Here is a 72,089-nt window from a genome sequence, read left to right as displayed (position 1 = left end):
CAAGCAATGTAAGAGTCTAAGATGGGGTTTTGGCATGCTCCAAACACGATGGTGATGTTAGATTTGTCAAATTTTGATGACAAAATATTCTGCAATAGATTTCAGGTTTGAGACAGCATGTATTTGTATGTCTATGCTTGTTTGGGCATGACTACATAACCAGTTTGATGCCTATTGCATCCCGATTGATTGGGGGATTGAAGCTAGATGTAATGCTATGATTTTGGCTTGATTTTGGGTCTGAGAATACACAGTTTATAACAATAAATACATGCTGAATACTCTTGGACTGAAGCTATCTTTCATGCTTTGACATATGCCTATTGGTTCTGAATGTATGTCTTGGGTTATGCTATGATGTATTGATCATCGAGGGATGACTTTGAGCTTGTCATTGAATCCAGATGCTTTTGGAAGCTTGAGCTTATTTCAGCCTATGGGAGCTTTCGCTCAACCGCCAAGACCCATGAACCGCTTATTGCTTCAAGTGTTCCAGGCCGAGCACTAATGGCTACCTCTCACATAGCCGACGCGCCATCCATATCTACGGGTGTAGTGAGATTATCTCCATGCCGTTCGAGTTACCTCCTCTCCTGCGCACTCCGATAGCTCCACGATCCAAGTGTAAGCTTCAAGAAAGCTCCATCCTCAAGCTCCACGCTCCAAGCTCCATCACCGCGAGCAAGAGAAGAGAAGAGAAGAGGAGAAGAGAAGAGAAGAGAAGAGAAGAGAAGAGAAGAAGAGAGGAGAAGATGGAGAGCTTCTCCACCCCACAGTCCCTCACCCTCACACACTCACTCCCTCACACTCTCACACTCCCTCTCTCAAGCACAAGCTCAAGCAAGCAAGAAGAAGAAAAAGAAGAAGAAGAGGAGAGCCACTTTTTGCCACACACAAGAATGAGCTTCTCCTTCACTTTTCAACTTTATATACAAAACCCTAAATCCCTTTTGGGCGGTCATCCCAGTTTTCCCTTTTTTACATGGCCGGCTGTGGCCTAGGCCCTTTTCCCATTGTCCCTCTATCTTCCTAGCTTCCTTTCCACCGCCCAACTACATTTACAAATTGCACGGGCGAGAGCTCGTCACTCCTTGAATTAAACCATAATGCGCTTGCGCTCTTTTACGAAAGTTTTGACTTGCACTTTTCCTTATGCGCCTTTGTCTTTCGTTTCTCTTTGCCTTGGCCTTTGTCTTTGTCTTTTGTATTAGCTTTCCGGATTTTCCACTGGTTGGCACTCTTTTACAAGATTTCAGGGTGCGCCGTTGTATTTCAAAATGCACCTTTCCCCTTTTTGCATTTGCCTTGGACTTTTTAAGGTTGCCCCTGCGCTTTTGGCCTTTTCTTTTCTTCTTTCTTTTGTCAGGCTACCTTTTTCCCACCTTTGCCCCGCGTCTTTTTTATTTCCTTTTGCTTCCTTCATGTTGGGGTTAACATTACCCCCCTCCTAGACGAGTGCCAGTCCCATGGCACTTAGCGTCATAGGTAGTAGGCATTAGCACGCACCGAAGACGTGGGTTGTAAGGACGTCTGTGGTTGCCATGGCGGAGTGTTGGTAGTGGTGGGGAGGAAGGTCGTTGGGGGCACGTTGGTGGGTTAAGTGGTAGGTGGTAGGGCAATGGGAGTTGGTGGTAGGGCTGTTCTTTGGGGGGTTGCAGTGATGGAGTACAAGTGGCGGTTTGTTGGGGATTCTGTACATGATGATTCTTGGCAGGCTTACAGGGTGATAAGGATAAGAATTTAGAGTTGAGCGTTGATGAAGAGCGAACGACACCTTCGTTGGAGTCTTCAATACCCGCAATTGGAAAACCTCTCATGTGGTCTCTCCTTAAGGGGTAGTGCTAGTCTTCTTATCATGCACAAGATATATTTTGATTAGTTTGGGAGACAGGTCGAACTCTAAGCAAGCCTGGAGTATTGTCTTGCACTTGAGGACCCAAACTGTGTATAGGTTACAGTGTGAATATTAAGTGAGTACACGTGCGTATTTAGGTATTACTTAGTTAGAAGATTATCAGCTTGGTTCCTTGTATAGCAATGGGTCTAAGTTGATGGAAAAATTTGTCGATGAAGACGGGGAGTACACTTGAAGATTGCTTGAGACATCATTACGGTCTTGTCAAGGCAATGTAGCATAATTGAGATGCTTGATGTCTTAGCGTTTGGTAGCTAGTGGCTACTTGTAGTGCTTGACAAGTATGGTGTACTTTTCCATTGTCTTTCATGCCTTACTTACCACTGTTGATTGTAATGGCATTGAGATGCAATGCAAAAGAATTGTGCAAGTGGTTCAGGGTGACAGGCCTAACCATAGGCGAGGCGAGCTCCCTAGGTATGTCCTGCCTTTAATGTGCCCTGAACAATTGTGGGGGATGTACAAAGGGCTAGGGAATTAGGGACGAAGCCAGCCGACCAAGGTCACTGGACGCACCTAATTTGAGGACCCCTAGGTGCGGTGCTGTGATCGTGTGTGCTTTTTTTTTCTATTTTTTTTGTGTGGAAAAGATGAATACAATCAATGCCATACATTGAGGCTGTTAGCCTTTCATTTGGACTGAGGAATGTTGGGATCCAAAGGCTATGAAGAATGGATATTACAGAGATGATTGTGTCACCAGCCTTGATGCTAGAGAAACTGTTGTTGAGATGAAGAGATACACTTGAGATTTTGCAAACCTCTTTGTAACATGTGAGACATCGAACAATTGAGGTAGCACTTGGAGTGAGCTGTGCATGGACAAGGGCAGAGCATCTTGTGAATTGAATCTTGGATGATGAAGAGACGTTCACCCTTGTTGAGAGCGTGGCTCCTTCCCGAACATAGAGTTTGGCCAAGAAGGAGGAGGTAATCAATGATTATGCGTTGGCCATGCTCAGTTGTAGTATGTGCTTTCTGCATAGGTGTCCTTGGGTTCTCATCCAGTGGCGTTTCCATCATGGCTTTTGTTTCTTGGTATTCCTGTCACTTCCTCCATAACGGTTCTTTGTGGGGTTGGTGGTCTTGTGGTGACTCGGATATTAAACGCTTCTAGCCATTGACCTGTGTCATTCTGCATTAACTTGGAAAGGCGTGAGCGTACATGCAAGTCACATGCTTCAACCATAATGAAAATGTCAAGCTAAAAAAGACATCGCCAACCTGAATCCCTTAGTTTTGACTTGATGCGTATCACCTGCACTTGGTCATCATTGCTCATGGGGTGTGTTGGCCTTTGCTTCTTTTGGTATTATTTACACAGTCACAAAACAGTTGTTTATTTATGTACATGTTCATGAAACCATGTCACTCCTTGAGAATAAAACCAATTGTAGAACTCAGAATTGTACTCAAGTGTGGCACACATATCTAGCTTCTGTGGTAGCCTACTTAGCAATAATAAATATTTGGCAACATCGAGTAGCATGGTGCCTTGTCTGAGTCTACTAGAAACATGTAGCTCCTCCTCAGTGAGAACTTTATCAATCAAAGGGCTCTCTAGGCTAGTTCTAGCTAGGTCCATACCTCGAACTGTAGCTGGAACTCGAAATGAAGTTGATGCCACATAGGTCGGGTCTCTTTGGGATCGCCATTTGGCCAGTCGCTCCTCTGAGACTGTCATGATTTGGGCTCCGAGTTCGACCATTGTAGCGCGGTTTTCAAACCAACGTTTTTCAAATTGGCTTCTACCCTCTGATTGTCGCTTTAGTTACTCTATCTCTAAGAGATTTGGCTGGCAGAGCATTTCATTAAATATCACGGTTAAGTGTAGTTCGTTAGCCTCCTCATCATAGATGAGTCGCATGCGTTCATGTAAGAGCTGGTCATAATGTCCGTCAAGATATTCCTGCTCTTCCCATGATAGCGGATAAGGCAAATATTCCTCAAGCTGCTCCCTAGGGAATGTGCCCATGTTTGCATGAACATAGACACGTGCGGATAATTTCAGTTTAGTGTCCCACTCGGTCAAGCACTTTGCGACATCTCTTTGTTCTATGAGGGCTTGCTCGGTTGCTATCTCATGCAAAATTCTAAGGCTTTCCTTAGGCTTTAGCATAGCTGGGGGCTCAGGCCTAGATGAGCAAGATTGATCAATGCCAGGATTGCTTATGCCTTCGAGGTTTTTATATTTCTCCTGAGGCTTTATGGTAGTTGTGTCATGGTTCTCCTTGGATGTGACCGGCATAGTCTTAGCATCCTGTTGTGACAGTGTTGTATCCACTCTTGATTGGTCGATGCGAGTTCTATTGTCGGTGGATTGAGTGTTGAAAGCAACTGTTGATGGCAACAGCTGCTTTGATTTTTCAGAGCATACGGATGTGTTTGAGGTTTTACCACTATTAGGAGAGACATCAATGGGTTCATTGGTGGAGGGACTTGATGCTTTATTCCCCAGCTCTCCAGCGCTCTTGGTCTCACTGCTCTTGGGGTCCACAACCACCTGTAGCTGCTATTGTTTTCGCTGTTTTCTCCTCTTTTTCTTTGTTAGTGAAGGTGCATAACTTAATGACTCAAGACCGTGAACTAGGTTAGCCATTGATGTGCTTGGTTGGGCCTCAACTTTCCCCTGCTCTGGTGTGTCCTTATGGGACATAGCCGTGGCCTGTTGAATAGACTTGCTAGGTTGCGAGGGTACAACTATCTCCGTTTTTGGAGAGTCTAGCTCTTCCCTTCTGTTTAACTCCTCCAGTCTAGGCTTTAGGTACTTTGGAAGTGCTGGAATTGTTAATGAAGTTGGTTGTGACACCTCCTCCACAAGTAAACTACTAAGGACATGTTCTGCAAGGGACATTGTCACGGCCAAGGGCTGTGACTGCCGTGGTCGCTGATTTGAAGTAGTAGCAGCTAGTTTAGCAGACTTGCTACTATTGGTGGATTGCGGTGTCAAGTCCTTAGGGCAATTGGAAGTGGTCATGTCTTTTGTTGCCCTCAGAGCATTCACTTGCATAGATCGAGTATTAGTTGAGCTAGCCACGGTGGATTGCACAGGCATATCCTTAGGTTGAGAGCTAAGGGTGATGTCGTGTCTTGCCTCTTGGACACTTGGAAGCTTAGATGGAGATCGAGATTGGGAGTGAGCAGCTGCCATTGACGACCGCTGTTGTGCTTCCTGTGTCTATTTGGAAAAAGAGGATGTAGGAGATCTAGGACTCTTAGGTGGACTTGGCACTGGCTGAATGATTTGATTGAGGCTATTAGACGATTGTGCCATTTTCTTTGTTGAGCGATCCGCCTTTCCATAAGCAATGTTGTGCCTATGATGCCAATTATCATCTTAGAAAATCAAAGGATCTTTGGGCACTAATGGCTTTTGTGCATGCTCAATGGCTACATATGACATCTATTTATTAAGCATGCTAGGCTGAGGCTCTTTCTTTCAAACACTCATGTCTGGTTTCTTGCCCCGAGACCTAGAGTTTCTCTTATATTTCCTCCTATGCTTCGTTGCTTTTGATGCAATCTTGCCTTCAGTTGATAGAGATGGTTTAGTAGGGGATTTTGGTACCCAAATCCATCGGTTACATGCGTAATACCCTTGAGCATGTAGCACCGCTTTGGATATCCATCGCAGCGTTGTGCTGACCCTTATCGATGCCTTCATCTATAAGGCTTGGTCTTCTTTTGGGGTCTTCTACGATATTTGTAAGTCCAAAGCCCATCCTTGGTATTGTCTCTTGACCTTCCTGTTTCAAGCATGGCCTCACTCACTGGTTCTTGTTGTTCGACCCGTGCTTGTATCAACTCTTCCAACAAGTCCTTGCTCTCGTTAGTAGGCTTGACTGCTACGTCAGAACCTTCCTTGCCTTTCCCTCGAGGTTCGATGAGGTCACCCTTACTAAAGGTTGTGACTATCCTCACACCTGACAGTGTCAAGTGTATCCTCTATTCTACATAGTCAGCCCGCCCTTTTGAAGGGTCTTCCCAGGAGGGTTTCCTTACCATATTTAGCACTATTTGGAGGAACATTAAATAGGATAGGCAAGCTTTCAGTTTCAATTGTTGCAAGGACACTACACTTCCCTATGAGTGCTTGTGGAGGTCTCCCATAAGGGCTAAGAGTTGCATTAGTCGGTGTCAGCTTTGGTTGGCCTAGTAGGGTCTATGCCTCATAGGTCAAGACATTAAAATCTACTCCTTCATCAATCAGAGTATCGATAATATGCTCTCTTTTTACGGTGAGTTTGACCCTAAGATAAGCAGGTGGTACTATGTCTTCATCTTCCGAGTCTTGACTTGTAAATTTAAGCCTTCTGACAAATGTCCTTGAGTCCCCAACTGTACGACCAGATGTGGATTCTCCATTGATGTCTTGCATCGCCTATGCAATGCTATTCAAGGTGCATCTATCGTTAGGACTGTCATATTTGGTCATCCTCATTGTTGTAGCTTGATGTTGTTGCTTTCCGCTTTGACCATATGCAGTCCGAATGCAGCACGTACGTGTTTTTGTAGTGTGGCCTTTTTGCCCTTGTTGGCTAGATTGGCCCATTGAGGTTCTAGGGTCTCTGTTTGTCTCTATTCGGGTATGGGCTTTTGGTTGCTCTTTTGCAAGTGAGAATCCATGCTTGTGTAGAGCCATTACTATACTAGGGTCCAATTTGGAGGACCTGTCACAGCGCGCGTTTTCTCTCCAACCTACTCGGGGGAGGTGCGGAGGGGGCAGCCCCCTCTGCGGGGGTCCCGAGGGGGGGGCAGTTCCCCCCGGCTTGCAGGGCCATCACGGTAAATGCCATATGTGATTTGAGAGACCGTTTATAGCCAAAATTTGAACTATTTGCTCTAAGATTCAACCCAATGATTGATCTATGATATCGTTTCGACTCTATGTGGTCTCTTGGTTAGTTTCACTGTCTTCAAGTTAAAATTTGAGAAAATCTAAATTCGGCCCAACAGGTTCGAATTACAGGGGGCGAATGCTCGCTTTGGACTGTTCAAGGGCCGAGTAGAAGGGCCGAATGTAATTGGTCCGAATGTCAAATTCAACAAGTTTGAGTTTGGTTGTCCAAGGGCCGAGTCAAGTGGGCCGAGTTGGCAGGGCCGAGGGCCGAATTTCGAAGTTGGTCCGAATGCTCAATTTGGACGGGCCAAGCGGTGGGTGTTCGAGTCTAGTGGGACAAGTCAAGTGGTCCGAGTGGTAGTGGGCCGAGGGCCGAATGGCCAAGCGGTCCGAGGGCCGATTCTGGGACTCGACCCAGAATCGCTGTCACTCGGACATGCCGATCACAGCGTGTTTTTAGCCGGCGCAATGATAAATCGCCTGAATCGCATGATTTAGGTCACAACCTGTAATACACACCTCCAGATCAAAGCTATGGATGGAGGGGAAGAGTTTTATATACTTGGAATAGCCAATAAACTCCAAAATGCAAATCGGCCGAATCAAACCCTCATGTCTTGTTATGACAGCAGAAACCCTGATGCTTGTTTTTCTTCTTTTTCTTTGTTTTTTCCTACCCTAATGCACACAAATCACAAAGCAAATAACTACCCTACTCCAACATGTTTTTCCAAATCCAAAAAACCAAAACCTACTTGCTAAGGAGATCAAATACCTCTTCAAACTCCCTCTTTCCTACCTATCTACCTCAAGCACCGGTTCGGGGGGAAAACCCTTACTTCGATGCTCGATTCGAAGCGCGCAAGCGCTCAAGACTTGAATCCGTTGGTCCCGGAAATGGAACCAAAATGTGGGAGCTTTTGCTCAACTGCCAAGACCCATGGACCACTTATTGCTTCAAGCATTCCAAGCCGAGCACTAATGGCTACCTCTCACATAGCCGACGCGCCATCCATATCTACGGGTGTAGTGAGCTTACCTCCATGCCGTTTGAGTTACCTCCTCTCTCACACACTCTGGTAGCTCCACGATCCAAGTGTAAGCTTCAAGCAAGCTCCATCCTCAAGCTCCACAATTCAAGCTCCATCACTACGAGCAAGAGAAGAGAAGAGAAGAGAAGAGAAGAGAAGAGAAGAGAAGAGAAGAGAAGAGAAGAGAAGAGAAGAGAAGATGGAGAGTTTCTCCACCCCACGGTCCCTCACCCTCACACACTCACTCCCTCACACTCTCACACTCCCTCTCTCAAGCATAAGCAAGAAGAAGAAGAAGAAGAGGAGAGCCACTTTTTGCCACACACAAGAATGAGATTCTCCTTCACTTTTCAACTTTATATACAAAACCCTAAATCCCTTTTGGGCGGTCATCCCCTTTTCCCCTTTTTTACATGGCCGGCTGTGGCCTAGGCCCTTTTCCCATTGTCCCTCTATCTTCCTAGCTTCCTTTCCACCACCCAACTACATTTACAAATTGCACAGGTGAGAGCCCGGTGCTCCTTGAATTCAACCATGATGCACTTGCACTCTTTTACGAAAGTTTTGACTTGCACTTTTCCTTGTGCGCCTTTATCTTCCGTTTCTCTTTGCCTTGGCCTTTGTCTTTGTCTTCTGTTTTAGCTTTCCGGATTTTCCACTGGTTGGCACTCTTTTACAAGATTTCAAGGTGTGCCTTTGTATTTTAAAATGCACCTTTCCCCTTTTTGCATTTGCCTTGGACTTTTTAAGGTTGCCCCTGCGCTTTTGGCCTTTTCTTTTCTTCTTTCTTCTATCGGGCTACCTTTTTTCCGCCTTTGCCCTGCATCTTTTTTATTTCCTTTTGCTTTCTTCGTGTTGGGGTTAACACAACCCGCACTTATTGACATTGGTATATGCTTTGACAGTGATGCTTCTTGGGTTTATGCATACCCATTGCCTATGGCTTGATGCTCATGTCACGGTTGATTATCCTATGCATACGTTGAGCCTTAGTGCTCACTGAAGCTCCATCTTGGATGCGTTTTGGATAACTGGAGTAGTCTTGGATGTTGCTTGGCTTGTTAGAGTTTGGATTGGGATGTATTTGATGTCTTACATGCTTATAGATGCTACATACGGATGCTCTACCACCTACATGTTACTTGGCTTGTCAGAGTTTGGATTGGGATGTATTTGATGTCTTACATGCTTACGGATGCTACATACGGATGCTCCACCGCCTACATGTTCGGGATGTACTATTGATGTATTGTCTTGGACTTATGTCATTGGCATTGTGTCTTTCCTTGGCTTGAGCTCTTGAGCTTGTACATATGACTTTTGTGCCAGTGGGAGCATTCTTGAATGCTTATCAGACATTGAGCAGGCGGCACTTTTGTGTATTGAGCAGTTACATGCCATTGAGCAGTTTACAGACACTTGAGACTTTGGGACTTCTTACCTTTTGGGATGATACATCATATGTCTTGGTTCACTGTATGCTTATGAGTTGAGTCTCAAATTTGGATCTGTATCTTTGTGAGCTGACACCTACTTGTGTCAAGTTTTGGTAGTGGCAGGAACACTTTGCCTCGTTGATTGGGGGGTGTGCTTACTCACTGGCAGATGTTTGTATGGCATGCTTGGGTGTTGGATTCATGCTTATAGACCATCATATGCTTTTGTTATGCCCGCATGATGCTGGCTTTGGTCCTGGCAATATCTGATTGCCTTGGGATTCGATTTTCGCACTGTTAGCTCTCTTTTACTGAAATCTAAAATTTATTATAGCAAGCATATATGTATGGAGTCACATGGATTTTTCATGCTGAAACACTTTGAAATGATGTACTTTCACTAGCACTTGGTGGGCAATAGCTTTGGTTCCACTTTCCTTGCCATTTTTCCTCGATTTTGGTGATTTTTTGGTCATTTTTTGCAGTAAACAGCAAACAGTTTTGAACTGTGTACCGTCTTCCAGCCTACATTATGGTGAGTTCGTGCACTGATCATGCTATTTTCAACATCACTAAGCTTGATGGTACGAAATTACTCTTATTGGAAGAGCCAGATTTGGTAGGTGTTGGTGCAGAAATCGCAAATCAAACCTTTGAGGTTAAGCAGGCATCCGCCTGCAACTATGCCAGATGAGGAATGGCTTGAGCTTGATGAGTTATGCAAGTCCACTATTGTATTGTCTCTCACAGAACAAGTTCACTATAATGTCTTTGAGGAAGAATAGAGTGCATGGAAGTTGTGGGATAAGATAAAAAATCTCTGTGATAAGAAAAGTCCAGCCAGTCAGATGTATTGGCTGAAGCAGCTTATGGATCTGTGCATGAAGGAGAATGTGACTATGTCTGCTTAGTTGAGCCAGTCCCATGCTATACTCAAGAACTTGACTTCACAGGACATCACTTTTGCAGAGGATGTCACTCCTCTTTTCTTGCTTGGTACTCTTAATGAGCCATGGGATGTATTCCACACTGCATTATGTGCCTCTACTGCTACCTTGAAATTATCTGATGTTGAGAGTGCTCTTCTGCAAGAAGAGGTTAACCGTAAGAATTTGGATGCCTCTTGTGTGTCTCATGCTATGACAGTTAGAGGCAGGAATGATGGATATGAAAAGCATGGCAATGGTAGTGGCCGTGGACGGGATTCTCAGAAATCTCGGTCCAAGTCTCGTGGGAAGTCATGTAGCAAATCCCGTGGTAGGAATGCAGATGTTACTTGTCACCATTGTGGGAAAAAGGGCCATATTAGGCCACAATGCCATGAATTGCACAATGAAAGGTGCAAAGATAAGGGGAAAGACAAAGTGCGGGATAAGTCTTCGGATCGCAACATAGTATACCTGCAAAGGCCAGTGTTAAAATTGAAGAGATCAATGTTATGCAGCCTGAGGATGTTGATGATGATGATTATATCCTAACAGCTTCTTCTAGTGCTTTGCAGATGACAGAGATACACTCTATGTATGCACAGTGTTGGTCTTGGACTCAGGTGCGTCCTTTCATGTGACACCTTGCTGAGAGTGGTTTCATTCATACTGTACTATTTCGGGTTCTATGCGCTTGGGTAATGACAGCTCTCTTGATATTGTGGGCATTGGTGATGTTAGGCTGCAGTTTCCTTCTCGCGATAATTTTGTTATGCAGGATGTACGTCATGTACCTGCTTTGACACACACTCTCATGTCAGCTGGATAGCTTGATGACGCAGGATATCATGTATGTTTTGGAGACTCTGCATGGAAGATCACTCGTGGCAGACTTGTGATTGCAAGAGGTGCCAAGGCTGGCAGTCTCTACCCCTTGATTGTATCAGCTTCTTCCCTTCACATGTTTTGTCTCTGGGCTCTATCCCACATGTATCTCTTTGGCATGCCCGTTTGGGCCGTATGTCTTTGAAGGGAATGAAAATGCTTTCTGGTTTGCAGTACTTACCGCCCCTTGATTATGCATGTTTTGATTCATGTGAGTATTGTCTTTATGACAAGTAGACTAGATCTATGCATAAGAAGTCTGGTAGGCCATGCATGAGTGAGCCCTTGGCATTGGTATATTCGGATGTCTGTGGACCCGTCCATGGGTGGTGCAAGGTATTTTGTTACGTTCATAGATGATTTTTCATAGAAAGTTTGGGCTTATCCCATTAAGCTAAAATCCGATGTCTTGGCTGTGTTTCAGAGATGGGTTGCATTGGTTGAGAACCAGTCTGGATATAGGCTAAAATTCCTAAGGACAGATAATGGGGGTGAGTATGTCTCACGTGCTTTTGAGAAGTTATGTGATGAGAGGGGTATTAAGGGTCAGTTGACTACCCCCTACACCCCCCCCAGAATGGTTTGGCTGAGTGGATGAATAGAACCATCCAGGAGTGTGTACACAGTATGCTTAGCCATGCACACCTACCACAAATCTTTTGGGCTGAGGCAGTTAGTACAGCTGTGCATGTCATAAACAGATCACCTTCTAGTGGTTTGGACTTCCAGGTTGCAGAGGAGGTATGGACTGGAAAACCTCCCTCTTATGCGTATCTTCGTGTCTTTGGATGTGAGGCATTTTGCCATGTGCCTAGGGACAAGAGAAGTAAGATGGATCCTACGAGTGTCAAATGCATTTTCCTTGGTTATGGGCATGCAAGCGAGATGGTTACCGTCTCTGGGATCCGTAGGCGTGGAAAGTCATCCGCAGTCATGATGTAGTCTTCCATGAAGACAAGATGCATAGGCAGTCTGAGAAAGTTGTTGAGATCCACAAGGTCATATTTTAGGAAGAGCCGAGATCTCCCACAGAGCTAGTTGGATAGCCTACAGCTGTAGTAGATACTCATGGTCAGGGCATTGGACATGTAGTTGGGTAGGCAGTAGAGCCTGTTGTGAGACAGTCTACTAGAGACAGATGTCCACCAGATAGATTTCAGCATTCGATGCATTATGTCTTGGTTACAGATGCAGGAGAGCCTTTCACTTATGATGAGGCTATGCACAGGGGTGACAGTCACTCCTGGGAGAGGGCTACACCGTCCGAGATAGACTCCCTACATAAGAATGACACTTGGGATTTGGTTTCCTTGCCTACGGGCTAGAAGGCTTTGCCATGCAAGTGGGTGTACAAGCTAAAAAGTACCCCTGGACACCCCAAGCCGGCATACAAGGCTAGATTGGTAGCAAAGGATTTTAAGCAGGAGCATGGTGTGGACTTTGATGAGGTCTTTTCTCCTGTGGTTAAGATGACCACCCTGCGCTTAGTCTTGGCTTTGGTTGCTCAGCTTGACTTGGATTTATACCAGATGGATGTCAAGACAGCTTTCTTACATGGAGACTTGCATGATGAGATTTATATGGAGCAGCCTAAGGGCTTTGCAGAACCTGGCAGGGAGCACCTAGTGTGCAAATTGAAGAAAAGTCTTTATGGCTTGAAATAGGCACCTAGGGAGTGGTATCATAAGTTTGATGCCTTTATGCAGTCACAGGGCTACAGCTAGAGTGCTATGAATCCGTGTATTTACAGAAGAAAGCCCGGATGGTTCTTTATTGATTTTGGTACTCTATGTGGATGCTGAGAGCAGGGAAAGCTCATGATGAGCTAGATGCTCTTAAGGCTTAGCTCAAGAAGAGCTTTGAGATGAAAGATTTGGGACAGGCCGCTCACATACTTGGTATGCGCATTAGACGGGACATGCATCAAGGACTCCTCTACTTGTCATAGAGGGAGTACATTCATAAAGTCCTTGAGCGCTTCCGCATACAGGATGTAAAGCCTATTGGCTGTCCATTGCCTTCTTATGTGAAGGTATCATAGGCTGATTGTCCACAGACAGATGAGCAAAGGGCTCAGATGGCCAAGATTCCCTATGCATCCGCAGTGGACAGTCTTATGTATGCCATGATAGCCACTCATCCAGATATTGCCTTTGCAGTTCGTGTTTTGGCACGCTATATGGCTACACCTAGCAAGAAGCATTGGGATACCGTGAAGGGTATCATGAGGGACTTGAAGGGCACTGCAGATATGTGCATATGCTATGGCAGCCAGGATACAGGAGTCGTGGGGTACACTGACTCTGATTATGCAGGATATGCAGATAGTAGGAAGTCCACTTCCAGCTATGTATTCTCACATATGTTAGAGGTGCTATTTCTTGGATGTCTAGGGTGCAAAAATGCACGGCCCTTTATACTATAGAGGCCAAGTATGTTGCAGCCACTGAGGCTTGCAAGGAGGCCATTTGGTTGGGTTGTTTGGTTGCGGACCTTGGTATTCATGCTATCCCTACACTGCATTCGGATTCTATGAGTGCTATTCAGTTAGCTAAGAATCCGGTCTTCCATGCAAAGACGAAACACATTGAGGTGAGGTATCACTTCATACGTGGGGTCGTTGAGGACAAGTCTGTTGATCTTGTCAAGATCTCGACTGACAAGAATCCTGCAGATCTGCTCACGAAAAGTCTCTCTACAGAGCGCTTTGCCTTCCTCAGGAGGTTGATGGACTTGGGATGAGATGACGTCTTTCCTCATCCTGTTGTACATGTGTACATGTTGTACTGTCTTTTTTCTTTTTCTTTTCACTCTTCACTGGGGCTGATTCGCCTTTAAATGGGCGGTTGTTGGGGGTAAAGGCGCCTCTGCCTAGCCACCTGTGTATTACTACACTGATAGTCACCGCCATTGCATACTGCAGGTGGTGGGCGCCCATCATTGTCACTTTATTCTTTATTCTTTTAGTGACATTTTGAATAAAGGAAGTCCCGGTCACACATTGTGACTGTTGGAGTTCCCATTTCTTGTCTCTGTCTTTCTTGCTCTTGCTCTCCCGCCATAGCTCTCGAGTCCAAGCTTCATTCCTTCTCTCCCTTTCAGTATTGTGCTCAAGGGAAGAGGCTTCAAAAACCTTACTTCTTGAGAGATCTGAAATAAAAAGCTATTATTAAAATTTCCCTTCTTTCTTGATATTTCCGTATTGGCTCTTCTAGAGCCTCCAATTGTCCTACATGACCTTGGAAGTTAAGATGATGGTCGGTTGGGCCCCCCCAATGCATGAATCATCCTTGTGTAGCACTCCCTTACTTATTGTGACCCTCGAGGCATGCCACTTGTGCTTTTTTTGGCCCATCAAATTCTAGTGGCTCTACATAATCTACCATGGAAGATATGATTTTAGGTGGGTCTATGGAAGTGGACTCTTTTGGCCTAGAGGAATCTAGTTCATCAAGTCCTAGAACTTTCAGCTCTTGATCTCCATAGCCTATGTGAGACGTGCGACTAGGTGCCAAAACTGACATAAAAATGAAGCATTTGCGGTCAAAATGAAGAGGCACTAGAGATTTCTAAGAAAAAGTGGGTGGCTCAAAATGTATTGGAAACATCCATTCGTCAATCAGAGTCTGTTAAACAATCCATTTAAAGAGATGCAACTTTCGTGTTACAAAGTAGCTACCCGATAGACAATGCTACCAGGGACGTAACCATGTTTTCAAATCTCCAATCTGAGTATGTTTGCGCCTTCTATTCCAGCCAAACCACTTGTTGACAAAGTGTGGACGTAAAGTAGATAAACCAATTATTTGGTTAATTAAGCTTAACAAATCTTAAACTTAAAAACTCAATAATTTGGGGGTGGGGGTGCATTTTTTGGTGCACCCATTGATTCCTTCAAAAATGGGATTCTTCAATTGTTGGAATCATTAGAAGCCCTCTTGGCATGAGTTGTTGAATTTCCGCCTTCAATCACCACAAAATTGTTGAGAATGATGCATTCTTTCAAAAGTTCAGTTTTTAGTCTTTCTCTCTCGCCATAATTGCTGTTCATATGGAGTGAGAGGGAGAGGAAAAATGGGTGCGAGAACGTGGTTTGATGCTAGAAAGGGAGCAAAGGAGCATGAAGGTTGCTGTTTAGTAGCTATGTGGAGTGTCAATAGGCTATCTAAATGACTCCAAACTTGTAAAAAATAAAGTGGTTTTTAAGAATATTTTACGATAAGTCTTAGTTTCAAAGAAAATTTGATTGCATTTTTGTTTTCATCATAGAATTGGGGTACATATGGGTTGAAATTTAATATGAAAGTAATATGTAATGTGTTTAACTGTTACAATTATGAAATTTTAGAATTTGTGGTCATTATAATGCAAAATTTGATTATTCAAGTAATGCAAAAACTGTAAAACTAAGAAATATGATGATAGTTGATAAAGTTGATGAAAGCAATTGTGCATATGGGGAAAAATAATGCATGTTAGTTACCATGGCTATATTTCTCCATTTTATGATTAGAAATTTTAGAATTATTAGTAATTGTGATAATAATAATTGAGAAAAATAATAAAAATTTAAGAAAAATGGTATTTGATCCTTAAAAAATAGAAAAAAGTAAGAAACATTGATGGATAATAGGGCATGGGGTTTAGCCTTAGCCTACGCTCACTTTTATGTATGTAAAATGACATAAACTATGAAAATTGATATACACAAGGCATAGACATGAAATGCATGCCTAAAGTTTACATATTTTCAATGAAGAACCAAATGTTTGTGCATCGTAGTAAGGCATTTAGGGTTTTAGCAAATTTTAAAGGAGTGGAAGCAAAGGTTAGCCCAGTTTTGTCTCTTCATCGCTGCACTATGCTAGAATAAATCATGAATCTCTCCTCTTTATCCTTTGTTCACGTGGCTGAATTTTAATGAGAGAATGAGGATTGAGGCGATAAATCCATGGATGCATGATTGATCGGATGCATAGAGGGTGTAGATCGAAGGATGTGGAGGTATCAACGACTATAAAAGAGTGTTAACGGCTTCTTGTTTTTGAAATATGATGGAATGCATATACAGTTTATAGAGTAAGCGGTCTTTTATTGAATTTTATGATGAATCTTTCATTCTTATTGTGAAAAATGATTGGAAATGTTTGATAAATGCTTGAATATGTTTGAAATTATAGAATAATCAATAATTTTGAGCAATTTACGAAATGAAAATCAAAACTGTAAAACTCACAATGCGGGATCTAGTAGAAAGATGATAATTTCATGGATTTTTATGATTCAAATAGTGTTCTTATGGAGTTATATTGAATGTAATTTTGAATCACAATCCATGTAAGCTTCATAAATCTAAATATACAAAAAATAGTAATTAATATTAAAGTAAATAATGAAAATTATGAAACTATATTTTTAATTAAAAATTATTTTTAATGCTTAAAAAATTACTATACATTAAGTATACATGTGTGGATGTATGGTAAAGGTAGTGCATGGAGATTTGCCTCAATCTACCTCAAACTTTATGTGAAAGTGTGTGTTTACCACTTTGCTACATGAAAAAGAATGATAGAAAGCACCCTCTTAAACCGGTGTACAACTGCAAAATCTAAACGATAGTAGGGAGAAAGGGATTGTGGAAATTTAAGTATAAATTAAATTTTGATATTCATGCATATTATGACATGTAGGAATTGCTTCATTGAAGTTTAAAGGGACAAGGACACGGATCAGTCTCATTTTATTTCTAAGCAATGAAGCAATACGTTAGAAAGGAAATCATTGAAAGAATGTTTTTCACATGACACGTTAGTTGATTTGTGGTTAATTTGTTTGAGCACTATATGACATTACACCTTGCATTTGCATTCTTATACATGGTATTAAGAAAGAGAAAGTCTCCTAGATGCATTACAATTGGTTGCTAAAATTATTGACCAATGATAAGAGTATGAGGATCCTTGAGCTATAGGATAGTACACTTTTCTTTGAGAACTAATGAAGTGAGGAAACAAAATAACCTCATGGAACATGTAGCTTGGAAGAAGAGTGGACAATATTATGATTGTGTTTTATGTTTGAGATGGTGCATCTTGGGGCCAATCCCTAGGGTGTAGGAGAGCCATAGGAGCCACAACAATTAGCTAGGGGTGCTCTATATGTGTGCAATGAGGTGTTAGTCACATGTATGTGTGGGATACTCCCTCGACTGGAGTTGGGATGGGAAAAATCATTGGACTACAAGTCGATAGAAATACATGATTTAGCTAGATTAGAATATAACCTCTAGACTCTCCTGGCAACGAGGCTATGAGGGTGGTTTGGTGAGCACATGAGCTTGACTAGAGCCCTAGAGCCAGGGTCATTTTTTGGTCTTGACACAAGGCATGATCCTTGATAAACACCCTATACTATCTCATTAAGCCCTTAAAGCTTCGTACTTCTTTGACTAAATTTGGAGGTGGTCACTCTTGCACATCTTTGTGGATCTATTGCAATTCCATTCTTAGATACAATAAATCCAAGGTATTCTATATTCCTTTTGAAGAATTCTTACATGCTCTTTTTAGCATAGAGCTTGCATGTTCTTAAGGTCTCTAACACAATCTTGAGCTCTATCTCATGGTCTACTTATTCTTTAGAGTAAGTTAAGATATTATTGAAGAGAAGACTAAAACAAACTCATTAAGTTAGGGCCTAAAAATATATTGCACCATCTTCTTGAAAGTGATTGGGACATTAGTCAACCCAAAAGACATTACCATGAATTTGTTGGGGGTAAAGGCGCCTCCGCCGTGCCGCCCCGTGTATTACTACACTGACAGTGCCGCCCCGTGTATTACTACACTGACAGTACCCGCCACTGCACACTGCAGGTGGCGGGCGCCTATCACGTCACTTTATTCTTTATTCTTTTAGTGACAGTTTGAATAAAGGAAGGCCCGATCACACATTGTGACTGTTGGAGTTCCCATTTCTTGTCTCTCTCTTTCTTGCTCTTGCTCTCCCGCCATAGCTCGCGTGCAAGCTTCGATCCTTCTCACCTTTCAACTGGTATCAGAGCTTGGCATTCTCTTGCTCGAGATCGACTCAGTGCTTCCCGACCTTCGCATCGACTTGCTTCATGCATTGGGTCTCCATCCCGGCAGCCATATCCGATCTCCCCAAGCTCCCGTCACTCCCCGGCTTCCCGAGCACCTTTCCAGCCTATTGAGGCACCTTCAAGGCATTGATACTGAGGTATTTGATCATTCTTTCAGGGTTTTATTTCAGTCTACAGGTTGCAAACAGCAAGGGCAGCCATGGCTTCAAACCCTTGAAGCTTATTCCCCTCATATTGTGCCTTACACCTATCAAGGCTCAAAGAGGCTTGTCATAGGCCTTTGATAGGCCCTTCTTGAGCCCCCATTACCCCCTTTTCAACCCATGTGGAGCAGCAGCAAGTTCAGCACCAACAGGGCAGATTGCATCATTTTTTTCCAGGCTGTGAGCACTCATCTACTTCAGCTCCACACTTGGCCATTGCTTCTTGCTCTCTACCTTGATCAAGAGGGCTATAGACTTCATGTTTGATGTCATTCAAGCTTTGGGCATTGGTCTTGATCATTCAGGGCTGATCTCTTCAGATTTGGGACTGTCATAAACTGTCATAACAGGCTGAAAACAGGGCAGCACCATTGGCATTAGCATTTGTTGCTTATACTCCATTCCGGTTGTGCTATTTGATGCCCGTATGCGGTCTACATGATGCCTAGTGCCTTGGGAATGTATGCACATGATTATGCCATGATTTTGGCCTAAAATATTGGCTGATTTGGGACTGTTATTTACTGTTATACAGTGCTGGAAACAGGGCAGCCACACTTGGCATTGGCATTTGATGCTTATACTCTACTCCGGTTACCTTATTTGATGCCCGTATGCGGTCTACTTCCTACCCGAATGTATTGGGGATGTATGCATTTGGTTTGACCATGATTTTGGCTTGAATTCGGGGCTGAAATCTACTATTTAGAACAATAAATACATGCTAGAATAACAGTGGGCTGAAGGTACTTTACATGCTTTGGCACTTACCTATCGATACCGGATGTATGCTTTGAGCTTTGGCATGATGTCTCTGACATTTGGGGACGACTTGGAGCATATGTATGAGATTATGGGATGCTTTTGAGCTTCGCATTAGCTCCATATTCACTGGCATTTGGACTGACTTGGCATGCTCGTGGACTGCCTATGCCTCATGTCTCTGCTTGACAGTTAGGCTTTTGCATTACATGCTTTGGTTCGTGACATATGCTATTTGGTTCGTGTATGCCATACCGACATTTGGAGCTTGGATTTGGATGTATTTGAGCATTCCCGACTTACTTGATCACTGATCTTGGTTGCTATTTGGATGTCATTGAGTTGACCGAGAGCTTATTTGGGCTTATGTATTGCTTCATGGTTAATACGACCGGTGCTTCATGTATGTCATGCTCTCTTGGATGCGCTTGATGCATTGACAGGGTCACTTATCACTGGTGCTTTCTCTTGGGTTGTTTGAGCTTCTGAGCTCGCTTTGTAAGCCTTTTGTGCCAATGGGAGCATTTTACATGCTTGCTTGACCTTTGACAGTTGCATGCTATTGGAGCACTTACATGTATTTGGAGCAGTTTATGTCTTGAGCAGCTACATACGCATTGAGACTTTGGGATCATACTCCGATCTTTATGGATATGCATTGATGTACTCTTGGTTCACAGGATGCTTATGAGCTGAGTCTCATATTTGGATCTTTCTCTTTGACCAGACACCTATTTGTGTCAGGTTTTGGCAGTTACAGGAACACTTTGCCTAGAGTGTCTGGGGGTGTGCCTTTCACTGGCAGATGTTATTTTGACATGCTTCGGTGTTGAGATCATGTTCTTTTCACTGTCATTGGCCTTGCTTATGTCCGTTTCATGCCGGCTTTGGACCTAGCATTGTTTTCTTGACATTGGATCCTATTTTGGGACAGTTTGCTCTCTAGACTGCATACCTGCAATTTATTACAGCAAGCAGTTATTGGTGGACTGAGGTGTACTTTTCATGCTAAAATATCCTGATTTAGTGTACCGCACCTAGTACTAAGTGGACAGCAACTTTTGGCACACTTTGCTTGCCCTTTGGACCCCGTTTTGGTCATTTTTGGGCAGTTTCTGTAGTAAAACAGCAAGCAGTTTTGGACTGTTTGGGCATTTCCAGCCTGCATAATGGCGTCATCTTTGCATGATAGTGCCATCTTTAACATTATAAAGTTGGATGGTACCAACTACTCTAAATGGAAGAGTCAAATTTGGCAGGTCTTGGTGCAGAAATCTCAGATTAAGCCACTTCGGTTGAGTGGGAAGCAGCCTGAAACTATGGACAATGACGACTGGCTTGAACTTGATGAGCTATGCAAGTCCACGATTGTATTGTCTCTCACTGAACAGATACATTATAATGTATTTGAGGAAGCACAGAGTGCATGGGCTCTATGGAATAAGATCAAGAATCTTTATGATAAGAAAAGTCCGGCGAGTCAGATGTACTGGTTGAAGCAGCTTATGGATCTGCGCATGAAGGATAATGTGACTATATCTGCTCACTTGAGCCAGTTCCATGCTATACTGAAGAACCTGACTTTACAGGATATCACCTTTGGAGAGGAAGTAACTCCTCTTTTCTTGCTTGGGACTCTGAATGAGTCATGGGATGTTTTCCGTACTGCTCTTTGTGCCTCTAGTGCTACTCTAAAATTGGCAGATGTTGAGAGTGCTCTTCTTCAGGAAGAGGTGAATCGCAAAAACTTGGATGCCTCTCGTGGTAGTCATGCTTTGACAGTTAGAGGCACGAATGACAGGAATGATCGTGGTAATAACCATGGTCGTGACTCGCAGAAGGGTTGGTCTAAATCACGTGGCAAGTCGCGTAGTAAGTCGCGTGGGCGCAATGCAAATGTCACTTGTCATCATTGTGGGAAAAAGGGCCATATTAGACCACAGTGTCATGAGTTACGCAATGAGAAGCTCAAGGATAAGGGGAAAGATAAAGTGCAGGAGAAGTCCTCTGATCACAGCATAGTACTTGCGAAGTCCAGCGTCAAGATTGAGGAAATTAATGTCACGTAGACTGAGGAGTCCGATGGTGGTGATGAGTTTATACTTGCAGCTAGTTCTTCTGATGCTTCACACTTGACTAAGACATCTAGTATGTATGCACAGTGCTGGTTATTGGATTCCGGAGCATCCTTCCATGTGACGCCTTACCGTGAGTGGTTCCACTCTTACCGCACTATATCTGGTTCAGTCAGACTTGGAGACGACAGGTCTCTTGACATTGTGGGCATGGGTGATATTCAGTTGCAGTTTTCCACTGGCAGTTCATTTTTGCTTAGGGACGTATGTCATGTACCTGCGCTTACGCGCAGTCTTATGTCTGCAGGATAGCTGGATGATGCAGGATTTCATGTATGTTTTGGGGATTCTGCTTGGAAGATTACTCATGGCAGACTTGTGCTTGCTAGAGGCGCCAAGTCTGGCAGCCTCTATCCTCTTGTTGTATCTAGGTCCTCAGTTGACCATGTTTTGGCAGTGGGTTCTATCCCACATGTATCACTTTGGCATGCTCGTTTAGGGCACATGTCTTTGAAGGGAATGAAAATGTTATCTAGTTTGCAGTATCTTCCGCCTTTGGATTATGCATGTTTTGACTCGTGTGATCATTGTCTTTATGGTAAGCAGAATAGGTCTACGCATAAGAGATCGGGTAGGCCACGCATGAGTGAGCCCTTGGCATTGGTGCATTCCAATGTTTGTGGGCCTATGCCTTGCATGTCTATGGGTGGCGCAAAGTACTTCATTACCTTCATTGATGATTTTTCTAGGAAAGTGTGGGCTTATTCCATAAAGCAGAAGTCCGATGTCTTGGCAGTTTTTCAGAGATGGCTTGCTCTTGTTGAGAACCAGACTGGGTATAGGCTGAAATGCCTTAGGACAGATAATAGGGGAGAATATGTCTCGCATGCTTTTGAGCAGTTTTGTGATGACAGGGGTATTAAGCGTCAGTTGACCGCCCCTTACACCCCACCCCAGAATGGCTTGGCTGAGCGCATGAACATGACTATTCAGGAGTGTGTGCGCTCTATGCTTAGCCATGCAGGCCTACCCCAGATTTTTTGGGCTGAGGTAGTTAGTACGGCAGTGCATGTCATAAATCGATTGCCTTCCAGTGGATTGGATTTCTAGGTTGCAGAGGAAGTTTGGGCTGGTAAGCCACCCTCTTAGGCGCATCTCCGTGTCTTTGGATGTGAGGCATTCTGCCATGTGCCCAAGGAAAAGAGGAGCAAATTGGATCCAAAGAGCATTAAATGCATATTCCTTGGCTATGGTGAGTCAGGAGAGATGGGCTATCGCCTATGGGATCCGCAGGCGCGGAAAATAGTATGCAGCCATGATGTCATCTTCCATGAAGACAAGATGCACAGGTAGCCTGAGAAGGTGGTTGAGATCCGCAGAGTGATCTTTCAGGAGGAGCCTAGAGCTCTAGCACAGCCAGTAGTACAGCCTGCAGTAGTTCCTCCACAGGGCCAGGGTGTTGGACAGGCAGTAGAGCCTGCGGTGAGACGGTCTGCTAGAGACAGACGCCCACCTGACAGATTTCAGCCCTCTATGCATTATGTTTTGGTTACAGATGCAGGAGAGCCTTTCACTTATGATGAGGCTATGCGCAGGGGTGACAGTCACTCCTGGGAGAGGGCTATGCAGTCTGAGATAGACTCCCTGCATAAGAATGAGACTTGGGATTTGGTTGCCTTGCCTAAGGGCAAGAAGGCTTTGCCATGCAAGTGGGTGTACAAGCTGAAAAGTACCCCTGGACACCCCAAGCCGGTATACAAGGCTAGATTGGTAGCAAAGGGTTTTAAGCAGGAACATGGTGTGAACTTTGATGAGGTCTTCTCTCCTGTGGTTAAGATGACCACCCTGCGCTTAGTCTTGGCTTTGGTTGCACAGCTTGACTTAGATCTATATCAGATGGATGTCAAGACGGCTTTTCTACATGGGGACTTGCATGATGAGATCTATATGGATCAGCCTAAGGGCTTTGCAGAACCTGGCAGGGAGCACCTAGTGTGCAAGTTGAAGAAGAGCTTGTATGGCTTGAAGCAGGCACCTAGGGAATGGTATCATAAGTTTGATGCCTTTATGCAGTCACAGGGCTATAGCAGGAGTGCTATGGATCCATGTCTTTACACGAAGAAAGCCCGTGATGGCAGTTTGCTTATCTTGGTACTCTATGTTGATGATATGCTGATAGCAGGGAAAGCTCATGATGAGCTAGATGCTCTTAAATCTCAGCTGAAGAAGAGCTTTGAGATGAAGGATTTGGGACAGGCCTCACATATACTTGGGATGCGCATTAAGCGCGATAGGCATCAGGGGCTTTTGTATATCTCACAGCGGGAGTACATTCATAAAGTCCTTGAGCGCTTCCGCATACAGGACGTAAAGCCTATTGGCTGTCCATTACCTTCTTATGTGAAGGTATCACAGGCCGATTGTCCGCAGACAGATGAGTAGAGGGCTGAGATGGCCAAGATCCCTTATGCTTCAGCCGTGGGCAGTTTGATGTATGTCATGATAGCTACTCGTCCAGATATTGCGCATGCAATTGGTGTTGTGGCACGCTATATGGCTACACCTGGCAGCAGACATTGGGATGCCGTGAAGGGTATCATGAGGTACCTGAAGGGCACAACAAATATGTGTATTTGCTATGGCAGCCAGGATACAAGGGTCGTGGGGTACACTGACTCCGATTATGCAGGACTTGCAGATAGTAGGAAGTCCACTTCTGGCTATGTATTCACCTATGCTGGAGGGGCTGTCTCTTGGATGTCCAGGGTTCAGAAGTGTAGGGCTTTGTCTACCACTGAGGCCGAGTATGTTGTAGCCACTGAGGCTTGCAAGGAGGCCATATGGTTAGGCCGTCTAGTTGCTGACCTTGGGATTGATGCTACACCTACATTGCATTCGGATTCTATGAGTGCCATTCAGTTGGTTAAGAATCCGGTCTTCCATGCGAAGACGAAACACATTGAGGTGAGGTATCACTTCATACGTGGTATCGTGGAGGACAGGTCTATTGACCTTGTCAAAATCTCCACTGACGAGAATCCTGTAGATCTGCTCACGAAGAGCCTCACTACTGAGCGCTTTGCCTTCCTCAGGAGGTTGATGGGTGTTGGATGAGATGTCGCCTTTCCTCATCCCTTGTACCTATGTACATTTATACTGTCTTTTCTTTTTCTTTTCTCTCTCACTAGGGCAGATTCGCCTTTAAGTGGGAAGTTGTTGGGGGTAAAGGCGCCTCCGCCGTGCCGCCCCGTGTATTATTACACTGACAGTGCCGCCCCGTGTATTACTACATTGACAGTACCCGCCACTGCACACTGCAGGTGGCGGGCGCCCGTCACGTCACTTTATTCTTTATTCTTTTAGTGACAATTTGAATAAAGGAAGGCCCGGTCACACATTGTGACTGTTGGAGTTCCCATTTCTTGTCTCTCTCTTTCTTGCTCTTGCTCTCCCGCCATAGCTCGCGTGCAAGCTTCGATCCTTCTCACCTTTCAGAATTCATAATGTCCATACCTTGCCTTGAAGGGGGATGCCTTCCTCTTTGATCCTAATTTGGTAATATCCCAATGTTAAATTGATTTTTGAGAAGATCCTTGCTCCTTGAAGCCTATCAAGAAGCTCATAAAATTTAGGAATTGGATATTTGTTCTTGATTATTGCATGATTTAGCCCATTGTAATCTATACATAGATGAAGAGTATTGTCTTTATTCCTTTGAAATAGAACTAGGGCTTCCCATGGTGAAGTACTCATTCTAATGTTTCTTGGTCTATTAGATGCTTGACTATTCCTTTAATTTGATGGCCTTGGGGATTGACATTCTGTAAGGCCACTTTGCCACTAATGATCTAGCTCCTAGAATAAGCTTGATCACATGGTCAACTTCTCTTTTAGGAGGAAGCTCTATCAATTTTATTGGAAAGAGATTAGTATATTCCTTCATCCAAGAAGGTTCTTCTTCCATTTCTTTATCTTAATACTCCTTGTTAATCTTGATTAGGTAAACAAAAAACCCTTTTCTTAAACCTTGGACAATGTGGAAGCTTTTGCTTGTTCGAACTTTGGTCTTCCATGTTTGCTTTGCATAGTTACTTTGGAATGTGACTTGGATCTTTCTGCAATGGATATGGACATGATTGGGGATTAACTAGTCCATTTTGAGAAGGCACTCATAAGCATCCAAATTCATGATGTGAAACCTCATATTGGTAGGCTCACTACCTAGATCAAATCCCACTTCTCTAGATCTTTATGCAAATATGATTTTTTTTCTATTAACTAATTCGACCAAAATCTTGGATGCAGGTGTACTTGCTATTCTTAATCTTTTTGTATTTGGGTGAGATGAAGGAATGAGTGCCATTGGTGCGATTGATGATGATGGAACTTAGATTAGAGGTAAGGATGATCAGGTATGGAGATGACAATGATGATGACAATCTATTCATTTGATGAGAATGACAATCTATTCATTTGATTATGAAAAAGTGAATGATGAATTGAATCGGGAATTAATGATCATGACGATGATGTGAGGAGATAACCTGATGATGATTGTTGGCCCCAATCAATTTGGTGTAACCTTAAAGGTTGTAGTGTTATTAAAACCTTAGGCTTTTAACCCTTAGGAATATTACAATGAATGTCGTTCTTGAGTAGATTTCTAGCATACATATGATTATTAAGTAGCATATAAGTGTTGAGATATCGAGCTCCACTCGTGATACGCCAGGGTGACCATTGTGTATTTATGTCACCGACTTGTCAGTTGCAGACGCGGTTGGTACACCGCCCATGAATAATAGCTACATGACAGCTATCCTTATCTACTCTAGTTCGTGGCTCAGTTAGTATGCCACCTTAGTTAGTTGAGTTTGGTTTAAGACCCATATATAGGGTTCTTCTATTTCTTTGTATGAGAGTTCTTTTTTTGGCTTACACAATTAAGAAGAGGAAAAACTGTTTTCAGCCTCCACCTCTGTGTGTATTCCCCCATTGTGCAAGCAAGAAAGCTACAAGTGAGACTCCTTCCTTCTCTCCCACAATCTTGACAATAAGGAATCATTAACTAATATGATAAATTATAAGGAATTATTGAATAGCATAAAGTCAAGTCATAATGAGCACACAAGGGACTATTAACTAGCATATATACAATTTCTAATTAACATTATTTCCAAGCTTAGTATCATATAGTTTTGGTGTTTCATTTGAAGTTCACTAACATTCTAGTACATGTGACAGTTAACTAGCATAGACATGAGTATTGACAAGCATGCAATAATATAGGTTGATTTAAACTAGCATACAGTCAAGTATTAACTAGCATACAAGCAATTGATAACTAGTATACATATGACTACTAACTAGTATATAGTCAACTATTAACTAGAATATATGTAGTTTTTCATTAGCATGCTAGTATATATGTGAGACTATTGACTAACATGGAGGTGAGTGTTGGTTAGCATGGTCGCATACAAGTTGTTATTACCTAGCATACACATGTTCATTAGCATATAGCTTATTGTTTATGTACATTTGTTGTTTAATAAGCATGTAGATGATTGCTAATCAAAATATATGGTTATTGAGTTAGCATACATGAAATTATTGATTAGCATAAATTTCAAGCTAACTAATATATATTTTTGGTGTTTCATTTTTAGATTGTGTTGCTTGGTAAATTCAAAGCATACCATCCGATATGTAGAATTTTGGTGCATTCATTTCATTGTATCCTTTATTTATTTATTGATTAAAGGATATATACACTTGCTATTTTGAATGTCATGTTGAAATATCTTTCTTCAAAGTTGCATTCAATCACATGTTCTCTAAAAAATTTGGTCTCCATAGGTATGGACATCCATACAATGGTGAGATATGTGGGGAAGATGGTACCCCCACAGAACAGTCTAATCTCCAATGCATGCTCTTAGTGGCTTTACATAATTAGAAGAGTCAATAGTTGATCTAAAGATAAAAGAAAAGTCATTTCATGATAAAAAATGCTTGATTGAATAATGTAAATATTGTGGTGTGAAGACATTGGATGCTACCCTTTTCAGAGATAATTGAGGATATTTGCATATGTGGTGAGCATGTATAAACATGAAAAATAGAGGAAGAGGAGAGATCTTTTCAACAAAGAGAGGTAATGCTATGAGTCCCTTGGCCTCCTAGAATCTAAGCTTTGATCCTTCATTACTCATAACTATGTTGTGCAATGGAAAGCATAACAATTTAAAGAATGTACCCAAAAACTTCTGATACTAAAATCTATGCTTTTAAATAACAAAATGGGATAAATTCTATGCAATGTATTCAAAACAAGTTACCAAATTTGTACACATCAATTACATCAATGAACTCATCAAACTTGTCCACTTTCTCATTTCAGATAATAAAGTTCCAGACACATTATTTGTGCAACATTGGTTTACATTACACTTCAAATGGTTGCAAGCACAAAGGAAGCATTTGGTGTGGTTTGATGGTGCTACTGCATTGTTCAAGGCTTTTAAAGCATTTTACTTTGTAATAAGATATGCAAGGTTGAAAGGTATTATTACAACATATGAAGGGTACAATGATGAAATTTAAGATGGAAATTAGAAGTCAGGTCCTTCCATCAAATTAAGTATCCATGTAGGGTTTGATCTCTCTACATCGATATGAGCATAAAAATAGCATCTATAAATGGAATGATATATAGATATAGTAATATCGATGTATATATTGACATGTCCAAAAACTCTATTGATGCATAAGTTGATGGAGAGGAAAAAAAGCAAGGATTTGGTCCTTTATAGGGCCAGATCCTGATTGTCCATGTTTCTCGTTCTATCAGACATGGACTAGTGTTTGGACCTACATAAAATCCAATGAAATCATACAAACAAAAGTGGTAAAAAAAAATAGAACAACTAAATTTTGTACAAAAAAAAGACAATAAGCCCCAACTAAATGTATTTAAAAGAAAAAAGAATACAAAGTCTATCCATGTGTATATATAGGAGAAGATGTAAAACAACTACTGAAGCAGCTCATCATAACAATATTGCAATAAGAAAGAGACCAAAATTAAGGCTAGTTGGATCAAACATTACATCCCCCTATAGTGGCTCATCATAACAATCTTCTCTACTAGAATAACTTATTAACAAGGTGGTGTATATTGTGTTGACACCTATACTCCCTCTCCAACTTAGTTGATTTGAATAACTAATGAATGAGAATTGAAAAAACAACATATACAATAAATGTTACTTTAAATACATAAAATGAAACCCAAAAATAAATAAATCAAAGTAATAGTATGATTAAAATGAAAAAAATAAATCAAAATAATAATATACTTAAAAAGTTTGTGTAAAAGGTGGGATAACAACTACTTCTAAGGTGTGATGTTGAACTAGACTCAACTCATTTGTGCATCATCTCCTTTTGTTGCTTTCACTTATTTAGATTTGATCTTAGTTCATTTATTCTTATTTTTTAATGGTCTTTCTCAACCCATTGAGGATGAATTATGCCATTATTATAAGCATCTTGTGCCTTTGAGTGAAGGTAGGAGAGGTGTTTTAAGATGTGTATTTGCATGCAATCATCTGAAAAATCTATTTGTTGTAGATGGATACAAAAATTGTATGGAGAATCCTTTTGTCTTGATTTATTTCTTGCAAAACTTTCTCTCTTTATATTGTTGCAATGCTATGTCAATATGTCTACATAAAAAGCTCATCCATCCAATTAATCACTCTCTTCCCCTTCTTATTCATGATCATTGATGTGTGTGGTTGTTGATCATGCAAAAGAAGCTAGGAGGAATCATGAGTGTCCTAAGCCTACATGATATAGATACCTCAAATTGGGAGGGATTGTTGCTATGGGATGGAATCTTATCCCTATCGTATGCACTTTCCTAATAAACCATCATGTCAATGGCTAGGAGAGAGAGGATGTGGTCATAGACGACGTGGGAGTAGAAAGTGGATCTAGGGTGGTAGAAGCCAAACCTTGGAGATTGCTGAGCGGGGCACATGGGCCTCTAATGGCCTAATGTGTTGAGATATTTGCAATCACACCTACTTCAGTAAGGAGCAGTGAGGGCTCAAGACTAGAATCCCATATGCACAGTAGGAGAAGTGCTACCACTCAGTTTCCTATAAATCATTGTACTTGCACTCTTTTTCTATGTAATGAAAGTGCTCTTTTCTTTCTAGTAAAGTGTCCTTGTCACTGTCCACACACAAGATTGTGTTTATGAGTCCAAGTCTCAATCTTGGAACCTAATTCACTTGTGTGACAATTTGACTTGTCAGTGTCAATGTCTTCATGAGTTCATCATTAGGCCATTTCAAGCTTAGCATTGTGATTCTTCACAGTTGCTACCCTGTGTGTCTGCCATAGCCAATAGGACCCAATCACATTGGAGCCTTTGGATATCTTCAATCAGGCCTTCTCAGCTGAAGTCTCCTTCTTAGCATATGTTCCTGGCCTCTAGATGCTCCATCCTAGCACTTCAAAGATTGACATTGGGTCCACTCTGTCCCAGCATTGAGTGAAGAGTTGCTCATTGTAAAAAAAAAGGCGCAAAGATGGTCGTACAGTCGACGTAACCAGCACGCTACACGCATCAACATGTGATCATAGGGCTTCTTAAGCACCACATGTAAGCTCTATCTCGACCAAAGGGTTTGCCAAAACATTGTCTCTACGTGCTACTGTGATAGGAAAATTAGAAGCATCTATTTAACCCTAAACCTACTCCATAGCCTTGAGCTCCAAAGCTTCAACTTCACTTTGAGTTCTAAGTTTCTCAAGTTAACCAAGTCATTGATTGTCAAATCTACTTAGTGCCTCTTTCAAATCAGCAAGGGAAGGGAGAAATCAATCAACTCAAGCTTCTCTTCCACCATCAAATCAAGGAGGGGAATACAACCTTGAAGATTAGTTCTTGAAGACATCAAGTCCAACAAGGCAAGCAACACTCAGTTTGTCATAACTAGTATCTCTTGATACTACTCATCTAGTGACTCTTGACACTAGTGCACACTCAAGATCAACCTTTGAGCTTTAAAAAAAAATGATAATTATTGGAGCTGATTTGCTATTGCCTTTGCAACTCCAACATGGGAAAAAACTCTCCAACTGCTTGCTTCAAAGGAGTCGGGTTTCATACATGGTAGACCCGCATCAAACTCATCTTGATGAAGAAGGGCCTCTAGGCCATTACTACTGGAAAAGAAAAGAGGCCTCATGATGCAGATCTTGCAGTCCTTTGGCAAAAGAATGGTGATAAGGCTCAGGCCATTATCAAACTAGAGTTAGAAGACAACTATATCCACCATGTGGATAACTATGATACTTCACAAGATACATGGAAGAGACTTGAGACCTTGTTTGTTGCACAATCTAGGTCATCAAAGTATGGACTCTTGATTGAATTTTTCAGGCTCGAAATGAAGTCCAACACATCACTTGCCACACATCTAAATTACATGGAAGGACTTCTAACTTAACTTGCAGGAATCAACATTAAAATGGAGGAAGATGTTTGCATTGGTGTTCTACTTAAAAGTTTTTCTTTTGAATATAATAATGTATCAACAAATCTAATCAATATGTCGAACCCTAGCCTTGTTGATATCTAGGCATCACTGTTAGAAGAGGAAAAGAAGCTAAAATCTGAGGAAGAACCAAGCATCTCTAGATATGAACATGCATTATATGTTGGCAACAGGTACAAAGGCAAGAATGACCATGTGACTTTTGCAAAAGGACCAGACATGCTGAGAAGTTTTGCCACACCAGAAAGAGGTCCCAAAAGGCCTATCTAGTTGCGAAGAAGAAGAAGATCACCACGAGAAGGACAAACCTCATCAGTCCTTCTATTCAGATAGATTTTTTTAGTTTGGTATTGCCTAGCCCTAATGCTTTGGACATAAACTTATAAACTCCTTATGTAGCCTTGTACTACAGCCTTTGTATACTTTGTGAGTCCCCTACTACAGCCTCTGGATGTCCATCATGTTTGTGGTACCCACACTTAGCTTTTTTGCAACAGCCTCTGGAGTTTTTGCCATGTTTATGGTGTGCCCACACTTTGCAGGAGTTGCTCTCACTAAAGCCTCTACACACTTTGTACTTCTGGTTGTGATTGAGGAGGGGTGTTGAGATATTTGCAATCACACCTACTTCAGTCCCTTTGTAAGGAGCAGTGAGGGCTTAGGACTAGAATCCCATGTGCACAATAGGAGAAGTGCTACCATTCAGTTTCCTATAAAGCATTGTACTTGCACTCTTTTCTTTCTAGTAAAGTGTCCTTGTCATTGTCCACACACAAGTTGTGTTTATGAGTCCAAGTCTCAATCTTAGAACCTAATTCACTTGTGTGACAATTTGACTTGTGAGTGTCAATGTCTTCATGAGTTCATTCTTCCTATTTCAACCTCCATAGCTTCTATCATAGCCATGTCCTAGATTCGAGTTTTTAACATAATGTACTAAGGAATGGATTGAGAGACTGATGTAGAAGGGGCCTTTGGTGTACCAATGGACCGATGGATGGATTGAGGGATTGATGCTCGATTGATGTAGAAGGTCTTGGTCATCCTCCTTACAATGATAGAGGAAGGGTGCTATGTTGCACCAAGGGTTGCTACCTCTCTAGCAAGATAGTCTCATCACCACTGCAAGGGTTTAAGACATTATAATGGCCATACTTGAGGAGTAACAATGAGCATGTTGTCTCTATCTTTTATGAAGTGAGTACTTTGACTTTGCCCATGATGTTGAGCACAACAATGACTACTATGTGGCCTCAATGATATATTCTCTACTATCAACATCAATGAATATGAAATAGATAATGCAAGAAGTGAATGCATTCTGTAAAACTAGGCTTTTATCAATCAAAGTGTAAGTTCACAACCATTCTTTCCTCTTTGCATGCATGCATTTAACTCATGTTGTGGTGTTGAAACATAAACCTACAGTAACGTGATAATTAGCCTCATCCTACCATATCTCTTAAAGGATGCATACGCAAGTGCCTTATTAATGCAAGAATTGTACCAAAGTGAAATCTTAATGTTTAATTGAAAGAGGAGGAGAGAAGAGAGAAGAGAGAGAGAGAGAGAGAGAGAGAGAGAGAGAGAGAGAGAGAGAGAGAGAGAGAGAGAGAGAGAGAGAGAGAGAGAGAGAGAGAGAGAGAGAGAGGAGAGTTAAGAAAAAACAAAGAAAACAACTCATATAAACATCAGTTTATCAATGTAATAAGGGATAATAAGTAGTATCCAAACATATATAGTAGACATACTCTCTCCCAGCTCACTACTCTCTACTCTAGTCTTTCATCTCTATTCGCTCTCCTCTCTACCCTCTCTCTCTCCTCTTTCTACTATCTCTCTCTATTTTTCTCTCCTCTCTCCTCTCTTTAGTTCCCCTCTCTTGTCTCTTTCTACCATCTCTCCTCTCTCTCTATCCTCTCCTTTTAGTATCTATACCCTCTATCTCCTCCTCTTCTCTCTTGTCACTTTCTACTCTCTTATCTCCTCGGGTTCTCTCTCTCTCTCTCTCTCTCTCTCTCTCTCTCTCTCTCTTTGTCTCTCCTCTACTCTCTTATCTCTCCTCTCTCTTCTCTCTCTCTCTCTTCTCTTTTTACTATCTATCCTCTCTTGTCTTTTCTCTCCCTACTCTCTTCTCTCTCTACTCACTCCCTTTCTCGCCCTCTTTCTACTATATATCCTCTCTCTCTATCATCTCTCATATTTTCTTACTGTACTATATTTTCTCTCCCTACTCTCTTCTCTTTCTTCTCTCCTCTCTCTCTTCTGTCTCTCCTATTTTCTCTCTTCTCTCTTCTCTCTCTACTCTACTCTCTTCTCTCCCTCCTCTTTTCTCTTTTCACTCTCTTTTCTTTGTCCTCACTACTCTATCCTCTCCTTTCTAATCTCTATGCCCTTTCTTCTCTTTCTCTCTCCTCTCTCTATTTTCTCTCCTCTCCTCTTTTCTCTCTCCTCTCTTGTCTCTCTACTTTCTCTTCTACTTTCTCTCATATCTTGTTGAGATGACAAGCTCAACACATGCGGACATTAATGGTGGACTGCCTAGTTAGATGGGTCCACACGTCTACACTTAGCATGTCAGTGGTCATTATGACTCTCACATGGCCACTGACTCATTACTTATTATATTTAGATTGTTACACCTATTTACAATTGGCATAGTTATAGCACCAATCGACTAGTGTAGTCGGTTATACATTGTTTGACTTAGTAGGCCACTTTCCTTTATGTTGTATCTTATCTATACTTTGTGTACATTGTAAAGTGTGTGGAAGAAGAAGAAAAAACCAACAAGAAAATGTTTTGGCCTCCATCTCTCTTCTTGTCTCTTGAGTGAGCTTCTCCTTGTGCATTCTGTGTGTGTTTGGCGTAGCATCTTGAGCAAGTCCCCCTACCACACGATTCTTGACATGGTATCAGAGTTGCACCATTGATTGAGGCTGGTTTTGAAGGCTAAAGTGAAGGAGAGGAGCCAAGGATTCGAGCAAGCAACGGGTAAGAAGCTCTTCCATTCTCTACTTCTTCTCTTGGACAGTGCTTATGGAGGCACCGGAAGCAGGACAGAGCAAAAATCTTAGATTGCAATGAGATTTGGTGTGCACGAAGAGTGCTGTGTATACTGCAGACCTGCCCTTTAGGGCTTTCCATTGCTATTTTCGCTATCCGAGGTCATTTCAGGCCCCGTTTTAGACTCCCAAGGTTGAGCACAGCAGTTCGAGGTATCCTGCAATTTCAGCTGTGTCTGCTGTATACAGGTGCACAGGCTACAGATTTCAAATTTGTAAGTTCAAAGGTGTTTACCAGCGAATAAACACAAGGTTTATTTGCAAACTGGTTGCAGATTGCATGTATTGTTGAGTAGATAGCGAAAAAGTCTATCTGGTGTATTGCTGTGCATTACAGGTTGAGGGTTGTAGAAGATTTGCTTGTTGTTTGGTATTAGTTTTTTGATAATGGCAGAGAACAATGGAAACCCCATCATTGAGAAGCTCAACAAGAACAACTACCCTTCATGGAAGTTCCGTGTCACGAACTTCCTTATTGGAAGAGACCTCTATGAGTTTGTTTCAAGTGAAGAAAAGGAGCCAGAGGTGAGTGATCCTCTAACTACAGAAGAGACAAAGGCATGGAAGGAATGGAATGCAAAAGACAAAAAGGTCATGTATTGGCTGTCTGCAGTAATTGACAATAATATGCTGGGACATATTAGAAATGCAGAGAATTCATATGCAGCTTGGACCATACTTGAAAGTATATTTTCCGTAAATACAAAGGCACGAAAGATTCAACTCAAGCAAGAGTTGAATACAGTGAAGAAAGGGAAGATGTCTATCAATGAGTATGCATTGAGGTAAGGAGCATTGCAGATGCCTTGGCAGCGATTGATGCAATGCCCGATGATGATGATTTGGTGTCGTCTACCTTGGGTGGACTTAACAATGAAAAGGCTTGGAAGTCTTTTGTAACTTCCGTATATGTTAGAAAGCCATTTCCAGATTTCGATGAGTTGGTCTCCCTTATGATCACTGAAGAGATCTATATGCAGAGTGAGACATCTTAAAAAAGTGGTGAACAATTCCAAGCTATCTACTCCAGTTTAGGAAGGGGACAAGGTAGGTTCTCAAGAGGCCGTGGTACAGGACGTGGTAGTGACAACCAGCAAAACAGATTGAATCAGCAATTTGGCGAAATGCAAGTTTCAGGAGGTCATGGTAACTTTAGAGGTAGGGGGAACTTTAGAGGAAGAGGTGGATGGGAGAAAAGAGGTTCTAACAACTCTAGTATTGTGTATCACTACTATGGCAAAGCAGGTCATATTGCAGCCCAATGTTATGCTAAGAAAGATGATATTCGCAGTGGTAAGTTGTAGCAAGGAAACTATACATTCTATCATGAAAGCAAGGAAACTATGCATAGTCTTCATGATAGAATGAAGAAAAAAATGAACGTCTGTTTGTTATGTAGCATATGTTGAATGCTGTTACAGGAAAGGGAACCATTAGGGCCAAAAACACTTCAAAAAAGGCACTTGTAAGAAAGTGATTAAGTTGCTAATTAGTTGAGGTTTAGGAAGAATAAAACCTCTAAATTTGGTTGTCCAGATGTGATTAATAAGAGAATATTTGGTTCATTGAAGAGGTCGGCCATTAATTGCCCTCATCTTTTAATCCATGTCAGGGATTACCTTTTCAGCTGTTTTTGTCTTGGAACTTGAGAGATCTTGTATTTTTGAGATTTTTGCATGAAAATCGCATTTGTTTGCTTCCGTGTTTTCTTTCTACACACTATTCTCTTTCACCATTCTTTTTGTTGCACTTGCTTCCTATCACTATGAGATTCTTGCTCGATTCATTTGCTAAAATGCCTAGCAATACCTCTTCAAATAACACAGACGCAAGCACACGTAAATACAAGGTAACTGTTCAGCTAGATCCAATTTACACATCTTGGATAAGTATACGTCATCGAGTATTGATAAATGAGATCGAAGCCAATAGGTTGCGAACACAAGGAATGAAGCATATAGATTTGTGGATAGACGGAAATATTTATCCTAGGGATCCTTCTACAGGTAAACCACCTCCTTTTTTCAATGTCCATGACTATATAAGATATGTTGGAGAAGCTTACAATGGGATGCTTGGCTACTGTATGAGGTTATACTCTGCATCTTACACATATATAGCTCAAATGCATGAAATGAAAAAAGCACTAGAAATTGCACAAACAAATATTTTAGAGTTGACAAGTCAGATTGATGTTTTGAAAAATGTTAACAAGCCATTACAGGATAAGCTAACATGCTTGAGAGAAACTCCAGTAGAGAGAGGAAGAGATCATTAAAAAATATAACCAACTTGTGTGAGAGAGCAAAGAAAAGGAGACTAAATCTTACAAAGAAATATGTCTCTAACATATTAGGCATCAATATCCAAGAGAATGAGGAAAGAATCGAACTTTTGAAGGAAACCATGAATAAGAAAGATAGCTTGAGGATTCTTAAGTCATAGTTTGAGGATTCTTAAGTCACCTGAAAATGCGGATTTGAGAGGTGACTTAAGAATCCTCAAACTATGACTTTATCAATACACTCATCTGATAAAGTTAGTGAAGGACTTAAAAGGCACGATGAAAGCAAATCAAATTGTAGAGACGTGTGATACTGTGGGTATAAGTCAGAAAGGTTATCGTGCTATCTCTGGATTATGGTTTAAAAATATTAGACGCAATAGGGTAACTGTATTTGGATTGCCCCAAGCCCTTGCAGTTTCGACAACAAAAATTGCCATGAATCGCAAGATTCCACATGTTTTTGGAGAGTATATTCACATCAAAAGGTCTATGTCCTATGAAAAACAAAAAAAAAAAGCAATTTTTGATTACAATGTGTTTAGCAATATATGGGTTGATCTAAAAAAGGTACAAATTGCAATGGTTCACATGTATAAAATCACAGTCGAAGAAAGTTATGGCGTTCTAAAGTTTGCCTTGAAGTTGGATGAAGCACAGATTCAAAAGGGATAGAAGATGAAAAGAGTTAGCATTTGCCTCATGAACATGGCATTGGACCATAGCAATGGTGAGAACCAAGCTCCATTGCATAAGATCCAATCCGAGATGGAGATTCGGTGGATTGGTGCAGCCCAGGTACCAATTGAAAATCATCAAATGGTTGTTCAACCATACAGGTATTCCAAATATCATTAAGTCTCAAAGTGAAGGCGGAATGTTGGTAGTTGATGGGGTTGGTAATTTTAATGTGGAATGGCATATGAGTGATGATTTAAAAACTATCAAATGTATGCTTGGAATATGTAATGGTGCAAATGCAAAATATCCTTGCATTTATTGCATGGAAAGTGTTGGATCCAAAGATTGGAGTAGTTTGCGACCAGTTAAGAAGAGCCCAAAATAGAGACTCTATAGATTTGAGTAAATTTAAAAATATAGAAGACATCTGGGATCCCATTCTTTCAATCTCTCTTAAGAATGTCCCTATTTGTACTTTGCATGCAGAGATTAGAATAATCGATAAGCTTCTCAGGTTGCATCTTGACTATGCATATTCCATTAAGCCATTATCTTTATCAGATGAGTGTATTGATAAATGCGAGGTATTACTATCGAAAATAGGATTTCATGGAGGCCAAGTTCACTTGAGAAAGGATCCAATACTTTCAGGAAAAACAAGAGATATCTTGGCCGATGTCTCTATGGGAGGCTCAAAAACTAGACGATTCTTAGGAAACCATTCAGGATAGTAGGTGAATGCGGATTGGGAGTGTTGGAGAGAGCTATGTGAGATCACAACAAATTTTGCAAGCACACCGAGGCTTGCATTTGTTAGAATGGAGGTTTGGATACACCTTGATGTTTTTTTGAAACTCCTTAGGCAACGTAAGACAACATCTTCAATAACAAATCTTGTTCAGGCGGTAAAAGAGGCATGGGGAGAAAAAGATATCACTTTTTATCTGGTAAAGTAACAATTCTTTAATATGGGTTTATTTTGACAGGTTTTTCAATTGGTATAAAATGAGTGTTACTTTGTATTGCAGCATATTGTTCATAGTCATGGGCCTTACTTTGTGGAGGAGCATGGCCCCTTAGCAACTTATAGTAGCCAAGGCATGGAAAAATCCCACTATCAAGCATGCACAAGTTATTTTCGAAGTACAAGGCATGGGGGAGGAGTTACAAAAAGCAATGCTCTGGAGGAGCTATTCAATTGGTTTTTTCGACGACAACTTCAAAGAATGCAGATAAAAGATGGCAATGACACATGAGCAGTCACACTTTTATATATAAGATAGAATATATATAAAGCTAGCTTTCCAAAACTCTCACATTCTCTTCCTCCTCAGGGATCTTTCCTCTATAATGTAGAAATTTTATTCTCTTGTAGCCAGCTATAGATTTTACATCAGTTCGGTTTGCAGGCAAGGCGTAGGATGTGAAGGCCAAAAATTATCCTGCTCTAGAAGTAGAGTAACCTGGAGCGTAGCCAAAAATCCTAATTGCTGCGGTCTTTTCCAAAAACATTACTTTGTGGGCATTATATTGTAATCCTGAGAAACTTAGAAGCCTTGTAAGAGCTTTAATACAAAGTATGGGCCATGCTACATCCTCTGAGAAACTACTATGAAGTACTAAAAAGGAATTAGGATCAATCCTAGCTAAGTAGTTGCCGAGTGCAATGTCTTTCAATGTACTACTACCAGCTCTCGATCCTTTGCCACGTCCCAAGAAGTTATGTGAATCAGCAATCTCCAACTGCAAATAACACCCATACCAAATGAGCGTGGAACTCAAACCTACCAATGTGTAAAAGCAAATTCAAAATAATCTTACCACTTGGTTTTCATCGTACTCCAATTTAACTGGATTCCATAAATTTATTGATGATGATGTCTCATTGGTGCTTATCAATTCTTTAACGTATTCAGACTCCTCTCTTCCAAAATTGGAAATCCCAAGTTGGCTTTGCATGCGATCGAACTCCTCATTAGTAATACTTAACTCTTTCTTAGCATCTTTCGCAACAAAGAGAGAGGGCTTCACTAGCATCAATAAACTTATCATCTCCAGTTTCGGTATCAAGTTTGAGTATCTCTTCCTTTGATTCATTCTCTGTGTCAACTATCCCATTTGCAGCATTAGAAGCCTTTGCAATAATGGCTAGACAATAATCTTCCCTAAGATTGAAAAGTTTTTGAATATCTGACAGTAATATGTAGTCCTTCTCCTTAAAAGGTATAGATGGTAGAGAAGGAACAATATAGTGAGAACTCTCATCAATTGCTGGGTTTGCATTTTCTTGGCTCTCCTCAATGATGGTCTCAACTTTGAACTGAGCAACATCCAACTTCTCAGCAAAAGAAGCCTCAAAATCTACATCTACAACCTCCTCTGTTTTCTTTTCATCTGCCAGGTCATCTAGCATACAAAAGCTAGCAGACTTTGCTCCTTCTAACTGTTGCTCATCAGCTTTCATAGGATATTTGACAAGGGTGAAAACAATAAAGCAGCAGACTTTGACATAATCTTGCAGTTCTTGGAATGAGTGGAGCACAATATGTCTCTTGCATAAAACCTGTCCAGAGAGTGGGCACCATACCTCCTAGTAAACACTGGCTTTTCATTGCCTGTTGACCCAATAGGAACATGGACATATTCCTTTGTATCAACTTCAATAACAGGATCTACTAGATTTTCAAACTCCAAAAAGTCCTCCAAAAAATATTTTTTACAATATTGCAAAACACTGTCAAGATCCCAATCAGGATTAAAGACATTCTTAACAACTCCATAGAAAGAGAGATCCATACCATTCTGAAGGATAAAGTCAAGAAGCCTCTCTGATGGAGTGACATCAGTAAGCTCTAATACTCCAAGAACTCTCATTGCAGACTTTCCCTTCCCTGGAGATGTGCTTGGCATTCTGACATTGGTGGTAGAGCATGGGGAAGAAACAGAATGCAGAGGCTCATCACATGTTGAAGCCCTTGAGCATGTAGAAAGCCTTCTCCTTTTCCTATTCCTTGGCAAAACCTTGGAGCCCTCAAAATCAGTAGGTTCAGACATATTTCCAACGCTTGCACAATATGACGCGATAAGACTCAAATGCTAAACACGTATGTTGATACTCGTGCCGTATCGGGAAGGCAAACCAGAATCTACGAAAGCAAAAGGCCGTGCCCGAAACGACGCAACAAGGTAAACCCCAAAAAAGTGACCACTCGCTCTCGCGTCGTATCGGGTTAGGAGTCTAGGAACGAACGCCGCGCCAAATCGAGATGAGAATAGCTATGCCCAAAATGACACGAGCAAGAAAAATCGAAAAACATGAACACTCGTCCTCGGTGCCATATCGGGAGACGAATGAAGAAGTCCGCAAAGGTAGCCGAAAAAGCCGTACAGATGACCGACACCTCCTTATATAGGGCGTGCAATTATGCCATGTGGCACTAGCCGTTGGGCATCGACACGTGGCACTAGCCGTTGGGCGACACGTGGCCGACAAACATGTGGCAAACACGTGGCTTGATCGTTAGTCAACACGTGGCATATAGATGTTAGACAGACACGTGGCACAATCAATGCGAGACACGTGTCACGACGTGGCATATAGACATTAGACAGACACGTGGCATAATCAATGCGAGACACGTGCCACGACATGGCATGGTTGAGGAGGGTAGATAAGGGACCCTTTTGCTTACGTGTACACTTTACATTCTCTTGAGCTCTTGCGCCGCGCTTGCCTGATATGGAGCGATCCCAGTGCTTCGCCTATTGTGTTCCTCTCTTGTCACGTTGTATCGGTTGCCCTCGCCCGATACGGAGTGAGGGTGCTTCTACGTCTTTTCCCGGTTTCCTCGTTTTGCGCCATTTCGTGGCCGGTTTTTTGATACGGAGAGAAGGTGCAAAACCTCTTTCTCGGTTTCCTTGCTACTCCTGCCGTTTTGTGGCCGGTTGTTTAATACGGAGCGAAGGTGCAAAAACTCTTTCCCAGTTTCCTTGCTACTCGTGCCGTTTCGTGGCCGGTTGTTTGATACAGAGAGAAGGTGCAAAACCTCTTTCCCAGTTTCCTTACTACTCGCGCCGTTTTGTGGTCGACGTCCTTCGGTGGTCTTCATAATCGCCATCTCACATCATATTGGGCTATCTTCTCATGGGTGTTGTGCTCATCTCCGATACGGTGTGAACGCTAAGATCCGTCTTGCCCGTTTGTTCCTCCTCGCGCTGAATCGTGCCTGCTACCCTTCTTTCTTGTCAAATTTTCTAGAAAATTCCTATCTCTCTTTTGTCTTTCTGGCTCTTTTATTTCCTCCTTTGCATGGCAAGGACAAGGCAAACTGCAAGAAAAGTTTATGTAGATAGGAAGGACACTAGGGGTAGAAGGAAGTTACAATTTGATGAATCTGAGGAGAAACTCCCTTCAAATATTGCTGAGGCTAGGCCATCAGAGGCCCCAGAGGATTTTGCCACAGAGATCCCCCCTACACCAGCTGTTGGCCTGGCATCTTCCATGGAGTAGAAGCAAAGGGTGAGACTTCCCCTATGAAGGATTCATCCCCTCCAATTGCACCCAAGCCTACTTCTGCTACTGCCAGTGAGCCTCCTAAGCCACAAAAGAAAAAGAGGAAGTCTCGATTCTTCTACATGCAGAGGTGTTTCAGTGAGATTAGAAAAGCCCAGAGAGCCACAGAGCACGTGATTCCAAAGGCTGCTTTCATAAGAGTTGTAAAAGAAATCTCTGACAGATTGTCTAGAGTGGAAACTGTCTCTGGTCTTCATAAGAAGTGGCAACTCTCAGCAATTCTTGATCTACAAGAGGCGGCAGAAGATTTTCTCATTGATTTCATGAATGATGCTTACATTGCTGCTGTGCATGCTCATGGAATTACCCTAATGAATAAATATTTCAGCATGTAGAATCAGGTATAGGTTCGATAAAGTGTTGAGGCCCTTGCCTTCCAACGATAAAAAAGCCTTTGAAATCCTTAACATTCCCCCAAAATTGTCCAAGAAAGGAAAAAAGCCAAAGGTTGAGGATGTCACTCACCTTTACTCTACAAGGGGTGCCACTCAGCAGGAGTCTATCTTGAAAGAAAAAAGGTAGGAGGTCTTGGAAACTGAAGACGAAGCTTACAAGAGGAAAGCCGCATCACTTGGTCGCATCAACTACGAGAGGATGGGTAAAGTGTATGGGCAAATACTTGTAAATGTTTCTGCGGAACCTGAGGAGGATTACCTTAGTATATCTCCCGAGGACAAGCCATGTTAGAGAAAAGGGATGTCCAACTATCTGACTCCATTGTTTTTTGTTGCATAAGGTAAGGCTTATAGGTTTAAGTATATATTATATGTAATTTGTATTGATTTTGATTGATTCTAATAGCTTTTGCTATTGATTGCAGGGCATTCGTCTCCTCTCTCACTCTCGATATCTGTAGAGCCATATATGTTGTTGATCCACTTCTCTCAGTGGAACTATTTGCAAGATCTGGGTCTAATATTGCACCATTCTTTCATACTTTTGATAGTGTGACAAATTACCACATCTTTTTCCCTTATGTATAAAGGTATTTTTCTTTTCTGTAGAGGAAAATTTATATTCATTTGCTTTCACCCTTCTGCTCACCTCTATTTTGAATTTGCAGAGGGCATTGGAGTCTTATCTATATCAACTATCTTACTAGAGAAATTATCTTTATGAACTCTCTCAAAGCGGTGTTCATGGCCAAGCACGAATATATGTTGAAAGAAAATTACTTGCTTTGATTATATTTACAAATTATATTTTGAACTAACAAAGCTTCCTTTTGTAGTGCTGGTAGACTTATTTCTACGTTTTTGGATACAACATATGAGGATCTTGCTGATCCTCAAAAGCCTTATATGTTTCTTCTACAAGAAGTACCATTGCAAAGTGATGTGCATTCTTGTGGATGGAGAGTTATATCAAATATTTGTAGAGCAGTGGATTCAAAGTTGCTACAAATAGGAGTGAATGTAAGTTATTCATTTCATTTGATTTTTGTGTGACCCTTATCATGATGTCTTTTCACCAACTTATAACATTTATTCTTACAGTGTAGAGACTATCCTGATTCGTATGTTTGGTGGATAAGGAAGAGATGCATTGAGTTGATTTGACAAGGCAATCACACCATATGATCCAGACTCCCCTCTTCCTCCCAAAACTTCAATGGCCAAGGGCACAAGCAAGGGAAAGGGCAAAGGCAATGGCAATGGCAAGGGAAAGGGCAAAGGCAATGGCAATGGTAACGACAATGGCAAGGGCAAGGGCAAAGGCAAAGGCAAAGGCAATGGCAATGGTAATGGTAAGTCAGCCACAAAGACCACCGCTGCCAAGTCTAAAAGAAAAGGAATGCCAACGCTTTCTCTTTTGAAATTTGATCCATCTCCTCTTAAGCCCCAAGAAAAGAGAGTACATGTGAAGGTGAAATTCTTTCAACAATCAAAGAAGAAAGGCCCTGTGAGAAAAAACATCTTTGAAGAAATCGATAAAGAAGCCACAAAGCCAACAACGGAGAAGGCAGCAGATAAAGAAGAATCAAAAGAGCAAACATAAGCATACACAAGCCTTATTATTTTGGCTTTGTACATTTATATGACATTTTTGTACCTCATGATGTAATGAACTTCTTTTTCACTTATAAATCAAATGTAATGTACATTTATTTCTATACATTTGAAAGCAACTTGCTTCATGATAGCTTATGAGTTTCCACTAAGAAATATCTTAAGGACAGTCAATTAAGATAAATTCGTGCAAAGTTTTCATTCTCAAGGCTCAAAACTCACAATTGTGGGAGACAAACAACTCGTACAAGAGAAAGAGTGCTCGACTCTTTTACCAATTGTTACGCCATTCACTTTGAACTTATATCTAGGGGATGTATTGTCTAGCAATTCCAAGGTATCCCTCACATCTTTCAGACTCCAATTGGAAGTAACATTCACCTCCTTTGCTTCTTCATGCGGCAAAACGTGCACCGCAAGTTTATATGGCGTGCAATCTGTATCGGAATCCAAGGGAACCCAAATACCCAATCTTAGTTTGTATCTCCTGTAATCAAAGCCCAAAGTAAGAGTTTGGCGAGGGATCCTGTAAGCCAAAGCCAAGGATTGAGGGCATGCATCGCACCTCAAGATATCACCCTTATAGTCCCACTCTCTAGATTTCCAAAGCGTCCCTATAGTGTTGTCCAAATTCTCTTCCGAAAAGTTTCTACTTAGCTAGGATACATTCGTTCTTTGTAAATTTGCTATTTTGAAGCAAGCCACGAAGATATGGAGGGGTACAAACCATGATAAATGTATTCTTCTTGAGATCCTTCCACCTGTCATGGACTTTTGAATATCTTGAGATATTTTGAATTTGAAACTCTGCACCGTTGCCTTGTCAAGAATCTCCCAGTTTAGAGATGAAAGACTTGGCAATGGCAAACCTTCAATATTCCCATACCTATCCACTCTAGAGGGAACCACATACTGTGCATAATATATAAAAACCTTGCATTCACTAAAAAAAGACACAATTTGATCGGCATAAATAATGTCTGCCAATACCTTATGAATGGCATGGAAAGTCCCACTTAGGCTTTCCATAGGTTGCCATTCAATACTTGTTGACGGAAAGATATCTGCAATGACAAATCGGTTGTTAATACTTGCCTAAATGGAAAAGAATTACATACATTATTCAACTAATAACTTACAATGTGTTTGTTGGGGAACACGTTCGTTTGGAGGCAAGTGCATATCCTTGGCCATGTAAACATGTTGCACCTTGACAAACCACCCTTCGGGCATAATTTTGAAGGCAATGATACGCCCCTTCCAGTGATGTTTTATATCAGCTCATTTTCTTCTTTTCACCTTATGAGAGCCCTTGCAAGATGGCAGCATGGTAACCCAATCGTTTACACTAAAGGTTTTGGGCTCCCAATTTTCATCTGCTTCCTGGCTATAGACTGTGCAAGAGTGTATTAAACGAGAAGGGCGCCTAGAGGAAGCCATGAAAAGAATGAAAGCGCAGAGAAAGAAGCTCAAAGAGGGGTGAATGAACTAAAAAGTAGCTTCAAGAACAAAAATGAATATGTATTGGGCACCAAAAATAATATTGAAAGATCTCTTCACTTTCAAAAAACTCATAATTAATTTCATCACATCTCTATTACGTATTTTGTCAGATTTGTGAGTAAATAAGGTCTTTGGGACTCCAAAACATGTTAGACTTTGGAGATTTTGGCTAAAAAAGAGGAGAGAATCACAAAATGGACTCCACTATCTCTAAAAAAGAGGAGACAAGAATACCATATTCTTGCACACGTGGCAAACTCTCTTTGGCCTGTTTCTTAATCCCGTGATTAATAAAATTGCATTTTTGGAAGTGTTTTTGACCCTAATGACATGATGATGTTTGGTATGTTGATTCAGGTACATCCAATCATATGACCAGCCATACAGAATGGTTTGGAGAGATGTAGGATTTGCAAAATATAGGTTATGTGCAGATGGGTGATGATTCATGCCACCCAATTTTACATATTGGAAATGTTTCCTTATCCTTGCATGATGGTAAGACAAAGAGTCTTTCAGATGTATTGCATGTGCCATCTATTACAAAGAACTTGGTGTCAGTCGGGCAGATGGTAGAGCAAGGGCTGGAAGTCAGATTTAATGCAAATGGCTGCTTTGTAGAAGACTTTAATGACAAGTGCAGGTTGGTTGCAAAGGGAAATAGAGTTGGACGTATGTTTACTCTGGATGTTGGAATTCCTACTATGAATGCTGTTATGTATGCTAAAGGAAAAGGTGTTGTTGCAGATATTGAAATTTGGCACAAACGCATTGGACATGCAAATGTACAAAGGCTGAAATTAATGCAGCCCAAAGGGTTGGTTACAGGTTTGCCTACATTTAGAGTTGCAGAATTTCATAAGGTATGCGAAGTATGTCAGTTTGGTAAGCAAGCAAGACAACCCTTTTCACATGACAGAGATGTAAGCAGAAATATCCTTGATGTTGTGCATACAGATATTTGGGGGCCTACACAAAATGTACCTCTTGGAGGTAGTTCATACTTTGTCACATTCATTGATGATTGTTCTAGAAAGACGTGAGTATATTTTATGAAGGAAAAGAGTGAAGCATTTGAGCACTTTAGAACTTTCAAGGCTGTAGTTGAAAGAGAAACAGGCTTGAACGTAAAGTGCTTGAGGTCAGATGGAGGGGGAGAGTACCTCTCGAATGAGTTCAGTGATTTTTTGAGGTCTCATGGGATAAAGAGATAGTTCACATGCAGGTATACCCCACAGCAAAATGGGGTTGCAGAAAGGAAAAACAGGCATATTGCAGAAGTTGCACACGCCTTGATGGCTGAAAAGAATATGCCTAAGCATTTTTGGTCTAAGGCTATTCATACAGCTGTTTATATTATGAATAGAACTCCCACAACTGCAGTTCATGGGATGACTCCTGAAGAATGCTTTACTGACAAGAAGCCTGATGTATCGCACTTGAAGGTATTTGGCTATGTTGCATATGTTCATGTGCCAGATGAGCTATGAAAGAAGCTTGATCCAAAGGTAGAAAAATGTGTCTTTATTGGATACTCTTTAGAGCAGAAAGGGTATCGTTGTTATAACCCTGTCACATGTAAGTTCAGAGTGAGCAAGGATGTTATCTTTGATGAAATGAGCAGTTGGTGTGCATCTAGTGATGATGCATTGGATGATTATGATGATCATGACACTCATGTGTAGGTTGAAAAGCAAGAATCACAGACTCTTAGTGGACCAGAGACATCATCTGGTAGTCCTTGGTCTAGGAGACTAAGGAGCAGCTCTACATCTTCAAGTGTATCTAGTAGCACTACAAGTAAAGACAAAGGAAAGAATAAAGTGTTAGATGGCATTGATGCAGTTCTTGATGGAGACTCTAGTAGCTCAGAGAGCTTGGATGATGAGCTTGGTATTCCTTTTGTCAGGACACCAGGTGTACAGAGAGCTCATAACAATGTAAAGGCTCCATTGAGTGATCCGGTGGTACGCAAATCTAGCAGGGTCAGATACATTGTTAAAAGATTTGGTTTTGAAGGTTATGCAGCTCACCATTGTGCTTATATGGTGAAACTAGTTGAGGATGTTGAGCCCACTTGTTTTGAGGATGCTGTTGGTCATACTCATTGGGATGCAGCAATGGATAAGGAGATGGCTGCATTAGAGGCCGATCTAGTATCATTGTCGAAGGGTAAGAAAGCTATTAGATGTAAGTGGGTTTATAAGATTAAGCACAATGCAGATGGTTCTATTAGTAGGTACAAAGCTAGGCTGGTTGCAAAAGGCTATGCCCAGACATGTGGCATAGATTATGAAGAAACCTTCAGTCCAGTTGCTAGGATGGCAACTGTCAGATGTGTGATTGCTTTGGAAATAGCCAAAGGTTGGAGGTTGCAGCAAATGAATGTGAAGAATACCTTCTTGCATGGTGATTTGCAGGAAGAAGTGTATATGGATCAGCCAGCAGGTTATGAAGATTTAGAGCATCCCACGTATGTGTGCAGGTTGAAGAAGGTGCTCTATGGGCTCAAGCAAGCACATAGAGCATGGTCTGACAAGATCATAGAGTATCTTGTCAATATTGGATTTTATGTTTTTGATGCTGATCACTCACTTATGTGAGAAAGGGAGATGCAGGTTTGGTCATCATAGTCATCTATGTGGATGACTTGATTATTACAGGTGATAGTGATAGTGGGATTGCTGAAGTCAAGGATTTTTTGAAGAAGAAATTTGACATGAAGGATTTAGGTGAGCTAAGGTACTTCCTTGGCATTGAGGTGATCGGATGTGATGATGGTATATGGCTGTCCCAAAGACAGTATGGCTTGAATATGTTGTCCAAGTATGGTATGACAGCATGCAAACCACTTTCAATCATGTTGGAGCAGAATGCAAAGTTGAGTGCTGATGTTGGGGATGAGATAGAAGACCCTACTATGTTCAGGAGGATAGTGGGGAGTTTGATCTACATGACCATTACAAGGCTAGACTTAAGCTACATTGTTGGTCTTATGAGTCAGTTTATGCAAGTACCTAGAAAGCCACATTTGGATGCAGTCAGACGCACATTGAGATATGTTAAGTCCACATTACATTATGGACTTTTCTATGAGGCAGGTATAGATGTACAGGTGTTTGCACAGATGTAGATTGTGCTGGTAGTATGTCTGATAGAAGATCTACCCATGCATACATGTTCTCCCTTGGTAGTGCAGCTGTTACTTGGAGTAGCAAAAAGCAATCTATAGTTGCTTTGTCGAGTACAGAGGCTGAGTATAGAGGTGCTGTTGTTGCAATATGTGAGGTAGTATGGCTACAAAAGTTATTGGCTGATTTAGATGTGCAGGTGGAAGGTCTAGTTGTCATTTATTGTGACAACATGAGCAGTATACAGTTGGTTAGGAACCTTGTGTTCCATGCCAAGACAAAACATATTGAGGTACACTACCACTTTGTGAGAGAGAAGGTATTAGTAGGTGAGATTGACTTGGTGTATGTCAGCACACAGGATCAGATAGTTGACATCTTCACGAAGGCATTGGATATAGAGAAGCTTCAAAAGTTTCAAAGCTTACTTGGAGTTGCAGAGATGCAGTTAAGCTTGAGGGGGAGTGTTGAGATGACAAGGTCAACACATGAGGATATTAATGGTGGACTGCTTGGTTAGATGGGTCCACATGTCTACACTTAGCACGTCGGTGGTCATTATGACTCTCACATGGCCACTGACTCATTACATATTTTTATTTAGGTTGTTACACCTATTTACATCTGGCATAGTTATAGCGCCAGTCGACTAGTGTAGTCGGTTATGCATTGTTTGACTTAGTAAGCCACTTTCCTTTATGTTGTATCTTATCTATACTTTGTGTACATTGTAAAGTGTGTGGAAGAAGAAGAAAAAACTAGCAAGAAAACGTTTTGGCCTCCATCTCTCTTCTTGTCTCTTGAGTGAGCTTTTCCTTGTGCATTCTGTGTGTGTTCGACGCAGCTTCTTGAGCAAGTCCCCCCACCACGCGATTCTTGACATATCTACTCTCATTACTCTCCTCTCTCTACTCTACTTTATCTCTTCTCTCTACTTCACTCTCTCTACTCTCCTCTCTCTAATTTCTCTCTCCTTCCTCCTTCACTCTTTCTCTACTTTCCTCTCTTTACTTTCTTGCTCCTCTCTTCTTTCTCTTCTCTACTTTCTCTCTTATTTCACCCTCTCTCTCTACTTCTCTCTTCTCTCCCTACTCTCTCTCTCTCTCTCTCTCTCTCTCTCTCTCTCTCTCTCTCTCTCTCTCTCTCTCTCTCTCCCCTTGTTCCTATTATCTACACTCTCTCTACTCTCCTCTCTCCACCCTGTCTCTTCCTATACTCCTCTCTCTACTCTCTTTTCTCTTTCTTCTCTCTCCCTGCCTTCCTCTCTCTCTCTCTCTCTCTCTCTCTCTCTCTCTCTCTCTCTTTCTATATCTCTCTCTCTCCGTTCCTATTATCTACACTCTCTCTACTCTACTCTCTCTACTCTCCTCTCTTCCTACATTCCTCTCTCTACTCTCTACTCTCTTTTCTCTTTCTTCTCTCTCCCTCTCTCCTCTCTCTTTTCTCTCACCTCTCCTCTTCCTTTTCTTTCTCATCTCTCTCTACTCATCTTAAACAATTGATATGGAAGATTTTTTATCAAATAATTATTTAGTTTATTAAATTAATAAGCATTCATTCTATATAAAGATAAAAATTTTAAAGATTATTTTCTCTATTTTTAATATTAAAGAATAATTATTTATAATGTATTATACTGATACATCATTTTGGTTTTACATTAAACTAATAATTTAAAAGTAGGTAGTCTACATACCCAAATATGCTAGAAGGTAAATGGATCAATCTGACATCCCCCAACTACTTGTTTAAAGTCTTGTCTTAGCTACCTCACCGATCACGCTATCTATCTACATTAAAACAATTTCATGTGTCAAAATAATTGATATTTGTCTCTTCTCTCTCCTCTCTCAAAATATTCTCTCTCTACTCTCTCCCTCTCTACTTTGTATTATCTCTCTCTCCCAACATTCTCTCTTTTTTTCTCTCACCTCCCTCCTCTTCGCTCTCTCTCATTCTCTCTCCCCGTCCCAACATTCTCTCTATTCTCTCTATTCTCTCTCTCTTCTCTCTTCTCTCTTCTCTCTTCTCTCTTCTCTCTTCTCTCTTCTCTCTCTCATTATCTCTCCCCTTCCTCTTCCTTCTCTCTCTACCTTCTCTCTCTCTTTCTCTTCACTCCCTCTCCCTCTCTCAACATTCTATTCTTGCCATGCCAAGCATGAAGAATTATTCTTGACATGTAATTTTTGAATGGAAAATCAACTCAGAGAGTGGGTGTGAACCAAACAATTCTTTGAGGCCATAGCAAAACTACATGCAATTTTTCGTGCCCTCTCTCTCTCTCCCTCTCCCTCTCTAAATGTTCTCTTTCTCTCAATTATTTTGTGATATGACATGTTGTACAAATATTTTTAATGAAAAAAATGAGAGCCAAGCTCTCTTCCGTGTAAAATTGTAAATAAATTTTGACAGTATCACCAAGTTAGAGCATGCACTAGTTAAATTTTGCATGAGGGATAAGGTTTAAGACATGTATGCTCCATGCATAAACTTAATAGCAACAATTGAAGGCTTACAGACAAAAGTTTTTCATTCATCCAAGCCCAAGACAACATAAGAGAGCACTAACAAGGTTTAAAGGAGGAGTAACAACACCTTGCCAAGCTTCGCAAGTAGATCAATAAATGTATGATCTTTTGGCCCAACTCAAAGTGTGTGACTTAGTAGTTAAAGCTAACAAGGAAGTAGTGGAAAGAATACATAAATAATAGGAAGACATCAAGAGTCAACTAGTTGAAGTCATGCTCCAAGTTGCACAAAAGAAAGCCAAGAAAACTCTTCATGAGAGCCAGAAGTAGAAGCATCAATAGGTCCATATACAAGCTTACAGGAAACCATTGAAATAAGCCTAATAATAGCTTTTGGTGTGGTGGAGGATGAGCTCCATAGACTTCATGAAGAAACATTGATGAAATTAGCTCTACTGTTTTGGATATGGCCTTGCATAGTAGAGTTAGCTCAAAGTCCAAATTGATGTTTACAAATATGTAATGGACAATAAATAAGAACTTTTTAGAAAGGCATAAGTATCAGGATTAATCATGGATACCTTGGGGAGTATGGAATACATTCATGAGATCAACCTAATGTCTCTTGAGCACACCAAGGAAGATTTAGTTTACCACCTACAAATTAACAAAGGCTATCATGACCAAGAACCAAGTGTGTTTTTTTGGTGAGCTTGCTTAGGCAAGATTTTTAGCCACAAGATCAAATAGATGAGCTTTTACATCCATCAATTGCAAATACAATATGCATAGATCTTATCTTGATAGCCCCTCCCCCTAAAGATGTCATGCTACATAGACCAATTTATGAGGACTATCATGCCACATGAGATGCAACATATCACCAATAACTCTTTCCAAAAATTGGCACTTTCATTGGATCACTTTCATAATATTAAAGATTCTCTCGATTTTACCTTTTCTTGCCAAATGAAAATAGTCCATTCGTCCATTTTTATCTACCTAGTACAAGTTGCAAAGTTTCATTAATGTTGTCGATGTTGTGAGGCACCCATTTAACCACCTCATTCATGTAGCCAAACCAGCTTCTATAGTCTTCTCTATCTCTATCAATTCTAGTCTATTCCAAAAAACCGTGTTTTGGCCTCCAAGATGCCTTTTGAGCAAGCATGATGACTTTGATTGCCTTCTTAGTAAAGTGTTTGAAAATGGTGATAGCAACATTGTGGTGGGCATTTCCATGGGGGACAAAAACAAGTGCATTGCTCTAGGGAGTAGGAGGCCGATATCTAGTGAGGTGTTAACAACATACTATGTTGTTGCCTACTTTTTCCATTGGATGATTCTTGGGTGAAATCGATAGAGGGTGCAATGGCCAAGGACGTGAGGGTAGAGGCTCCTAGTTGTGCCCTGGTTCAGAGAATTTGTACCCCAAATCCCCTTTTGTTTGTGTGTGTGTGTCTAGTTTAGAGAGTGCAAACGAATTGTAGGAATTTTAACTGAAGCATGGGGCCTATGTTCAAGTACATGCTATATTAGAATACACAAGCATAGATAATTTAGTAGGTATTTCAACTTTCCCATAGCTTCATGTAGTATGCTTGCTACCAAGAGCTATCCCACGAACATTTTACTAAAGCCCCAATGCGTCAATTAAAGAATTAGAGAATGCTGAGTGTGCTCAAGTTTTCCAAATCATGTTGTGAAGGTTGAGCCATGTTGAAAGATAAAGAAATAGCATAACACATAGCTGCAAAACATTTAGTTCAAACTTCCAACAAACATAGTGTAAAGGAGCTAATTCATAGGGTGATGGCAATAATACTAAAGGTTAAAATTTCTCGAAAACATGGTGTGAAGGAGTTCATTCGTTGGGACGCTCCACTATTTGAATGCTCTAGCATTGGTGGAAAACGATTGTGAAACTCTTGAAAAACGTTGTAAACATAAAGGTCTTAAATTATGCATGTTCATTGAGAAGATAGAAGTATGGAAATGGGCAAGATAATAGTTTGCTCATAGGAGAGCATATGAAGTCCTCAACCACAAACAAATGGCACAACATCCATCACATGCAAACCTCTTCAAAGAGAAGTAGCTGAAGGAGTCATAAGAGAGGAAACAAGTTCATTTCGACATGAAGGGTTGATGCAAAGAGTGGTGTGATCCAAGAGGTGATAGATGTCCTTGTGCTCTTTTCCACTCCAAGTGTGGTGAAGTAACGAGACATGCATCCCTTTTAAAATAGCTGCAAGTCAAGATTGAACTAGATCTTGTGTTACATAGTGGTGTAAGCAAAGGCACCATAAACGTGTGTGAATAAGATATCACAATCACTGCGAGTGACACATCTAACTGAAATGTTTACCCTCCTTATTGGGCAAAGACGAGGGACTATGCTGGCCTTGAAGAAGGGGGATGATCAACACGTGGGATGATGGGCTCTCGGGCTGCTATTATTAGCAATCATCTGGCATTTCTGGGTACTGTCCGTGAGGGCGTTTATGCATATATATATCGATCTGGGCAGGACGGCTGTAACTGGAAATGGCGGCTGTGGTGCGGAGGTTGTTCTCTGAGATGGACCAGGCTTTGCTGACATCTTCCATGGCCTCTCACGCTCCGCTGAGCCCCAGGCTCAAGAGGTTGTGAGGCATCTGCACTAGCCGGCAATGCTGCATCTCTAAGAGGCAATCACGCTGCAGGTTAGAGTGATCATCACGCTGCATGACATAATCATCAAGAGAGCACCCACCATAGCTACGTCCAACTGCAGGTTAGAGTGATCATCACGCTGCATGACATAATCATCGAGAGAGCACCCACCATCTCTAAGAGGCAATCGCGCTGCAGTTTAGAGTGATCATCACGCTGCATGACATAATCATCAAGAGAGCACCCACCATAGCTACGTCCAACTGATCAGAGGTCGACCGTGACACCAAGGGACATGGACGAGGAATGGGATGATCATGAAGGTGAATAACTTTGGAGACGGTTATTTTTGGCAACCATGAGGAAGCTCTCACCACTCGATGGAACCATTCATATGCACGCCTCGTAATGAATGAATATTTCGAAGCCCTTCAAAGGGTGTTTCACCCCTTCTAAGAGAATACAAAAGAGGAGAATATGGGGAAGCCTTCAACTTTTAGGCCTCCCAATAGAAGTTCAAATAGAATCTTTGAAGATTAATTAGATTTGACATGGTATAGATTTGTCTATCGAGCCCCAAAGTCATCCAATGTAGTGAAAAATGCCTGAATAATTGCAGAGATTGCTGGCCCTTTAGGGCACCTCTACGATCTTGAAAATGGTCTTACCATAGGATAGACCATTCTTAGGGTGGAAGAGGTGCCCTAGAGTTGGAAACCTCTACAAGAAGGCAACCCTAAACCTTAGCAAACTCATACCTTGTTGTTAATTGTTGCATGGTTGTGCTGTCACTCTTGCACTAGTCCAATCCAACTCAACAATGCACACATACATGGAGAGAGATGGAGGTAGGGGTTGATGTAGGCATAGATGGAGGGAAGAAGAGAGCATTGGGATGAGAGAGAGAGAGAGAGAGAGAGAGAGAGAGAGAGAGAGAGAGAGAGAGAGAGAGAGAGAGAGAGAGAGAGAGAGATTTGTAGTTATGTCATTTGTCATCTTAGTTCATAGTTGAGGACCCTCTAACTTGAATAAACTTGGACAAACACGTAGATCTCCACTTGAACAAACTAAGATTCTTGTTCTACACCCTCTAATTTGTGATTGATTCCTTGCTCTTTCACTTAGCTTTGGATTCAAGGATCTGTTTACAAAGAACAATACATCAATAGAAGATAATACAATATTTCTTACCATATCCATAAAGGGCCATGGAAAGGTAAATTAAATAATTGCATCGATGTAAGTTTAAAATTGTTCTCTTTGAGAGAGAGAGAATCAAGGAGACAGTTAAAGTGATATGTGTATGTGATGCCAAAGAGATACATGTGGAATATTTTTCATGGCCAAAACATGAACAATAGATCTAGACGTAAGCAAAGGGTATAGGCTACCAACCTTGGTGGTAATAATATTTAATATTTAATGATTAACACATAATCAATATCATTAATGTATTAATAACTACAATTAATGCATATATTATTGAATTAGCGTATATGTATTATTATTAATATATTAAATATTATATAATAATAATAATTATACATATTATAATTATAATTAGTATAATATAAATTAATGATAATTATATATATAATTAGAAATTACTTTTAAATAAAACCCCTATATTTGTATGAGGAATGATACATCTTCCATTTTCTATTTTGATGAGTAGTTATTAGAGGTCTTGGACATGTTACCATGGTTGAGGCCCCAAGCTCCAATTGTATGAGGAAGTTACCTTCCTTCTAGCATGGCTACCTTTGAAGTGATTTGTGCCAATTTGATACTTGCAACCTATTCGAATTGGTCTATACTTGGGAAGGCTTAGGAGTGTATCCCATGTGAAAAACCTGAAATTGTGTGAGGTGGAGGTCGAGCCTCTCTCATGGGTGCATTTGCACCACCCAAATGTAAAAAAGTATAGGTCTTAAAGGTTGTGCCTATGTTTGAAGAACCCCCTGATGTGATGTAAGATTTCATTGTTGGTGTTTTGAAAGGAAACGTGAAAGGTGTGAATGGAAATGGAGATGTGGTGAAAAAAGTGGATGGGTTGGGCAAGAATTAAAATTTAAGTGATGATAAAGAGGATGTGAATTCATTAAATTGCTATTCCAAATCTAAGCTTTGAAATTGAAAATGAAAGATAATGGAAAAAAAGTGATGTTTCACCAACCTCAAATTGACCTTGAGAATCAAAAGTAGCATGCACCCTTGAACAATTCCTAAAGTTGGGTTTTGTATTAGCATCCAAGCAGAGTGGCAGACCAATAAAATCTTTATTCTAGGTTGAAAAAATTGTCCATGTTTTTGTGGCAAATAACATGGGTCTAAATGAAGAGAAATGGTCAAAAGGCACAATAGACACTTTCTTTCACATTCTTCATAAAGGGATAAATTGCTTTCATCCAAAGAAAGGAATCAAATTAGAAACCTTTGGCACTTATATACAAGAAGCAAGCAAGAGTAGTGGACCATTAACTTTATTGTTCTAGGTTGAAAAAAATTTCCATGTTTTGGCAAGTAGCATGGCTCTAACATTGATCAAAAGGCACAACACACATATTGTTTCACGTTCTTCATAAAGGGATAAACCACTTCCACCAAAATAAAGGAATCAAATTAGAATGCCTTGGTGCTTATGGCAACTCAGTAAAACTAATCTAACATCAATGTATATCAAAAATCTTTTAGAGATTTATGACACTAATGACTAACATTGGAGATCGACATGAAAAATTATAATTATTGAGAGCAAGGTTTTAAATCTCACCCACTTGGAAAATGTTTTGCAATGCTCTTTCCACAAATTTTTGTGACAACTTTGCAAAGCCATACTGCAAGGCTCACAACTTCTTAAGAAGTTTTTGCTCATTTAGAAAAGGAGCAAGTTGTTTGCATAAGAAAGGAATTCAAACTAGAAATAAGTATGCAACTTTCTAGAATGATTGCAAAATTTGTAGTAATCAAATTGGGAATTTGTCAAATTGGAGAATGATATCATCTTATGCTTTCCCCTTTTAGCATTGCCCCTGTCAATCAATCAATTCATGCAATTGCAAGGTTCACTTCATAAATTGTTGGGTGGCTAAAATTCATCATTATTTGGAATTTTTGTGGTTCAGGTATTTGGTAGTAGGTTCTTGTAGTAGTTGTAAATTACTTATCGTAGGTTAAATCCTCATGGTGTTAAGGCATATTAAATATGCATATAACCAAGAATTAATCCTTCTATTAAAATTTCACTTTCATATTGAACTATGTGGATGCGTTAGTAGTCAGATTGCTTTCCATACATCCATCAATAGTTTTATTATCCTATCTATATCAAATGAAGTATAAGTGTTTAAAATAGGGTACTTTCTCCTTGGTTATGAGGATGTTTGTCTAATCAAAGAATTGTAGATGTAATGAACTTTTCTTGATTAGAAGGAAATCTAAGACAATTTTCATTGGTATTTTATAGTTTTATTATCCTATCTATATCAAATGAAATATACTTGATCTAACTAGGTTACTCTCTCCTTGGTTATGAGGATGTTTGTCTAATCAAATAATTTTAGATGTTAGGAACTTTTCATGATTGGAAGGAAATCTAAGACAACTTTCATTGCTATTTTTCTATTAGAGCTTCAAGGTATTGCTACTAGAAGTCAAAGAGGCTTCATTAATCTAAAGTTTTGATCTATGTGGGTTGGAATAAAATGAAGCAATGCTGTATATGACATCTATGTGGGGTCTAACCTAGCACACAACATAGACAATGTGGGAATGCATATCATTCATATGGAGTATGTGCATACATGCATGTGCATACTCACATAACCTTCCATGTATTTGCAATAGTACATGAATGTCCAAGTGATTTAGTTTAAGAGCTAGTGTTTGCTCATGATCAATAATTTTTCATAATTACATAAATTATAACTAGGAATGTCAAATCTATCTATGATTGTATTGACACAAAGTTGGAATATTTGTAGTAAGTAATAGATTCTATTGGTATGTATGCATATTTCAAACAAACTCAACGAAAAAATTTTCCAAACTCAAAAAAGGTCTAGGTTACACTTGAGCACTTTACACCATGCATAATCAAGCCTAACTTAAATATATTAAAAATGCATGTTGAAAATTGAAGATTGGATCCCTTGCAATGCATCTTCATTAGAAAAGCTCACCTTGCCTTGTATGAGGACATTCAAATGTAAATGAAAAAGATAAATTTTTTTCCATGATTGTAGAAAAACCATAGACTCAGTGCAATTCCTCAAGCATATAAATTTAAGAGATAAACACTTGATGGAATCCATGCTTCATGTAGAGCTTGAACTTCAATCCTCATACTAAAATGATAGAGAGGCTTTGCAAGCAATATTATAAATAATTATATGTATTTTACAAACCCATTTAAAGATGACAAATGCAATCAACTTTTGACAGTAAATGGTTGATTCAAAATTAGCCTTGAAAATGTTTTTGAATGGTAAAACAGAGATACATTCACATTACAATAGAATCATTGGAGTTGTCCAAGAATTTACACATATTGATGTGGTTGATAGCAAGTTAATCACCACTATTTCTTCGTGGTGACCTTTTAGGCCAAAGGTTTTGAAAATGAAAAGTAGAGCTTGAGTGGAAGCACACAAACAAAACCAAGATCCATGGTGAATGGAGCAAGAGAGTAAGAGAGAGAGACACAAAATATGTGGGAATTCCAACAATCACAAAATGTGACTAGCTTTCCCTTATTCAATAGTCTTTGAAATAATAAAGAATAAAGAATGAAGAATAAAGTGATAGTGATGGGTGCTCACCACCTACAGTCACCACCTACAGTGTACATGTGTACGGTCACGATGTGTGAAGTAAATATAAGGTGGTGTAGGCACATGTGCCTTTATCCCCTCTTACTTAAAGGAACATGTGCCTCTAGTGAGGAGAGAATAAGAAAAAGTGACAAATTATAAATATACATAAACTACAACATGATGAGGAAAATGCGTCATCTCATCCTATACCCATAATCTTCTTAAGGAAGGCAAAACATTCTGCTACGATACTTTTAGTGAGAAAATTTATAGGATTCTTCTCAATTGAGATCTTAACAAGCTCAATAGACTTGTCCTCTACTACCTCCTTGATGAAGGGATAGCGCACCTTAATGTGCTTTGTATTTGCATAGAAGACATGATACTTAGCTACCTAAATAGTACTCATAGAATCTAAGTATCGTGGTATACATCAAAATACTCACCACAAATGCATAAGGTATCTTGGCCATCTCAGCCTTCCACTCATCTACCTAGGGACAATTTTGAAAGGGAGCGACAGATCAAAGGTTGGACTCGAGAGCTATGGCGAGAGCAAGAGCAAGAAAGGGAGAGACTAGAAATGGGAACTCCAACAGTCACAATGTGTGACAGGGCCTTCCTTTGTTCAAACTGCCACTAAAAGAATAAAGTGATGGTGACGGGCGCCTGCCACCTGCAGTGTGCAGTGGCAGTGACTATCAGTGTAGTAATACACAGGCGACTAGGTAGAGGCACCTTTACCCCCAACAACCTCCCACTTAAAGGCGAATCTGCCCCAATGAGGAGTGAAAAGAAAAAGAAAAAAGACAGTACATCATGTACACATGTACAACAGGATGAGGAAAGACCCATCTCATACCACGCCCATCAACCTCCTGAGGAAGGCAAAGCACTTTGTAGAGAGGCTTTTCGTGAGAAGATCTATAGGATTCTGGTGAGTCGAGATCTTGATAAGATCAACAGACTTGTCCTCAATGACCCCACATATGAAGTGATACCTCACCTCAATGTGTTTTGTCTTCGCATGGTAGACCGGATTCTTGGCTCACTGAATAGCACTCATAGAATACAAATGCAGTGTAGGGATAGCATCAACACCAAGGTCAGCAACTAAACGACCCAACCAAATGGCCTCCTTGCAAGCCTCAGTGGCTACAGCATACTTGGCCTCTGTAGTAGAAAGGGCAGTGTATTTCTGCACCCTAGACATCCAAGAAACAACACCTCCAGCATAGGTGAATACATAGCCGGAAGTGGACTTCCTACTATTTGCATATCCTGCATAATCAGAGTCAGTATACCTAACGACTCCTATATCCTGGCTGCCATAGTATATGCACATATATGCAGTTCCCTTCAGGTACCTCATGATACCCTTCATGGCATCCTAATGCTTTTTGCTAGGTGTAGCCATATAGCGTGCCACAACACCAACTGCAAAGGCAATATCTGGACGAGTGGCTATCATGGCATACATAAGACTGCCCACTGCGAATGCATAGGGAATCTTTGCCATCTCAGCCCTCTGCTCATCTGTCTGCAGACAATCAGCCTCTGATACCTTCACATAAGAAGGCAATGGACAGCCAATAGGCTTTACGTCCTGCATGCGGAAGCGCTCAAGGACTTTATGAATATACTCCCTCTGTGACAAGTAGACGAGTCTGTGATGCCTGTCACGTCTAATGTGCATACCAAGTATGTGAGCGGCTTGTCCCAAATCTTTCATCTCAAAGCTCTTCTTGAGCTGAGCCTTAAGAGCATCTAGCTCATCATGAGCTTTCCCTGCTATGAGCATATCATCCACATAGAGTACAAAAATCAATAAAGAACCATCACAGGCTTTCTTCTTGTAAAGACATGGATCCATAGCACTCCAGTTGTAGCCCTGCATAAAGGCATCAAACTTATGATACCACTCCCTAGGTGCCTGTTTCAAGCCATAAAAACTTTTCTTCAATTTGCACACTAGGTGCTGCTTGCTAGGTTATGCAAAGCCCTTAGGCTGCTCCATATAAATCTCATCATGCAAGTCCCCATGTAAGAAATCCGTCTTGACATCCATCTGGTAAATCCAAGTCAAGTTGAGCAACCAAAGCCAAGACTAAGCGCAGGATGGTCATCTTAACCACAAGAGAAAAGACATCGTCAAAGTCCACACCATGCTCCTGCTTAAAACCCTTTGCTACCAATCTAGCCTTGTATGCCAGCTGTAGGCTGTTCAACTAGCTGTGCGGGAGCTCTCGGCTCCTCCTGAAATATGACCCTACGGATCTCAACAACTCTCTCAGGCTGCCTATGCATTTTTTCTTCATGGAAGACTACATCCTGACTGCGGATGACTTTCCGCGTCTGCGGATCCCAGAGATGGTAACTCATCTCACCTGTATCCCCATAACCAAGGAAAATGCATTTGACACTCTTGGGATCTAGCTTACTTCTCTTGTCCTTGAGCGCATGGCAAAATGCCTCACATCTAAAGACATGAAGATGCGTATAAGAGGGAGGTTTTCCAGTCCATACCTCCTCTGCAACTGGAAATCCATACCACTAGAGGGTGATTTGTTTATGACATGCACAGCTGTACTAACTGCCTCAGCCCAAAAGCTCTGTGGTAGGCCTGCATGGCTAAGCATATTGCGGACACACTTCTGGATGGTTCTATTCATCCACTTAGCCAAACCATTCTGGGAGGTGTGTAGGGGGACGGTCAACTGACGCTTAATACCCCTCTCATCACATAACTACTCAAAAGCACGTGAGACATACTCACCCCCATTATCTGTCCTTAGGCATTTTAGCCTATACTCAGACTGGTTCTCAACCAATGCAAGCCATCTCTGAAACACAGCCAAGACATCGGATTTCAGCTTAATGGGATAAGCCCAAACTTTTTGTGAAAAATCATCTATGAACGTAACAAAATACTTTGCACCACCCATAGACTGACAAGGCATGGGCCCACAGACATCCGAATGTACCAATGCCAAGGGCTCACTCATGCGTGGGCTACCAGACTTCTTATGCGTAGACCTAGTCTACCTGCCATAAAGACAATGCTCACATGAATCAAAACATGCATAATCAAGGGGCGGTAAGTATTGCAAACTGAAAAGCATTTTCATTCCCTTCAAAGACATATGGCCCAAAAGGGCATACCAAAGAGATACATGTGGGATAGAACCCACATACAAAACATGATCAAGGGAAGAAGCTGATACAATCAAGGGGTAGAGACTGCCAGCCTTGGCACCTCTCGCAATCACAAGTCTGCCACGAGTGATCTTCCATGCAGAGTCGAATACATCCCATGACTCGTTAAGAGTACCAAGCAAGAAAAGAGAAGTGACATCCTCTGCAAAAGTGACGTCCTATGAAGTCAAGTTCTTGAGTATAGCATGGAACTGGCTCAAGTGAGCAGACATAGTCACATTCTCCTTCATGGGCAGATCGATAAGCTGCTTCAGCCAATACATCTGACTCGCTGGACTTTTCTTGTCATAGAGATTTTTTATCTTTTCCCACAACTGCCATGCACTCTGTTCTTCCTCAAAGACATTATAGTGAACATGTTCTGTGAGAGACAATACAATAGTGGACTTGCATAACTCATCAAGGTCAAGCCATTCCTCATCTGGCATAGTTTCAGGCGGATGCCTGCTTAACCTCAAAGGTTTGATCTGCGATTTCTGCACCAACACCTGCCAAATCTGGCTCTTTCAATAAGAGTAATTCGTACCATCAAGCTTAGTGATGTTGAAAATAGCATGATTAGTGGACGAACTCGCCATAATGCAGGTTGGAAGACTGTAAATAGTTTAAAAATTGCTTGCTGTTTACTATAGAAAATGACCAAAAAAATCACAAAAATCGAGGAAGAATGGCGAAGAAAGTGAAACCAAAGCTGCTGCCCACCAAGTACTAGTGAAAGTACATCATTTCAGAGTGTTTCAGCATGAAAAATCCATGTTAGTCCATACATATATGCTTGATGTAATAAATTTCAAATTTCAGTAAAAGAGAGCTAACAGTGCCAAAATCAGATCCCAAGGTAATCAGATACTGCCAAGACCAAAGCCGGCATCATGTGGGCATAGCATAAGAATATGATGGTCGATAAGCATGAATCCAACACCCAAGTATGTCATACAGACATTTGCCAATGAGTAGGCACACCCCCCAAGCAACGGGGCAAAGTGTTCCTGCCACTACCAAAACTTGACACAAGTAGGTGTCAGTTCACAAAGATACAGATCCAAAACTGAGACTTATCTCATAAGCATACAGTGAACCAAGACATATGATGTATCATCCCAAAAGGTAAGAAGTCCCAAAGTCTCAAGTGTCTGGCTGCTCAATAGCATGTAACGGCTCAATGCATAAAAGTACCACCTACTCAATGTCTAATAAGCATTCAAGAATGCTCCCACTGGCACAAAAAAGACGAATGTACGAGCTCAATAGCTCAAGCCAAGGCAAGACACAGTGCCAATGAGATAAGTCCAAGACAATACATCAATAGTACATTCTGAACATGTAGGCGGTAGAGCATCCGTATGTAGCATCTATAAGCATGTAAGACATCAAGTACATCCTAAGATACAACTCTGGCAAGCCAATAAATAGCTTAAGTAAGCTTCAAGAATCCAAGGTCAAGCCAAGACCGAGCTCCAGTAGCAATAGGCTCCAAACAATGTAACTAGCATGTAGTAATGGCATAGGCTAAGCATGTCAAGACCGGTCAGACATAAGCAATATACATGCCATAAGTACATCCAAGATGGAGCATCCAAATGCTTTGCAAAGCGAGATCAAGCTCAACCAATGATCCTGAATCAAAACCAAGCTCTATGTCGAGCCCCAAGTATCAATATATCACCATATATGCCCGAAACATAGCCCGAAAAGCATATGCATAAGTATATATGAGTAAAATGACTTCAGCCCAACTGTGCACAACAATGATTTACTGTTCAAAACTGAGAATTTCAGCACCAAAATCAGCTCTAAATGGTTTCCAAACAATAGGCATACATTCCCCTAACATTCGAGCATCAAACGGGACCAACTGGGCATCAAATGGCAATGCCAAACAAGCTGTAGCATCAAATGTCAGTGTAACACTGTCATAAACTACCTGTGGACTATTATGACAGTCCCAAAATAGTGTTAAATCAGTCCAAATTCTATGCCAACACATCAACCATCAAAACCAAGCATCAAAGCATGTTCATATGCCCGAAATGGAGCCTTTCCAAGTGCCAATGGAGGGGGAGAGCTACTGTTGTGACTATCAATGCTAAATACATATATGGGAGGGCTGCGTGATTCCACCAACTATAAATGCTGGTCCTGGGGCTGCAAAAAATGGTGGCGGAGCTTCGGAGGGGTCCGGTTAAAGCCAAGAAAGGCCTCAAACAAGCTCCAGCAAGTCTTGTTCAAAGGCAAGTGAGATATGAAGTGGAGCTTCAATGGTGGCTGCTCCAATCTTGTTTATAGCCTATGAGACCTGAGAACTGAAGTAAACCCTGAAGAAAATGATCAAATAACTTTGATGTAATGCCCTGAAGGTGCCCAACAATGACGGGAAGGTGCTCGGGAAGTCGGGGAGTGATGGGAGCTCGAAGGAGTCGAATATGGCTGCCGGGAAGGAGACCCAATGCGAGTGGGGAGTCGATGGGAAGGTGAGAATGCCAGGAATCAAGCTCAAGAGTTGAAAAGCAAAGCTCTGATACCAGTTGAAAGGGAGCAGCGGATCGAAGGTTGGACTCGAGAGCTATGGCCGGAGAGCAATAGCAAGAAAGGGAGAGACTAGAAATGGAAACTCCAACAGTCATAATGTGTGACCGGGCCTTCCTTTATTCAAACTGTCACTAAAAGAATAAAGAATAAAGTGACAGTGAGACGGGCGCCCGCCACCTGCAGTGTGCAGTGGTGGTGACTGTCAGTGTAGTAATACACGGGCGGCTAGGCAGATGCGCCTTTACCCCCAACAAATTTACTTCATTTACCTTCACATGGGAAAGTAAAGGATAGTCAATAGGCTTAAAATCCTACATATGGAAGTGCTCAAGGACCTTCTGTATGTACTCCTTATGTGACAAGTAAAGGAGCCCTTGAGAGCGATCATGTGTGACACACATCCCAAGAATATGTGATGGCTATTCCATGTCTTTCATCTCAAAGCTCTTCTTGAGTTGAGACTTCAAAGCATCAAGCTCATCATGAGCTCTTGCAACAATCTACATATCATCCACATAAAGTACCAAGATAATAAGGCTACCATCATGAGCCTTCTTTGTGTAGAGACACAGATCCATATCACTATAGGAGTAGACTGTGATTGCATAAATGCATCAAACTTATAACACCACTCCCTAAGTGCCTACTTAAGACTATAAATACTCTTTCTCAACTTGCACACTAGGTGTTTCCTGCTCTTTTCCTAAAAGCCCTTAAATTGATGTATATAAATCTCATCATGTAAGTCCCCATGCAAAAAAGCTGTCTTAAGATCCATTTGATAGAAATCCAAATCTAACTGAGAAATTACGGCTAACATTAAGCGTAGGGTAGTCATCTTCACTACAAGAGAAAAGATCTCATCAAAATCAATAATGCTTCTACTTAAAATCCTTAGCAGCCAATCAGGTCTAATATATTGGCTTGGGGCATCCAGTAGTACTCTTTAGCTTGTATGCCCACTTGCATAGTAATGCATGTTTTCCATTGGGCAAAGGAAACGAATCCCATGTGTGATTTTTTTTGTAGTGAATCAAACTCGGACGGCATGGCCCTCTCCCAAGAGTGACTATCATCTTTGTGCATAGCCTCCTCATAAGTAAGGGGCTCACCTGAATCTATCACCATAGCACAGTTCATGGAGGGCTCTAACCGATTAGGCTAATGTCTATCTCTAGTAGACCATCTCAAAGGTATGTATATCTTGTCCAACATCATGATCATGGACCACTGGAACATCATCTACAAGTTGTCTAGCTAATTGGATGGTAACATGAGGCTCCTCTTGAAACATCACCTTGTGTACCTCAACTACCTCCTCATGGAAAACAACATCATGGCTATGGATGACATGCCTAGCCTATGGATCCCATAGGCAGCAATAGCCCATCTCAATTGCATCCCAATAACCAAGAAAAATACATTTCATTGATTTAGGATCCAACATATTGCATTTGTCCTTGGGAACATGGCAAAAAGCTTTAATTCCAAAGACATGCAAATGAGCATATGATAAAGGTGTTCCAAACCATACCTTCCCTACAACCAGACAACAAATAGTAGTACATGGGGATTTGTTTATGAGAGCTAGATTTTGAGGCTAGAAAAGAGCAAGAAATGTGCCCAAAATTTATCAATTTGAGGCAAAAATAGAAGCTCATTGGAAGTGACGGATGCAAACTTGACCATTTTAAGTGGCTATGGAAGATGGGATTACAAATCGCTTTTGGAAATGGACCTCACAGAGGTTGCAAAATCTTATAATTTTTTTCAAGTGGAAAAATCAATGATAGAAAGTGTCAAGTAGTGCAAGACTTTGAGACAGAGATGAAAACATTTTCACACCTCAATTCAGAGGCCAAATGTGCAAACGGAGAGTGCACGGCGGATTGAAAGAGGGTTAAGAAAGGTTTAAAAAAGAGGCTTAATAGGAGGAAGGAGCATGACCTTTGGGGCCTCCCTCTCCTCATATTCTCAAGGGGGAGAGTGTTCTTTTCCAAAAAGAAAGGGAGGGGGGGGGCGGGGGGGGGGGGGGGGGGGGGGGGGGGGGGGGGGAAGAGTACAGGAGGTCGATGGGATGATTTGGTGGAGAAGGGGGAACCTTGGAGCCTCAATGCAACCTATACATCTAATCACATCATGAGACTCCTCTATTATCTCACTTTCAATTGCCACTCTACCTTCGATAACGATGCATTGATCAGGGAGATACAAACTTAGTCTTTTTCTCTCCTCCTATAGGTGGTTCACACGGCAATTCTTGAGAGGACATCGGGATGGAGATTGGTGGCCTGACTCGAATTGGATTGATGTGGGACCACGACGATGCTGAGTAATGATAACAAAATCTATTTGGAGACTAGTGGCAAGTTCGATCATGGTCCATGTATTTAATTCTTGAGACCCAAAACACATAAATTGGCAGTAATTCTTTTTATAAATTAAAATTTGATTTTTTTCATTTTGTGGTATAAAACATATTCACATGTGATAAATATTAGTTTGAAGCTTGATTGTGATATGTTTGAGGGTACAAATGATAAAATACAGAACTCGTGTCTATGATTATTAGCTATTATTATTTTTTAAATAACCCAAAATGCATGTTTAATGTGAAAAGTGTTTTTTTTTTTGTTTCGATTGATTACATGATGTTCACATGGTATGATACTAAATGTGATAATGGATAAGAGTCCAAATTATTTTTCTAAATCATAATAAATAGAAAATACAATATTTATATAGATAAAATAAAGAAAAATACTAAAAAATGAGGCTTTGGAGTAGAGAAAAATAGAGAAAATTTAGTTTAAGAGAGGAAAAAAGTAATTAAAATTAGGGGAAGGTTTGTGAGTATACATGTATTTGTGCATTAAAATGGTAATTTAGAGGCAGTTTTTATGGAAAAAGTATCATGAAACATAGAAAACACCCTACATAATAAATGAACACATAAAGAGGTTGAAATATCAAGAATCATATATAGAAATATAAGTTCTTGTGCATTGAATTGAGCATATGGGATTCATGTGATAAATTAAAGGGACAATAGCACGAATTAGTTCGGTGTTGTTTCTAAGCAATGAAGCAATACATTAGAAAGGGAATAATTGAAAGAATGTTTTGTACACGTCACATTGGCTATTACATCTTGTAATTGCATTCTTATATATGGTATCAAGAAAGAAGAAGTCTCCTAGATGCATTGCAATTGGTTGCTAAAACTATTGAGAAAACGATGAGAATATGAGGATTCTTGAGCTATAGGATAGTATGATTTTCTTTGGTAAATATCATGTGAGGAAATAAATTTATATCTTGGAAGGAGAGCTTTATCAAAAGAGTAGACAATGTCACCATTGCGTTCAATATTTGAGAGGGAACATCTTAGAGCCAATCCTTAGGATGTAAGAGAGCCATAGGAGCCAACTGGGGGGTCCTCTGTATGTGTGTACAATGAGGTGTTATTCACATGTATATGTGGGATACGCTCTTTGTTGGAATTGGGATGGAAAAAATTGTTGGACTACACATCGATGCAAACACATGATTTAGTTAGATTAGTGTAGCCTCCATATGTTCATGGCTACAAGGTCGTGAGGGTAGTTTGGTGAGCATAGGAGCCCTAGAGCCACTGTCGGGCCCATTTTTGGTCCTGAAAAGTGGTGCATTTGTTGGGAGCTACTAGTAAGTGGTAGTTTTCAAATTGTAGCTATAAGGGACATGTTATTTCTAGTTTCTAATTGAGTAGTGCCTTGAAACGATGGATATTAAATTAGATCGACTAAAGCCTCAGTCATCAGCATGACAATTAATCCAAGGAATTCCCATAACCTGAAAGATACTTTGTCCATCTTGAATAATTTAGTGGGATATTTGGTTAGTCACATGGTCAACTATTTTATCCTTTGCCCCGAAAGTGACACCATGCTTGAGTTTGGGCCACTATGGGAAAGTACCCATGGAGTGGCCTTCATGAGAAATAATGCATGGGAGTTAGAGAGGAAAGATTAGGAAGAAAAAATGATGCTAGGATGGCACAACCATCTATGATCCTTGATAGTGATAACTTTTTAGAGGAAAAGATTATGATGACAATGGTCAGAGTAATAGATGATTATGATAAGAAGATACATCCGATGCTAGTGCTTGATGCAATTGGGTATCAAACTGCAATTTCTATGATCCTTAAAGCATTGGATGCTATCTATGTATGTGGGAAACCATTGTTAGAGAGGAAGGTTCTATTGGGACATGTCTTTAGTTTAGGAAAACAGTGGTAAATGAGAATAGACTTGCCAAAGCCCCACTAGTAGGGGATGGGGTAGATTCCCTATTGCATAGCATAGGACTCCCTAGACCACTCTATGCATTGGCAGAAAGTCATGTTAGTGGAAATATTGACCTTTCTACACCGGTAAAGGTGGAAACGACAGAGATTAGAGGCCTTGAGACATTGGGATTAGGTCAAGGTGAGTATGAAGATCTGGAGGACCCACTGTTGATCCCAAAGAAGAGGACTCAATGCACCCCTCCTTACAGGGATCTCCCAATGTTTTATGGGCTATCAGATGAGGATTCGATGCTACATTTAAAAGAGTATGGCCTAACTTGCCTTGTGAGTAGTTTTGATGATATACATTTGTTGCTCGTTTTTCTGCACCTATCTTATTGAATTTCACTTCATGACCAAGATCAGTTATGGCAGTACAACTCAGAACAAATTTCTCCTAATTTTTGGAACATATAATACATTTGATAGCTTTTTTACTTCACCATTTGTAGCAACAAAGGAAATAGTACATGTGCTTATACTAGGGCATTTATAATTATTTTCAACCATCACAGTGATGGATTCTTGTAGAGGTTGTATAGAACTATATAGACCTTTCTTGTTGGTCATGTGACAGGATGATGCACCACTATCCAACACCCATGATTAGTGGTAGATTCTTCTTGTGATGAGGAACACAGTTCCTCGATGGTTGCCATGAAGAACTCTATATTTTCTTGTAGTAGAAACACTCTCCTTGAAATTTCTTTTACCACCCTTCTTCTATTTTTCACCATCATTTTTGGTGGAGGAGTCACCTTTGCCTTTTGCATTGGCATTGCCTTTTGCCTTGGGTGGAGAATGCAACATCTCCAGTCCTACTTCCTTCTCGGGCTTTCAACCTCAACTCCTCCTCCATTAATAATGCACAAAACTCCTCAAAAGTCAAAGCTTGAGGTCTCACCTAAGAATTAAGGGCAATTACCAATCCATCAAACTTTGGTGGATAGATCCAAAGACACCTCCGAGTGAGCTCTGTGCTATTCTTTTGTATCCCAACGTCAACCACATATGGTTGTGCAAATTCTTAATCTGAGTTATGAATGCTTCAGTCGTCTCTCCTTCAAAAGACTTCTTTGTTGCTAGTTGATTCTCCACATTTTGAATCCTTGTTTGATTTTCTGTTTCGTACTAACTTCTCAGTACAGTCCACACTTATTATGCCTTGGTTGTATGATGAATCAAAGTCAAAACACTATCAAACAAGTTGTAACTAAGGCACACAATGCAATTGTGTTCCTTTGTTTTCAAGCTCATAGAAGATCTGCATTTGGAGAAATCATCACACTTGAATTTGATGGGTCGAGGGTTTGGTTGCGGTTCTAAGTATGTCCCCAACACTATCTCATAAGAATCAAGGATTGCAATGATTTTAAACTCCCACAAAGTATAGCTTGTATCATCTAACTTTCCTTCAGTGAAGGTTGCTGGATGAATTCTCAGTGTTTGAATAGCTTTACAAGAGCACCGCCTCTAGAGTTGCTTCTTGATGTGCCAAAATTGCTTGCAAAATTTGACATCGCTCCTCCTTGCTATTGAAGCCTTTGCCTCTTGCATAATCTTCAATGCCTAGGAGGCCCTTTGGCTCTGATACCATGTAAAAATTACATGGCCGACAAATAAGAGGAGAAAAAAAAATTTACTAAACTCCAAACAACCCATGCACTTCCAATGTGAAGCTTAGATGGTGCCATGATAGAAGATACGTGAAGAGCTTAAGGCTAGCTGGAATAACTCTGATTGGATGAAAGGATGGATTATAAAAGCTATGAAGGGGTCTACCTTGTATAGCTTGTGGAGGGGGTCGTGATGGATGACATTCCATATGCACTTGTGTCTATTGACCTTCCATGTGTATCTCCACTAGTTGGGTAGGAAATATTCTAGGGAATATTCCATACCCCTAGCCAAAGACTACTTCCATGGCCCTCGGACCCAAAATAGGGATCTGTGCTGCAACGGTCACCATTTGGCCATCCAATCACATTGACATCATCTGACATACAGGTCAAGACCCACCAATGTCCACGCTCACACATGGCTTCTCCTCATAATGGGGGACTTACAACTTTGAGTACCATGGATCATTGGTGGCACCTTACGAGGGTAGGGCATTGAGCATATCTAACATCTCCATCCCGATTTCCTCTAAAGAATTACTGTGTGAATCGCCTATACAAGGAGAGAGAGGGAGGAGTGAGAAAATTTGATTTTTTATCTCTTTGATCATTTTGTGATTACTGGAGCTAAGAGTGATGATTGGAAAGTGGGAAAATAGAGGATTCGAATGATGTGATTGGATGTATAGGCTGCATTGAGGCTCCAAGGCCCCCCCTTCTCCATCAAATCATCATATTGACCTACCCTCCCCCTTCTTATTTTTAAAAAAATTCCCCCCCTTTGTGTGAGAATTTGGGGAGAGGGAGGGCCCAAATGCCATGCCCCTTCCCCCTCTTAAGCCTCCTCATTTCTACATCTAGCCTCGGAATTGAGGTCTGAAATTTTTTACATGTCTATCTCAAAGTCCTACACTACGTAGCACTTTTCATCATCAATTTTGTTGCTCATAAAAATTTATAAAAATTTACAAGCACTACAAGGTCCATTTTCAAAAATGATTTGAAAGCCCATCTTCCACAATCACTTAAAATGGTCACGTCTACATCTATCACTTCCAGTGAGCTTCTATTTCTACCTGGAATTGGTAAAATTTGGGCACATTTTTGGCTCGTTTTTAACCTCAAAATATAGCTCTCATTGGCGACCATGGGATAGGGTGACTCAACCCATCGAAGCCACAAATAGATCTGCATATACATAAACCATAAAGAGCAACAAGCTGCTACAAATAAAAATACACAATTGAGCACAAACACAATTCTCGCTCTACCCCCTAAAAAAATCAAAGCATGAAGTCCACAAGGGGCAGGCCAAGCATAATCTGAAAAAGACCCAAAGCTAGTCACCAATCAACTACTTCAATAGGGATCGGCTAAAAATAACAATCGAAGAAGTCATCCCAAGTGATGGTCCACTGACCCGCATACCTGAGCTAGCACAACTGGACTAGGAACTCCTACTAGGTGAGGACTCTTATAGCATGGTTCATTTATATATTTTTCTATTTTTCCACTTTCTTTATTCTTCAATACTTCATACTCGTGTGTAAAAAGAAGGGAGCTAGCATATTGTGACCCAAGGAAGAGAGCAAGGCATCGGCCTCAAGTCCAATCTCAATACCCAAGAACCTACCAAGCTCTCACAAGGTGACACTAAATCCTTTTTCTTCCACTCACTTTTGTTTTTACTCCAACCATCCTTATTTATTTTTTGGCTAAATGCCACCCGTAGGAAGACAAGGCATTGGACTCCTCCCCAAGAACCTACTAGGCCTTTGCAAGGCAATAATCATCTGCTCTTAGAATTTTTATTCTTTTATTTTCTTATTTTAGAGATTAGAATCTCTTTTTACACACATTTTTATTTTGTATATTTCAAATATATTTATTGTTTGCCCCTTTTAGTTGGCAGGCCTTATTAGCTACCTCACAACTATCGGGGACTCCCAGAGAAACAAATGCCTAGTAAGCTAGCAGGACATAGGGTCACTAGGACTACCCTCTAAAATAGCTCTTAGAGTGCTCGACAATGTCTTTACAGGAGGTAGATAATTGCTCACACCTCCCCAAACACACCTAACCTAACCTTGGGACTTCATGCCTTGAATGTTGATCCCCACCCAAGAAAAGAAAGAAAAGTCCCCAAAATACTTATAACACGATCTAGTTAATGGAAAAAGACTTGAAAAGGAAGGATATCACCTAGACTAGTCATAAGAAGTTCCCATGTAGTAATAGGCTCCCTCCAAGTGCTCTCTTAAACCTATCTAGTGCAACACTAAAACAAAATCCATTATCCGCACCTACACCAAACTTACAACTGGCCCTCTTAGCCTAATGAAATCAAGCATTAGAGATAACAGAAATGGCCCTCTTGGCCTAATGAAATATAACATTTGGATCTATCAAATACATTGTCTACTTCACATATCCATTGCATCTTATCATACTAACCA

The sequence above is a fragment of the Lygodium microphyllum genome, chromosome 8 (assembly GCF_053477565.2).
Source record: "Lygodium microphyllum isolate KBCC chromosome 8, Lygodium_microphyllum_v1.1.10, whole genome shotgun sequence".
NCBI classification, from domain to species: Eukaryota; Viridiplantae; Streptophyta; class Polypodiopsida; order Schizaeales; family Lygodiaceae; genus Lygodium; species Lygodium microphyllum.
This window is presented reverse-complemented; position numbering follows the sequence as displayed.